The sequence below is a fragment of the Triplophysa dalaica genome, chromosome 6, assembly GCF_015846415.1.
Source record: "Triplophysa dalaica isolate WHDGS20190420 chromosome 6, ASM1584641v1, whole genome shotgun sequence".
Lineage (NCBI taxonomy): Eukaryota > Metazoa > Chordata > Actinopteri > Cypriniformes > Nemacheilidae > Triplophysa > Triplophysa dalaica.
In genome coordinates this window covers 16,095,834-16,167,922 of record NC_079547.1, presented here as the reverse complement: position 1 = coordinate 16,167,922, position 72,089 = coordinate 16,095,834, and the positions used below count along the sequence as shown (strand labels likewise).

The 72,089-nt window shown below is 36.1% G+C and overlaps 4 protein-coding genes and 2 long non-coding RNA genes across 7 annotated transcripts; 2 read left to right on the top strand and 4 right to left on the bottom strand.

Moving 5' to 3' along the window:
• Nucleotides 1-2,007: 2,007 nt before the first annotated feature.
• Nucleotides 2,008-4,621, top strand: rgs4 (regulator of G protein signaling 4). Its single transcript, XM_056750590.1, has 5 exons — nucleotides 2,008-2,110; nucleotides 2,423-2,524; nucleotides 2,745-2,806; nucleotides 3,342-3,505; nucleotides 3,585-4,621. The coding sequence occupies exons 1-5, from the start codon at nucleotides 2,067-2,069 to the stop codon at nucleotides 3,831-3,833; spliced, it is 621 nt and encodes a 206-aa protein (XP_056606568.1). The 5' UTR covers nucleotides 2,008-2,066; the 3' UTR covers nucleotides 3,834-4,621.
• A 5,180-nt stretch (nucleotides 4,622-9,801) lies between these two features.
• Nucleotides 9,802-18,313, bottom strand: rgs5a (regulator of G protein signaling 5a). The gene is made up of 5 exons (XM_056749856.1): nucleotides 18,168-18,313; nucleotides 16,649-16,762; nucleotides 14,836-14,897; nucleotides 12,898-13,064; nucleotides 9,802-11,553 (listed from the first exon to the last, which is right to left on the bottom strand). The coding sequence occupies exons 1-5, from the start codon at nucleotides 18,209-18,211 to the stop codon at nucleotides 11,392-11,394; spliced, it is 549 nt and encodes a 182-aa protein (XP_056605834.1). The 5' UTR covers nucleotides 18,212-18,313; the 3' UTR covers nucleotides 9,802-11,391.
• A 13,623-nt stretch (nucleotides 18,314-31,936) lies between these two features.
• LOC130424311 (uncharacterized) lies at nucleotides 31,937-33,240 on the bottom strand. Its single transcript, XR_008906930.1, has 3 exons — nucleotides 33,004-33,240; nucleotides 32,764-32,855; nucleotides 31,937-32,553 (listed from the first exon to the last, which is right to left on the bottom strand). It is a non-coding gene; the product is annotated as an uncharacterized LOC130424311 (long non-coding RNA).
• A 3,326-nt stretch (nucleotides 33,241-36,566) lies between these two features.
• Nucleotides 36,567-38,542, bottom strand: rgs16 (regulator of G protein signaling 16). The gene is made up of 5 exons (XM_056749854.1): nucleotides 38,443-38,542; nucleotides 38,156-38,245; nucleotides 37,992-38,053; nucleotides 37,501-37,667; nucleotides 36,567-37,422 (listed from the first exon to the last, which is right to left on the bottom strand). The coding sequence occupies exons 1-5, from the start codon at nucleotides 38,514-38,516 to the stop codon at nucleotides 37,210-37,212; spliced, it is 606 nt and encodes a 201-aa protein (XP_056605832.1). The 5' UTR covers nucleotides 38,517-38,542; the 3' UTR covers nucleotides 36,567-37,209.
• A 5,706-nt stretch (nucleotides 38,543-44,248) lies between these two features.
• On the bottom strand, nucleotides 44,249-63,112 carry rgs8 (regulator of G protein signaling 8). 2 transcript variants are annotated; one of them, XM_056749858.1, is made up of 6 exons: nucleotides 62,946-63,112; nucleotides 52,264-52,346; nucleotides 51,444-51,536; nucleotides 51,292-51,353; nucleotides 46,833-46,999; nucleotides 44,249-45,538 (listed from the first exon to the last, which is right to left on the bottom strand). In XM_056749858.1, exons 3-6 carry the CDS (start codon nucleotides 51,530-51,532, stop codon nucleotides 45,344-45,346), a joined length of 513 nt encoding a protein of 170 aa, XP_056605836.1. In that variant the 5' UTR covers nucleotides 51,533-51,536; nucleotides 52,264-52,346; nucleotides 62,946-63,112; the 3' UTR covers nucleotides 44,249-45,343. The 2 variants fall into 2 exon arrangements, with proteins under 2 accessions (XP_056605836.1, XP_056605835.1); XM_056749857.1 differs by having other exon boundaries at nucleotides 44,250-45,538; nucleotides 51,435-51,536.
• On the top strand, nucleotides 54,242-56,036 carry LOC130424310 (uncharacterized). The gene is made up of 3 exons (XR_008906929.1): nucleotides 54,242-54,995; nucleotides 55,227-55,357; nucleotides 55,543-56,036. It is a non-coding gene; the product is annotated as an uncharacterized LOC130424310 (long non-coding RNA).
• Nucleotides 63,113-72,089: the final 8,977 nt, after the last annotated feature.

Below are 72,089 nucleotides of genomic sequence, written 5' to 3'. Positions count from 1 at the left end.
TGCTAAAATGCACGTAAACTTCAAACAGCTGGTGACTTTACCAGATGAATCCAGTCTAGTTGTTTAGCAAATACAGATAAGAGAAAACAAAACTTCTACATTATGAACAGTAATCTAAAGGAGGAATCTGCATTGAGATTGTCTAATCAAAAACATCAAGAAGCTTCTTTATCTGAGAAAAAAAGATTTCAGGCAGCTAGTTAAAGCTTAATAGACCACCAAGACCTGCATGCTCTGAGTCACATCCCCTCATCCGGAACCTATAATGACCTAGAGCCTTATGATAAGAAAAACGTGAGGTACATGTGGGAGGTGACTTCTCCCATTAAAACAACCTCATGTAAACTTGGTTATCACATTCTCAATCTGTCCTTATCTAAGACATTTGTTTGTTTATGCACATCTTACTATGCCATGGACAAGGCTGACACAGTGAATGATCTGGAATTGATCGGCTGACTTCTGGCTTTCTATGTCTGTTATCACAGAGTTGATGGTGGTCTGATTTTAGATCTGTGCACGCTGCTAAATTAGCAGACCTTTCAATATGGATGGTTCAACACTTTGCAACCTGGATAACAAGAGAAGAGATGTGGTTTGGAAGCAAAGTCCTGTTATATATCCATAAGGTGATTTTCATCTTGTGCCATACATTAAAATAAAAAAATGTGATGTGATAATGTGGTAGTACACTACTTCAGACTTCTACACTCAAAACAATCTGTAAAAATAGGGCACTGTATTTTTATATAAAGGAATTTTCCATATTGAGTTTTACAGTTGTTCTAACTGTATTTTACATTTTTCCATGTTTTTAATTGCATTTTAGCATTAACAGAAATGTCCATAAAATAAAGGAAAATGTACTGGTAATTTTCTGCCAGTAGTTTTTTACAGCTTACCACTACTTCAATAAATAATTTAAATTCAATGTAATAATGAAATTAACAAAGTACATTTGACATTTTATAATAAAACATTTTATCTCAATGTTCTACTTCAGTGCTCATTTTATCATATAACTGATATGATATGATTTTGTCATATATGATTATTTTGGTTATCTTTTAAATGACAAAATACTCACTTTGGATAAAAGGGTCTGCAAAATGAATAAATGTTAATGTTATGCATCCTTGAATTTGAAAGGTCTTTCTGCAATAAATAATTTTACTTTTGACCTCATCCTTTGGTTAAATTCCTTTGTGAGTTGGTCAGTTCAAAATAATAATGAGCTTTTAAAAGAACTTTTAGGCTGGAGATTTATAATTTGATCTGAACAAACATTTACTTGCACAAATACAGATATCATTTGTAGCAGCTGTAATGCATAAAATGTATGTCTCGACACAGGTTCATTTCTTTAGGGCATGTGGGGGGACAAACAAATTAAACTGAGCACAGAAGTGACTAGAGATTGTTGTTTTATGACCTCAGAAGCAGCATGTGGTCTTGAAGGTTAATAACAGAGATGGATAATTTGTTGTATGATGTTCGTTCATGTGCACTCTGGGGAATAATCATGGAAATATTTTGACATTTGAAGAAATGGAAAACATGAGTCATGTTTGCAGACTGAAATATAGTATTTATATTTATTATATTTACAGTATTATTGTGTTCAATAATAATAACAAATGTCAAAATTGTTTAATCCAAAAATAAACTATAAAAGAATGCTTAAAAAGCGTAAATAATTAGAAAACAATTTGAGGTATTGTGTAACCGATAAATGTGCATTGTATTAGAACCAACCTGTATATTTATGCTGTACGTGTAAAAACAAGACCCACAAGTAAATGCTCAAAAAATCAATTAAACAAATACACACAGCAGCTTTGTAGGGAAAGTACAGAACAAATTTCATACCTAATAAAGGTTAAAAATGACCTTGTTTTGTGTTTCTTTGTGTTATCTGTTTTGTGATTGGCTGGCTCTTGTGTTGTGAGTGTTGCAGTATAAAAGGAGAGCTGGAGGTGGAGACTGCATTGACATTGTGAGGATCTGCTTCGTGGCACACAAACTCATTTTCTCTTGCTGTTGGATCTATATTACACATCAGCACAATGTGTAAAGGCCTCGCTGCCCTTCCTGCTACATGCTTGAAAAGGTATGAACTGCGCTTTATCAGAGAAATTCTTAAGGAATCTTTACTGGTTCAATGTTCGACTAAATATTTTATACTTTGGAGTGGACTGAGAGCAAAGTCTGCCTGTTCTCATGAGAAATCTAAAATCACTTTGAGTAATATAGACAGACAATGTGTTTATGCTTGTGAATAATAAGGATCATATGAGATTAATTTAAAATGAATGACTGTTTTATTTATTTAAAAAGGCTGCTGTGCTGAGGTTTATTTTTTGGGCTATAATTCAGTCACCACTGCAAAAGACAAAAGGAACTGTGTATTTTTTTCTAACAGCGCCAAAGACATCAAGCATAAGATTGGGTTCCTGCTTCAAAAAACTGAACCACAACAAGAACAGAAGCCTCTGAAGGAGAAACTAAAGGCAACAGAGAACAGGTAATGTGGACATAAAAGAGTTTAAAATAAATAAATAAAGCAGAAATTTTAATAAATAACAATTGATAAATAAATATCCAAATGTATACATTTAATTATAAATAAATATTTTTAATTTTAAAGATTGTTTTACTTTATTTTAAAGATTATTTGGACACTGTTCAAAATATGTATGTTATTAAATAAAAAATAACTCGATTTTTAATTCTCCTGATATTAGAGTCTCTCCTGTTGAAGCCCAGAAATGGAAAACATCATTTAACTACCTGATCCAAAATGAACGTAAGTCCAAAAAGGATCTCTTTCTTAAATAAAATGTGTTCGAAATGTCTATATTGTGTTAATAAGAGAGGAATAGATTGGAAAACGTGGGCCATTCTACTCATAAAAAAGAAATTTTGAGACATCTAAGCTGGACTCTGTTGATGTGGCCTTGAAGTCACTGTCAATGAGCCCCATGGCCCCCAAAAAAGGAGACTGTAGTGTTTATGTCATTTTAACAAACCGTGGTCATGCTTTCTCACGCCCCCGAGCGTGCGCTACGTGTCCGCAAACTGCACTGGGTGGCCCATGAAGAGCCCAAGTCTTCTGGTCTGGAGGGCTATAAGGGGTTATGAACCACAAGGACTGTCCTCAGAGAGATCTCTTTAAACTCAAAATCCTGACCTCTTCATTCTAATACCTCCTTTGCATTCACATCGCCCCATTGCATATCCCACATAATGTGTCTATCTGAATAATGTATGGTAGCAAGCGTTTGTTTGATTAATAAAGTTTTTTCCTTTTGTCTCACTAAAGTCACTCTTTTTTATTTCAGATGGTCGAAATGCTTTTTCTGCTTTCTTGCAGTCTGAGTACAGTCAGGAAAACATTGAGTTCTGGGAGGCTTGCGAGGAGTTAAAGCAAACATCGGTGGACAAATTCAACCTGAAAGCTGGAAAGATATTCGAGCTGTACGTTGAAGCTGATTCTCCGAATGAGGTGAAAAGCTTGATTCACACATTCATAAAGAAAAAGACCCATTTATGAAATCTCATGAGTCCCTAACATTTTTTTTTAGGTGAATTTGGATTCTGCCACCAGAGAGAGTACAAGAAAGAATCTGGAAAACTGCGATGCGTCCTGTTTTGATGAAGCACAGAGTAAGATCTTTACCCTCATGGAAAAGGACTCTTACATACGCTTCCTGAAATCCAAACTGTTCCTGGAAATGTGTCAACCTCCATCGAACAACAAACCCTGTAGCTTAGAGAAGAGAGGAAAGCATCACATTTCAGAGCACAGTCAGTGTGTGCCTAGTTATGCCTAATTCAACCCATCTTAAACTGGATGAACAAACTCGAATTTCGCCATTATCTGACCTCCGCTCATTTGGCTTCGGTTTGTAAAGCTTGTTCAAGTGTTAAAAGATGGCAGAGATTCATAGCAATGACACAAATCTGATGTCCATCAAATGTGATTGTATTCCATTGTCCTTACAATGAAGACCCTAAGGGGCAGTACATGTCACACAAAAGTTATTTTTCACTTTTGGCTTCGCAAAAGTGTTACTGAAGTGTGTAACTTATCATTGAAAGCATGACGATCATTTCCGAAGTGGTTGAGCGACAGCAATGTTTTCTTTCAAAACAAGGAAAACCCACAATTGTTCAAGCATGAAATTGCATTAAATTGGCGTCTGGAAAACAGAACACCAATGACGTACTTTACAACTAAATGACTGTTACAGATTAGGGAAAAGATAAAAATCTGAGCTATAGTGGGAATATGATGATTCACTAATAACATCGCTATTAATAGCCAAGTATATTCTCTGTACTCTTTTAAAATGGTGTAATATATGTATTCACATATTTTTGGTGTGTAAAAATACACCACTGGTGATGTTTTGTTAAGGATTCTTTAACTGTGAATTTTAGGAGGTTTGTTTTCTCTTGGCCGCCCATTGTACTTCAAGCTACGGCATTCAGAACACAAGTGAATGTGATAAATTTACCTCTGCAATGTATTACCTGTCACTGCCAATGATTTATTATCTGTTCTGTAGCTGTATGGCAAAATTCAATATTAAAGCATTCATCCTTCTATTAGAATAAATGGCCACATGTGAGTTGTTTACATATTTGTTTACTGTGCCATATTTATTTTGTCATATTTATGAATAAAATAACACGATACAATTCAAATGGCCTCTGAAAAGCTTACTGATCAAACTGACAATTGCTGATTAAAAATGTATTTTGATCGCTAAGCATTGTATAACTTATTATTATTAAAATAATATTGTATTTAAAATCACGTAATAGATATCTACGAACAAAACATCCAAGTTTAAATGAATGTGTTGACTATTTTGACTTTCATTGATCATTGGCACATTTGTTTTTGTTTCCGAAAAATTATGAAATGTATAAAAGTGAGGATTAAAAAGTAATACAGGCTACACTAATTGTATTATTAAAAACAAAAATCATTGACAGCAAAATCTAGAAAGCGTTCAATAAATTATTGTTTAAATGTTCTTAGGTCAACGACCACTATTTCTCAAAACACATGATAACAAGCACCAGTGTGACATGAGCATGACGCCATGAAGAATTGTTATACGTTATATGCAGATGTTTATTACATTGAGTGAAAAGAACAGGAAGTTCAGATATCTCAAAAATGTTAAGTTGACTCTTGGGTACATTTTAGCAGAATTTGTCCAAAAATAGGGACATTTTTTGTAAGCCAATGTACAAAAACGATTAGGTCTCTCAGGTTTCTCTTATTAATTTAACACTTAAAGTGATATTTCACCCACAAATGAAAATTCTGTCATCATTTACTCACCCTCTTGTCATTTCAAACGAAATTTTACATTTTTTTGGTGAACTAACAGATCAAGCGTGTAACAATTTAACACCAATAAGATTTTATTTGATAAAAGGGAACTACATCAGTTAGCATGATAACATTGAACAACGGTTTTTATTAATCTTAATGTTTCAACCTTTATTAATACATATTTAAATTCAAATGTTTTATCTGTTAACATTTACTAATGCACAATGATTAAACATAAACAAACCATGAACAAGTGCATTGTATTAACCAACATTAATATAGACCAAGCTGCAATATGTTGCTAATTTTCTCCTCACAATATAGTAATTAATGCTAATCAAGAGCTTTATTGTGAAGTGTTTTCCTTATAATATACCATTTAGCTAGTTTAACAACTGAACATGAAAGCAAAAATTCTCTTTTCAGGCTTGTTGCTGACGTCAGGTGCGCACAAGCAAACACATGCTCGTAATCACGTGTATTGTTTATGTTGCTGAAATGTTCAGTGCAGTACTGAGCCACTTTTTCATCCATTTATAATCTCCCTTTCTTTTCTCTTCCATTTTTATGAAACGTGATGAGAGATTAACAACCAATCAAAGTGCACAAAGAAGCTGTGCTACATGGAGTGGGTGCTTTGCGAGGATGGGAACATTTAGTTCTGAACACTTTGTGCTTCCGTTCAGAAGTGCGATGCGGAGAAAATGATGTGAAATGTAAAGATTAAACTAAGAAAAACAAACGAACATTGAATTAAAATAATTGGATTGGATTGATGTCTCTAATTGAGCTGTATGGTTTTATTAAGATTATAGTCACTGTAGGGGAAAACTAATATACTGTATCTAAACCTGTACAGTTAAATAAATAAACTTTCATTTAACAAATGATTAGTCATCAGCTTGGTATAAACAAATGTGTGACTTTTCAGAGGCCGCTATCTACATTGAGATGACATTGGCTGCCTTTGCCTGCAGATGCAGAGCTCAGGAAATGAGGATCTGGCATAACAAAGGCCAGGCTATTTTTCTTGAGCGGTTTATCTGTGTTCTGTTCTGTTTGGTGGCTGGATGTTGCTGCAGGACAGCAGGCTGCTCATTATGGTTCGGCACAGGGCTTGATGTAATTACACTCTGCTCTGGCGCTTCAGGTGCTGCAGTGTCTGTTTGATCATCCTTATTGGAGTGGGCAGCTTTTAAAATGCTGGACTACAACGCACACACTCGCAAAACCCGCACTGAACAGCAATGAACGTGCTTGAACCAAACGACAATTTGTGGTCAGTCTGATCAGAAAATCAGTTTCGAGGTGAATACCAAAACAGTCCACTTCTGCTTATTTTAGCACAATAGCTAGCATCTCTCAATTCAGTTTAACCAGACACTTTGCTGCTTCAAACACTTTAAAAAATGTACCCAACATGTTTTGATATTTCTGAGTTATGACAGCCTCTTATAAAATCTAATTCAACCATGTGTTCTAATGCAAATCTAATGCAACAAGCATCATTGATGTACAGTCCTGACACTAATAGCTCAAGTTAGTTGATGGAACATGATGAATACATTTATTTTCAGCTTTTGAGAGTTTGAACTCCTCTACACATGCTAAGTGGTGAAGGGAAACTTTAATGGTGGGAAAAAATAAGTTATCGAGCCAATAACATTGAGTTACTAAAATGAATTAGTAAACAAATTATTGCAGAAATTTGAAATTACACACAATGTTAAGTTGATGTCATTATCTTATATCTGTACATCTCATGGAGTTCCAGACTTAAATGCTTTAATAAATTCGATAAATTTGATTTTTTTACTTGCAACAACAAAATAACGTAGTTATATCAGATTATTATTATTTCTTAGAGTGTGAGGGGTCAGAAATATGGTTACATCAATCGATGTTGCATAAATAATACATAAAGTCCCAACACAGTCTCACAGGAATTTGTGAAATAGTCATGAAATTTTAACATGGAAAACATTTTTCCCTTTTGTTAATGTCACTCAGCGCCTTTGCGCCTGGTAAGTTAAGGTTTGGGCTGGGGTAAGAAGTGATATCAGGTTCTATTTATAAAGGCATTAAAGGGGATATTTGTACCCATGAACAAGAATCCATATAATCTAGATTTTGTCAGAAGCTGCCCTGAGACTGGGTTGAAAGTCCACAAGAAACATATGTTGTTTGGTTTAACACCAGACCACGCTTCTGTGTTATTTTTCGACTTGAGTGTGTTACATGTCATAACAATGAATGACCAGGGGTACAGTTGTACAGGTGCATAATGTAAAATTTGCTCATTTCAATCCAGTGTTCTATGGCCAACCCAAATGTTACGGTTGAGTGAGAGAGTTTAGGTTGACTAACAACATTTAAAAACGAATAATAAATAAATACAAAAATCCTGCTGAGGGTAGTTTTATAACATTTTGTGGGTGTTAGCACGTAATGCCGTTTAGTGTTTGTTTTGTCATCACCTGCGAATATTTTGTGTTGACCTGCGGGCCTCCATTTTGTCTCGATGCTAGAATGTTGCTATGGTTACAGTCTGCCGATCATCACAAATGCAGGAGAGACTCCTGTTCCATGGAATAATCATTTAATTATACATGCAATGGAAACTTCCCAGTGTGTGCAATGTCATAGTATCCTCCAACTCGGGAACATAAATTGTGTCACTTAACTTTAAAATGTAACTATTTGTCATAGCCGCAGGCATAAACCATTTGTTTTTTGGAAGAGGATAGGCTGAAATTTGCATTGTCATTCTTTGTGCATTACCAACAGTCGTGACAGCGGTGATTCAATGATGTTCAAATGATGGATAGGGAGATTACAGTGCAAATTGGATTCAGCTCTCACTTTGGGCTTGTTTTGATAAAACAATGCAGACAGCAGATAAACAATGCCATAAGGACCGCGGGTACATTCCAGGTGCATGAGCTCTGTGACTATTCAGCATAAATCCATACTCCTAGGAAACACAACATGATATAATATAAAATACACCCAATTTTGTAATGGCTACATCTGTTGAAAAACAGAATTTATATGAGAGGGCAAGAAACAGGTCTCCGAGCCACATCAGCTACAATTAAAACAACCAAAAGTGATCTTGCTGCATTTATTAGATCTGTAATATTTATTTCCTCCTATTTGCCTAAATCTTTGTTATCACAAACACAGCAAATTCATTGCATAACCCACTTTCCCTTTTAAGAGAGTAGTCTAAATGAGCGATGATACGAAAATAAGCTGAGCCCTCTTGCTTTCATCTGAGCCCATTATCTGGTTTCTGGTTTTGTTTTTGTGTGTTTGAGGTTCATTCTTTTACATTTGTGTGCACCAAGAACAGGCGTAGCATTATTAGACCATTGGCATCGTACACACACACATACTTCTCAAAAGATCTTGTGTGTCCCACAGAAGAAAGTCATGCAGGTTTGAATAACATGAGGGTGATTAACTGATGACAACATTTTTATTTTTAGGTGAACTAATTCTTTAACACCTGGATGTGGCTTTGAGTTCATTCCTGCAATGTATAATATATGCAAATCCTCAAAGCTCTTATATACCAATTGTGTGTACGGCCAATAAAGATGGATTTTCACCATGATTGTGAACACCACATCCGTGTGTTTGCTGAACATTTAATTTTAAAACCATTGATGAGGAGCTGATCGTCCATTTACTACAATTACAGCTTCAGTTCTTTCCACTAGATGTCTTGCATGTGGGAAAAGGTGCTGCATAGCGCGCCTCAGTAATATAGACGTAAGATTTTTTTTTTGTTTTGCTTACACAGCAAGGGTCTTAAACCCACCGACGAGTCATACGTCTATTTCTAGGAATGAGAGTGGTACTAAATGTGAATATCTTTGCCTCTGACATTGTTTATTTTGGCAGCCTCCTATTGCGCCTCTGCTTCATCTCATTTCATCTCTCTCTCGCTTTCTGTTTGAATTGCCATTTCTCTGTCCCTCTGTGTCTTTTTCTTTATGTCTTTTATTTGTTATTCTCAGCACAGAGCTCCTCTTATTGTGTGAATAAAATACTCTGGTCGAGTGGCTAAATGAAAGCACCGTGGATTAAAAGAGCCCGCGGCACATGAAGGCAGGAAGCAGATGTGTTATGATTCATTTAAATTTTCCATTTGCAAGATTCAGACAAATGTTCACAGAGTAATGCAAATGAAATACCAGAATGTTGTACCATCCTGCTGTGAACAATTTTCATATTAAGAAGGAAAAGACAGTCAATTCAAAGTTCTTTTCAGTGACCTGCTTCGGTAAAGAAATGGACAAATTCAGAACGCACAATGTTCTTTTTTATAAATAACAAAGGAAACGCTGTTATTACTTTTTAACGTGTAAACAATCAGACATTCTGGAATAAATTATTTTAGTTGTCAATAGTTGATATGTACAGTACATATGAAAAATAAATAAATCTTCAGAACTTTAATGTGATTATGGATTTTATATCATCAACAAACATACATGCATATAGTTTGATGTAAGAGTGAGGTACCCCGTCAGTCCTTATTGACAATTTTAACATTTTCCTAATCGATTCAAATTCCATCCATTTTAGTTTTATGGTGACAAGATTGGCCAAATTTAAAAAGAATAAAAGATCCATCAGAGCGATATGTGATTTTGGAAAAGCTTTAATTTTTATCCATTTTTTGTCAGATTTGTTTTATTGTGATGTACCTTTGCCATATCCATCTACTCCTGTCCTGCAGTGAACTACAAGAATTGTCTTTGTGGGCCATCAGTAAGGACTTCAGGAGGCACCTACAACAGCTTATGTTAATTCATACACAAAGTATACTATAAATGTAAAGAAATATGCAAGGCTACCTGTGTTAAATCTATGAAAAACATGCAAAATTATACTGAATCACACTTGTGAGTTACATTTGTTATACCTTTCAGGTGTCATAACTTGCATATTTCTCAAAACATATGACTGCAATCTTATAGCTGTATGCAAAAGGTAAAATAACAGATGTTAACCGCAATAACACTTTACTTAAAGTACAATCATTGGTGTCTAGACTATAATAGTTAATAGCACAAATGATATGTGTATCAAAACCAAAAAAATGTTTTGGGTTTCCATGACCTTATATTTTTATGTTCATGGGAATAAACATTTAGAAATGATACTAGATATTGTGCCCAGTGCTTTAACGACCCTCCTACTTGATCTTCCAATCTTAGCAACGTTCAATAGCATTAAGCAAACCACACGTTCCCAGAGACTGAATTATTCTTTCTAACATGTCACATGTTTGCTCTAACATTGACATAAAGTGGCACTTTCTAGTTGATTCTGAAGCCGTTTGTGCTTCTGTTTACCATTTGGGAATTTTAATATTAACATAGATATTTCCAAGAGAAAGCCCACTGTTCTTTTCCTGTCCCCTAGCCCACTCCCTGCATCTCAAAGAAAAAACACATTCAAAGGTTTTACAGAAAATCAGGATGGAAAATGCTCATTGAAAGTACTCAAGCCACTTTCCTGAAAAGCCATGAATTACAAGTGGAGATTAGTCTGAAAGTTTTATTGAGCGGTCAGCAAAGAGTAGAACTCCAAATGATGTACATGTATACAACATTTTGAGGAGGTCTTTAAATTATTACAATTATGCACTTCACATCTTTTTGACTAAAGTCAAATCACAAAAACATTATGAGGAGTGATATTTTTTGATTCTTTAATACCCGATCATTCATTTGTTTTATGAGTTTTACTTTGATATTCGGTCATTCGGAGCACTGGGCAATTTTGCTGACATCTTTTCATGAAGCAAAGATCTCTGTATCAGCTGCAGGGAGGCTATGTAAAACACTCTTTAATATTTTCCAATTTCAACAAATAATTAGTTACTGTTGTGATGCAAATTGAGGTTCAGAAAATTGCCTGTTATCAAAAAATGTATAATAGACTGACTTGAACAATTGAATGTCAAATATTTTGTGAGGATGATCTTTTCTCTTGTATCTCCCTGCAGCTGGTGAGTCAGTTTACTTGATAAGTTCCTGATATTGTTCAGATCTCAGGAACCGACCAAAGGAGTCTTTCTCCATCAGGGTGTAGATGCGGCTCTGAGCCAGCTCGAAGGTAGCAGGAGAAATATCAACCAAGTTCCTCAGGGTCACATCTTTGGTGAAGTGGTCGATGTTCACCTACAAATGATTTAAGGAAAAAATAACAAAAAATAACATCAATAAAAAAGGTACATTTTATTTAGCCCTTACAAGTAAATTGTACTTTCTTTTCAATTATTTTTCTTTCTATCTATCTATCTATCTATCTATCTATCTATCTATCTATCTATCTATCTATCTATCTATCTATCTATCTATCTATCTATCTATCTATCTATCTATCTATCTATCTATCTATCTATCTATCTATCTATCTATCTATCTATCTATCTATCTATCTTTCTTTCTTTCTTTCTTTCTTTCTTTCTTTCTTCTTTCTTCTTTCTTCTTTCTTCTTTCTTCTTTCTTCTTTCTTCTTTCTTACTTTCTTTCTTCCTTATAACTGACTTCCCACACACAAATTAAATGTGTGCTGGATGTAACAGATTGAACACCCATCTTAATAAGAAAGTGTCTGAAAACTATAGGGAGTCTGTGGAACAGTCAATCCTTCAGACTACCCGGAGCTCGAAGTGGAGCGATGACGCCAATTATACAGATGTCCTATACATGCAGACAGTAAGTTTTGTACAGTTATGCATATACTGTGTATTTACTGCAACTAGACTTAAAATACATTTTTTATGATGTTTTTTAGACATTTACTTATATCTTTTGTTTATCAGTAGGAAATATTATTATTTGTTATAATCAGATTAGATTTATAGAGTCCTACAACAGATTCAACTGTCCACAAAAAAAAAATCAGAGACTAGTCTTTGATTTTAGTCATCTACTTTTTTCTTCAATAACTTCTTTAAAGCAGTTACATAAAAAGGTAGATTGGAGTATTTTAAATATGAAAAGTACTATTGATTAGTACTATCCATCCATCCATCCATCCATAGCTGTTAAAACAAAGTCCTTATATAGCGGCTAAGATTATGCAACTGGGCCCTGATCTCATGCAAAGAGCCAAAAAACAAAAACAGCCTTAATCCTGGAAACTACAGTAGCATTAAGGATTTCTAATGCTTCTAATGCTATGAGGATGTTTTCACAAATAATGTCATAAATAGATTTAATTATGTATGTGGGGCCCTATAATAACCTTTCTATATGATCTGAAGGTCAATGTGTTTCGATCAAAGTTCATTTCCCTTAAAAAACTTGTAGATATTCCACTAACGTTAAGCCTTCTTATAGCCCTCAGGGACCATTAGAGGGGAGCACATGGGCCTCAGCGTTTATAAAGAAAATATGTTTAACCTATTCACATGAGTAAGAGGGTAAGAACTCTCTCAATCTACTTCTCTCAGCTGCTTCACTTGACTTCCAATACAGTGTTTTGGGGAATACGAGTACTCAAAAAAGCAAACAAACCTCTTTAGGTCCACCGGTCTGAATGAAGTCCTCATAAATCTTCTTTGCTTTGGTGGCCTTTTTCAGGGGGTTCTTGGTCTTTTTGAAATCCTCGCAAGCCTCCCAGAACTCAATATTTTCATCACTGAACTCAGATCTCAGGAAGCTCTTAAAGGTGGCCAGACCATCTATGGAATAAAAAAAGTGTGGAAAAGCCATTAGAGTGAATGTGCGCACAGCTTTATGTGTTCTAATGTGCTGGCAACACGCTTCCGCTGTAGATCCCGTCCCACCGGCTCTTAAAATCCTTATCCAAACATTAATGGAGCGCATGCCTGGGGCACATAGCCAAACATTAATGCAATATCTTATGAGTTCAGATTGTGTAACATCATGCAGCGTTTGAGTGACAACTGTGTATCGCCGGATCGGTTTTTGTAATAACTGACAACTCATAGATGACTTATTTCAAAGACTGGCTAGCAATTATTTGTCCGAAAATTATTTTAAACGACCCATACTCGTATAGAAATACACAATGCGTCAATGTATTCCTAACAAAGCACATAATGAGCTTTTAGCAGTTATATGAGGTATGTTTTAGCATCAATCAGAGAGCTGTTATATTTGAACTGAAGCACCTGCTACACAGAGGCTATATAATGCAACATGACTGGATGAATTCAGTCTGCAATATAAAAGGTATAATTAAAAGGGATAAGGTCAAATAAAAGGAATAATTAGGCAAATCAATACTAAACATAACAGTCTGACTCCAAAAACATATAATTGAATGAATATGTTTGGTTTTCTCTGCAGTATGGAAAAACATAATTAACTTGTGTAGATAAAACGTCTTTAAAGTCATTTTGCTTGTTTATATAGTTGCTTTCTTTAGATGTTTGGAAAGAACCAGCAAGCATTGAGTCTGGAAATGAGTGTGAAAGATCTTGCAATGATAAATAAAAAAGCATTAGTTAGTGTCAAAGGGATGTTTTGAAAGGTTTTATAAGGTACAGCAGACAGGGTCATTTAATTTATTTCACCACAGCTGCTGGAATTCACTAAAATACTTGCTTAAAAGGTGCTGTGTGTTATTTTTTGAAGGGTCTATTGACAGAAATTCAATATAATATACATAACTGCAGTATGTGTTCAGAGGTGTATAAAGACCTAACATAATGAAGTGGTATGTTATGTTTTGCACTTCCATCACAACAAAGGTTTTTTATTATTGTTTTGGTTAAATGTCCTACATAAAGTTTGTGGTAAACAAAACCTCTAAATATTTTCATGTTTTTGTCTATGACATAAAACACGCTAGTTATAACATGCTCGTGTTTTTTGAAGTTTTATCGTGTCTTAAAAACAGTGGTTGCTAACAAATCGCTAAAAGCGACTTTATCAATTTGACGGGACGTTGGACGTCATCGCATATATAAATCTCACGAATAATGCAACATAGATACAAATCTCCAAAAACGTGGATGGATATTAATTCAAATTGTAATTACCAGGAAACACTGTTTTAAAAGTTGAAAAAGTTGTCCGATGCTTGGATGGAGCGACCGTAGTGTAGTATGTTCTCATGTTAGCTTTTAACTTGTGTTTTTAGGCTTCAAAATTTGTTCTGCATTTGGTAAGTGCTAAACCAATAAAACAGATCCGTTTCTTTTTATGGATCTAGACTACTGTTAGGAAAATTCTGTCAAATATGCAACATCTAAAGGTTACTCTGACCTCGGAAGCACAAGCAGTTTACACATACCAAATCAAGTGCATCAGTGTAACTTCATAGATTTCTCTGAGGTTCCCAGCCAATGGATATAAACAAAGTATTAAATGTGTTTTCACAGACCAAGCCGATAAACGAAACCTTCCAATCAGCAGCCATGCCTGAAAGAACATTCAAGACACAAAATGCAACCAAATGGCCATTAAGATAAACACGGTACTCACAGCTGTTGGAGAGGACCTTATCGAGGGACTCGCGCCATTGTGCTGCTTCTTCATGTGTTGGTCTGATCAAAACAAGCAGATTTCTCTGTTTAGTTCTTCCTTCTTAATGTACCAAAGCAAAGGGTTTTCCAAGTACTACCTACACAGTTATTTTGGGTCTATTTCGAGAATGGTGATCTCATAGTCGAGGAGGTAAATTCTGGTGTTGTTTTCAAGTACAAAATGCTCAGTTAAGCGTTTGAGCATCATCCAGCAATGCAAGGTGGAAGTAATTACCTTAACCACCAGCTTGTACCTTGTTTTTTCGCACTTATAAGAAAACTACACATGATTACACAAAAAACACAGGATTTTTAGATGTTTTTCATTGTGCCTTATGAGCAGTTGTGTCATCCTTATGCCTATAAATTCTCATAAACATAAAGATATCACATTCATCATTCATTATAATTTGAAGAGAATAGTATCCGCAACGCCAAGGTTGTTGGTTTTACTCCCAGCAAACACACATACTAATACAATCTATAGCTTGAATGCACTATAAGTAGCTTTGGATAAAAGCTGATTCTTGAATTAAAGTCAGAAATTGTGTTTTCAATTCATGTCTCACTCTTTGAATGGACGCTTATCTTTAATGCACGTGTTCAGATGCTGCTGTTAAAAGACTCTTGCATAAGATATTACGCAAGCTAAAGGGAGCTGAAATGGTTAGCAAATGTTTTTCACAGTCAATTTGGACAGCGTTCATTATAAACAATCCTTTTACACTTTTCTATTGCAGAATGTTCTAACAATGTCTTTGTTAATCTCCATCAATCATCTCACTTGTTCTCCTTCATTCATAAACAGGTCCAAAATAAACAAAATTTCCTTATCTGCCAATGGCGGGTAAATAGAGAATTTAATGGCCATATTTCCTACAAGGACATCAACTATAAACGATAATTAATAACTATTATTTTTGTTTAATTTGACAAACTGGTAAAGGCACGATGGGATTAATGTAATGCATATTTTGTCTATTTGTTGCTGTCCTTCCGAAACCTTGGATGGCTATTTTTTGGGAAATGGAAAAAAACTGGACTTTTAAATTGATTACATACGGTGATAGCATTTTCTGAAACTTTTTATTAGTTAGATATTTGCAAAACTCAGAGATAAACATGGGGTGACTAATAATAATGATGATTCATGTTAAAAAATAAATATCACAATCACAAAATATGGAGATACAAGGTTTCATAAGGACACCACTGATATGTTCCACATGCATCAGGCGTACTAGATCATCTTATGATGATAATTTCTTTTAAATCCCGCATGTCAGTGCGTGTGTGAGGGTCCTACTTTTGTTCTTACAATTCAAATAAACCAGTGTTCCTAATATGGTAATCTGGCAAAAACAAATCACATGCCAAATCCAAATATTACATTCATGCATCATTTATGGATTATTTTGTTATACTATGTTCATGATTCTCACATTATCAATGTGAGTAAATACCAGAAATACACCTAAAAATACATCAAATTAATTGATTAATCTGCTCTGAATATACATTTTCATTTTTTATGAGAATGAATTTATTGTATAATGTCTGATGAATTGTAAACAACATATAATATGGCTTTAAAGGATTGCATCTTCCATTTTGAAACTTCAAGTGAAATATATTTTTCTTGGGTATGAATGACACATCCAGATCTGGAGTTGTCGTCGTGTGTGTTTGTGTGTCTGCGTGAGAGAGGTGGAGAAGAATAAAAAAAAACATGAGGGTCAGAGGAAAAGTGAAGGAAGCCAAGAGGCACTCACTTCTGAAGCTTCTCAGGTTTCTTTTCAGGCTTTTCTTGGTAGGGGATGATAAAGTCGATGGAATTGTCTGGCTTCTGAAGCAGAGTTCCCAATTTAGTCTTGATCTCTTTAGCCCTGAGGACGACACAAGCATCAAATGAACCCGGATATATATACATATATATTTATATATATATATATATATATATATAAAGAAATTATTATCATGCATAAACGAACAACCATGACACATTTCAAATCTTAAAAGTTTAGCCTGCAGTAGTCTCATCAATAAAGAGGATAGATATTGAATGACCATTTCATTTGTACACTCTTAAGAATTGTTTTATTGGGATTCTGTTAAACTTTATTTTATTGACTTTTGTTATTGACTTTTGCTTTTTGAACAAACCATGGACTGAAACAGCCCTTGTAACGCATGGATTGAAAATAACCATGATTTTTTTTAGACTGTATTACAGTTTGGCAAATGAGACAGTAAAACATATTTTATCTTACAGTCTCACTAATATACGATATTCATATACATTTTAACAAGATATAACTCTGATCAAAGAACAGTTTGTGTAGTGTGAGAAAAAAACACAAATCCGACCATGACTTGTGGGTTCAATGACGTCAAGCAAACAGTTTGATTTGTTAGGGATTGCTGTACAGTTCATCCTGCTGACACATAACAGATATATTGCTCAAACTGCTGCAAAAAAAGCTGATGTCAGTTTGCTGACAGAATTGACCTAATAAGATATCTGATGCAAACCAGCCCAATTTGCCATCCTAAAACTGTTGTTTTTTTATGATGGACAAATAGATTTCAGGATTACTGCAGAGTTTAGGTAAGTCAATCTACATCAAAATCATACAATTCTGAGATAGAAAATGTTTGTATAGTGAAGTAGCCAGCAGCATGTCCTCATTACTTAAAATTTATTTACTGCAATTCTGCTCCAATCTTGTTAAACATTGAACTAAACTAAACAAAACTGTAAGTGATTTGATTTTTGGAAAACTTAGAACCCTAATATTTGATTTATGTGTTCAGCGATAAAACTAAAAAACAAAACTTGGAAATGCTAAACAAAAACTGGTGTTCAGTCTACTCGGACAATGTGTAATCTAACTAGACTATGAAAAAGCAGAAAACGAATCTAAAATGTATAAAATATATAGCCCCCTTTGAATTTCCTTTGGGTGACAAATCCTTTTATATCCGAATAAACAAAGCGGTCTCTTACCATCCTCCATAAAATGAATGAAGTTCCTGTTTCACACAATGCACTGAACAATATCTGTCATTAGATATTATCTGTCATAATTCATAAACCTCAAACAAATAAGAGGTGAAATGGCATACCAAAAAATGTCCTCCTATGTATAATTAACTATAGTATTTATACCATTTCCCCTCCATTGTTCCAGATATCACATACATGTATTAAATAACTACATAACCAAAATGAATATAGTGTAAATCTGAAGTACAACTATAATCCATGATGTAAATTTTCACAGTGCTTACCTTTCCAGACATGTCTGGGGCAGGGCAGCTAATCCTTTACACATGTTCTGAGCAGTTCCGTTTGGGTTTGCAGAGTTAGTCCACCAGTATGAGTTGTTTCCTTCTCTCTTTAGAATTTGTCTTCTCGCACCCCTCTGTTATATGGAGGAAGACTGCTGGCCCAAAGCCAACCACTCGAGAGCCAATCAACTTCTTCCTTGCCATAACAATGGAAGCAGAAAGAGCTCTGGAGATGATAAACACCAGATATGACATTTGAAACCTCCCAAAACAACAGCGCACAGTGGTTTAGATCCATATCTATTCATATTAACTCACAGGAAAAGATGTTTTGTAAAATTATCTTCTGCAGATGTTAGTTTCTGGTAAACTTCGCCTAAGAGTGATACTCCTAGATAAAGCTGACATCTAAAGTATGAGATGCACCAATACTTTTAGTATACTTTAAATAGTGAACATTTAAAAACAGTTTTGTTACAGTTGAAACAGATGGTGGTAACTCCAATACATACAAATATCTTTAAAAAAGGGAGAAATATCAAGAATACGGAAAACATACAGGGAAAAAAAAGACTTAACTTATATATTAACAAATATATTTTCCTATTTTAAAAAGAAAATGCTTCCACAAATGCTTTTCTTTGTTTTCATTTACTCACTCCTTGCCATTGTTCTGCTGAATGCAAGATAGATTTAGAAGAATATTTGTCAAAAATCTACTATTGTAGTCTAACTGTTTAGTTTTCCCTATTCTTCAAAATATCCTCGTTTGTGTTCAACAGAAAAAAATATCGTACAAAGTTTGAAACAACTTGAGGGAGAGACAATGGTGAGAGAATTTTCATTTTTTTCAAGGGTGAACTATTCATATGATTGCAAATGATAGGAATTGCATTAATAAACGCAACCATATACAACACATACAAAACATACAAAGACAATTAAATGTTGACTATTATTTTGCTGTGTCAAAATGATTTCCCACGGGTTCTTTATTATTTAAAGTTCTTTATAAACAAGATAAAAGACCTTAGAAATATGTTTGTGATGAGTCCAGCAATTTCATCAAAGTATAAATTTGCATCCTGGTGTTTGGAATGTTTCTTGCTGAGTGCCAAAGAAAAATAATAACAGGCACGGGAAATGTTGTCCTTTTTGGAGACAACAAAACAAACTTTCAATTGCATGAAATTCCTAGAACATTCTTCACACAGTTAAAAAAAACCTTAGATACAGCGAAAAGAATGTGTAAAAATCAATTCCAATCAAAGATGGCCCTGAACACAATTCTGTTCATTTATATATACAGGCGATGAAAAAATTAAGACACCATTTCAAAATCACTTTCCGTTTTTTTTAATATTTAAAATGATCATTTATGTTTCCTTCTGTAAACTATTAAAAAAATTCACCAAAATTTCAAATAAAAATATTACTTTATATTGTCATTTATTTGCTGAAAATGAAAACTAGAGAAACAGATCAAAATAATAGAAAACATGCTCTGTATTTTTCAGACCTCAAATACAGCAAAGAAAACAAGTTCATATTCACTTTTAAACAATGCAATTTTGTTCATTTATTTAAAACAAGGTTCAAAAGTAATTTTTTTATGTGTCCTGTCATGCTGTCAGTCTTTCACATTATTGTTGGATGACTTTATGTCAGCCTTGATGCCCGATGACTCCTGAGATAGGCACAGGCTCCCCGTGACCCGAGGTAGTTCGGATAAGCGGTAGAAAATGGATGGATGGATGGATGGACTTTATGTCACTGCTGAGCTTTGATTTTGCTGAAATTCAATAGACACTGGACTGGAATTGTAACAAAACATGGACTAAATGGACATTTTGAACGGTCCCTTATTTCTTTCTGTGGCTATATAAATATATATCTTAGTAATGTCTATACAAATATATTTAGTTCAGATTTGCTCTAATTGATGCAAAATTAAGCACAGGGCATTCATTTCACAAATGTGTTGGTAATGAGATGGTAACAGCTGGTAACACTGTTCTGTGACATTAAGCAACTGAGTAGAGAAAGGGTCTGTATGCTTAAGGCACACATGTTACGGAAAGAACATGGTCTTATTATACCATTACAGGTGTTGACAACATTTTCCACTGGCTGACTGCTTTGGACTCAGAAAATGAGAGTGTTTTCTGTTCTGTCAGGTACTAAAGCCGGATACAGAGCAAAGGTAAACCAAACTTCGGCTTTGTAGCGATAAACATGTTGGGCAATGTGACTTTCAGAACAGAAGGAAATTTCATCCAAACAGATTTTGAACATTGTTCAATTAGAACCTAATGCTTGAAGATCTTAAATTTCAGAAAAGTCAGCATCATACTGTATCTTACAGTACAGTATATGTACAACGTAAAGTTCATAGAGTACAGTGTGATTAAAAACTCATTGATACTGATATTTTGCTTGTTCCAAGCTGAAACATCTGGGGTTTTTGAAAAAATTGCTCTTTTTGGGTAATCATTTAACTGATCAAATTGCCATATACGGGCTGTCCAAAGCCCAAATCAAAACCTTATCATGCCATGTATCACGTTTGGATATCGTTTATATGCATAAATTGGGCAATTACTTTTGCCTTCAGCAGAATACAACAGTTTTAATGTAATATAAACGCTTGCCAAACAGGAAGGCAAGCAAAGTTTGTCTGTTTACCCAGCCTGAATTTAGGCAAACCCTATATTAGCCAATCATAGGTTTTTGGCCAAGTGTAGCCATTTTGTTTAGACTTACAGCTAATGCTTTGACAAGCTATTTCCTTCAAAATCAATCAGCGGAAGGGACATTTGATTAATTCATCTCATTGTTTTAGGATCGTGAGGATTAGAGTTGATACTAAAGCCACAACATCCATTTCACAATCAGCATACAATCGCTTTGGGAGTACCTTTAAGAACCTACAAAAGAAATGCAGACCTTCATACACTAAATATGACTGAATGACTTATATCAGGATAAATCACATCTTCCCTTTCTTTGGAGCTAAACAACTCATTGCAACAATTAGAAACTTCTCCCCAGTGAAATTTTTTAAAAATTATTTAAATTAACCTCAAAAACATTTTGTACTTATAAAACTTCCTGATGACCCAACAGACTTCAATAAATGACCATGTTTACACATAAATTACTTATTCTGTGTGCAGAAACTAGGCCTGTCCAGTGCTGAGGTAATAAGGATACAAAAATGACAGTATAAGTATAAGAGTATGATCTATATATATTATTGCTGTAAACACCAGATAACTAATGATAAGAGCTAAGTGTGGGAAAGTCTGCCAGACTTTGTGCTGTTTCTGGCTGTGTCACATCTATCGCTCTGCATATCCTTCCAAAGAAGCTCAGTGTTAGGAAGTAGCAGCTTACGTTTTTTTAAAGATGTCTCTGATCATTTCAGACTTAAAGGAACAATCCACTTTTTTGAAAATATGCAAATTTTCCAGCTCCCCAAAAGTTGATAAATTGAGTTTTACCGTTTTAGAATGTATTCTGCCGATCTGAGGGTCTGACGATAGCACTGTTAGCATAGCTTAGCATAGATCATTGAATCCAATTAGAAGCATCACGTTCAAAAATGACCAAAGAGTTTTGATATGTTTCCTATTTAAAACTCGACTCTTCTGTAGTTATATCGTGTACTAAAACAGGCGGAAAATTTAAAGTTGAGATTTTCTAGGCCAGGTTCTAGGTTTTAAATATGAAAAATATTGAAACTCTTTGGTCATTTTTGAACGCGGTGTTTTGGGAAATGTGGTTTTATGTGTGTTCAATGAAAGTCAATGGAGGCCATTGTTGTTTAGTTACCAACTTTTTAAAAATATCTTACTTTGTCTTCTGAAGAAAAAAGTCGTACAGGTTTGGAATGACATGTGGATTTATATAAATGATTTAAAAATTTGGGTGAATTATTCCTTTTCACATTACTAAACATTTCACATTACTTTTCACATCAATATAAGTGGGCTCCAAGGAAACTACATTTACAGTAAATCTATGATTTTAAAATTGTTGCATTCTTTCCCTATTTATAGCCTTGAATTGTCTAAGGCAGAATTACTATGACAACATTAAATTAACAGTGCCTAAACTAGTTTAGTAGATGTTTCACAACTGCCCACATCCATGTCAGCTCATGCTTTGTGATGCAATTACAAATGAACAGGATGCTGTGAAACAAGGCCATGTAATGAAGCCACATTTGTCACGCTGTGAGTGCACTTCTCTGCTAGCTAAGATCAAAGGTGTTGAGTGTACCTTGAAAGCTTTATAGTGCTGAAAACAATACATAGGCAGGTGTCACATTTGAATAGGTTACATGAATGCAGGTTATTATGTACTAGAAAGATGTTGTGTAAGCCACATCACATTGATATACGTTTTTCCAAATAAGGTATATATTTAAGATACAGTATTGTTCAAAATAATAGCAGTACAATGTGACTAACCAGAATAATCAAGGTTTTTAGTATATTTTTTATTGCTACGTGGCAAACAAGTTACCAGTAGGTTCAGTAGATTCTCAGAAAACAAATGAGACCCAGCATTCATGATATGCACGCTCTTAAGGCTGTGCAATTGGGCAATTAGTTGAATTAGTTGAAAGGGGTGTGTTCAAAAAAATAGCAGTGTGGCATTCAATCACTGAGGTCATCAATTTTGTGAAGAAACAGGTGTGAATCAGGTGGCCCCTATTTAAGGATGAAGCCAACACTTGTTGAACATGCATTTGAAAGCTGAGGAAAATGGGTCATTCAAGACATTGTTCAGAAGAACAGCGTACTTTGATTAAAAAGTTGATTGGAGATGGGAAAACCTATAAAGAGGTGCAAAAAATGATAGGCTGTTCAGCTAAAATGATCTCCAATGCCTTAAAATGGAGAGCAAAACCAGAGAGACGTGGAAGAAAACGGAAGACAACCATCAAAATGGATAGAAGAATAACCAGAATGGCAAAGGCTCAGCCAATGATCACCTCCAGGATGATCAAAGACAGTCTGGAGTTACCTGTAAGTACTGTGACAGTTAGAAGACGTCTGTGTGAAGCTAATCTATTTTCAAGAATCCCCCGCAAAGTCCCTCTGTTAAAAAAAAGGCATGTGCAGAAGAGGTTACCATTTGCCAAAGAACACATCAACTGGCCTAAAGAGAAATGGAGGAACATTTTGTGGACTGATGAGAGTAAAATTGTTCTTTTTGGGTCCAAGGGCCACAGGCAGTTTGTGAGACGACCCCCAAACTCTGAATTCAAGCCACAGTACACAGTGAAGACAGTGAAGCATGGAGGTGCAAGCATCATGATATGGGCATGTTTCTCCTACTATGGTGTTGGGCCTATTTATCACATACCAGGGATCATGGATCAGTTTGCATATGTTAAAATACTTGAAGAGGTCATGTTGCCCTATGCTGAAGAGGACATGCCCTTGAAATGGTTGTTTCAACAAGACAATGACCCAAAACACACTAGTAAACGGGCAAAGTCTTGGTTCCAAACCAACAAAATTAATGTTATGGAGTGGCCAGCCCAATCTCCAGACCTTAATCCAATTGAGAACTTGTGGGGTGATATCAAAAATGCTGTTTCTGAAGCAAAACCAAGAAATGTGAATGAATTGTGGAATGTTGTTAAAGAATCATGGAGTGGAATAACAGCTGAGAGGTGCCACAAGTTGGTTGACTCCATGCCACACAGATGTCAAGCAGTTTTAAAAAACTGTGGTCATACAACTAAATATTAGTTAAGTGATTCACAGGATTGCTAAATCCCAGAAGAAAAAAAATGTTTGTACAAAATAGTTTTGAGTTTGTACAGTCAAAGGTAGACACTGCTATTTTTTTGAACACACCCCTTTCAACTAATTGCCCAATTGCACAGCCTTAAGAGCGTGCATATCATGAATGCTGGGTCTTGTTTGTTTTCTGAGAATCTACTGAACCTACTGGTAACTTGTTTGCCACGTAGCAATAAAAAATATACTAAAAACCTTGATTATTCTGGTTAGTCACATTGTACTGCTATTATTTTGAACAATACTGTATATGATGAACGGCTCACTGGGAATTAAACCCTTAACTTTGCCAAAATATCAGTATAAGCCATATTTGACAAATGGGCAATTCCATGCAAATTTCAAGCACTTAAGATTATTATTATACTTAAGAAAAATATTTGGTGGTTTACATACCAAGGCTCAAGGTTTTTGAAACACTTTTTGCATAGTTTTCCATGCAAAAAGTTTTCCATGGTCTATGAAGAGCAATCCCCATTGCCATTTGCTGGGTGTTACTGCTTGTGGTTTGTTCATGTGAATTCAAAGAAATCCTTCAAAAGTTTATAGTCTCTCAAAAACGTGCTTCCTTCTTTGTCACATTAATACTTGTAATAGATAGATTCTTTGAGAATTTATATTTCAAGTGTTGACTGGAAATGCCACGTCCATAACACTGAAAATACTCAACTATTAAACTGGATTTTGTGAGACCTGTACTGGTTAATAAACAATAAAAGATGCTAATGAGAAAGAAAGTTTCCATTAAATCAAATACAATTTTTAAAGAAACTGGTATCGTTTACAAGAAAGGTGGCATTGCCAAACATCACTGGCATATACAGGGGTGTATTCTGGATGGAAAACGGAACATGTAAAGAGTTTGCTATGACCTTTATGACAGGTTTACTCTTCATAAATTTGACAGGGTGCGGGACACAGGATGCCACTGGTTGCCTCTGTGAGTTTTTCTCCACACAGCGTGACTCAAAAGGATGATTCACTGGAGAGGAAATTAAACAATGTTCCCACAGCAACATAAATTGATGATATTAAATTGTTTATTTGCTAAGGCTTTTCTGGAGGATCGTAGCTTAATAGAAGAAGAATTCTGTGCATCAATTATTTGCTTTGAATGAACACGGGCCGTTACATAACGGCAGATTGAGTGGAAAAAGGTCAGAGGCCCTTGACTCCATCCTCCTCCTCAGAAATTAGTGAAAAGCATTATTGTAGAGAAGTTAACCTAAGATATTTCATGGAGGCAACGTGCTGCACATAGCCATTTTATTTTGAGTCGTGGATGCCATAAAACCACACACTAAAAATAAATGATTTATCTAAATCTAACAAGCAATTAATTGGAGAAGAGAAAACAATGTTATTTAACTTTATGCTTTCCTATCATAGCTAATATACATTTTAATGAACCTAACACTTCTTCAGCACTTTTGACATAATGTTAATCATGCCGTCTGATAACATGGGGACAAATAACAAATGTCCTGCAAATTTGCAGGATAAAGAAATGCCAAACTAAACTTGACGTTGAAGTTAATCCATCATGGAAAATCTGTGCTGTCTGGTTAAACAATCCTTAGATCATCAAGTGATAGCCAGAAAAACGGAAGGCTTCTGTTTGTACAAAAACCTCACTGTGGGAACCATAAATATCTGCCCCTCTACAAACCTTCTTAATCTATAATCTTTGGCTGAAATTGGAATGAAATGGGGAATAGACTGGGCACTTCAACTTTCTCTTTGTATAACAGCATCCATGGTCATTTTATACAATACAATGAAATGGGTCAAATGGCGCGAATACTTGTTTTTCTATGTCTTTGATATGCTACAAATTGCCCATGCATATTAGACACATAAAATTGTAATCGTGGTATGAGTTGACTAAAACCGTTGAAATGTATACGCAAGTAAGATGGGGATACCTGTCAGTACAATTGCTTTGGAACATGATGTTCCAAACATGGTAAGAGGTGCTACATTTCCGTCACAAGCTTGCAGTATTCGACCAATAACTACGCTCTGGTTAACTGGCCAATCATAGCACACCTCGATTTTGGAGGAGATACAAACATGCCCGTCTTTTTGTATCTTGGGACCGCAAGGTCTTACAGCCTTCGTGTGAAACAGGTGTCAGCTCGAGTCTTGCATGGTACCAACAGGTGAGACCGGCGGCCGGTAGGGCGTACGCCTGCGAAAGCACCTTCCCCTCTCCTAGGTGGGTCTGTTGGTTATTTCTGCATACCTTCCTCCCCCACGGCCAATGAATAGGCATTCCATCCATCACTAAGCACTTCCTGGTGGCGGGCTGGGCGGAAAAGCCCTGCCTTCTAAGGCCGGGTATCAGCTGAGTTATCTACCGCATAGCTCTAAACGGACCTAGTGCCCCACACGCAGTAACCCCCCCCCAACAGGGTGGTTCCATATGATGTATCCTCATGATCTGGTTCCCATCTTGGTAACCCATGACCTCCCCTAGGTGTGCCCCCACCTTGCGGTACTTCTCTCGGTTCGCACAATTCTCCCATGAGTTCTCCCATGAGTTCTCTCCTGCCGGCAAAGCCATGTTGGTGTCTCCACTAAACTCCTCCCTATGGTAGGAAGTGGTCTCCGTAGCGCGTTTGTTCATTACGGGATCGGGCAGCTTCTCGCATGAGAGAAACAAGGCCTCCGCCCGTGATTGAGATGTAAGGGCTAAGATTTGTACATAATCTGAAAGCTGAATACATATGATTTCTAATGATGTATGAGTTGTTAGAAAAGGACAATATCTGGCTGAGGTGCAACCCTGTAAAATCTAGCTTTCCTGTAGCTCAGTGGTAAGAGCTTTGCATTAACAACGCAAGGTTGTGGGTTCGATCCCAGGGGATTGCAAATACGTATAGGATAAAGCAGTGTAAGTCGCTTTGGATAAAAACGTCTGCCAAATATGCAAATGTAAAATGTAAAACTCAGGAATCTGAGAGTGCACATATTCTAAATATTGAGAAAATTGCATTTACAGTTGTTAATCAGGGGCACTGTGGCAGGCCATCCACTCACAAAGAGGAAGTTTTTATATATTTCAGGTAGGAAACCTACCTATACCTACCTATATTTCTTCATGGAACATGATCATTACTAAATATCCTGAATAGCCAATGAATATTGGCATAAAAGAAAGATCTATAATTTTGACCCATGCAATGTATTTTTTTATTATTTTTTTGATCCAGGAACGGTCATGTGTAGTGACTGGATCATTGAGAGGAAAGCCATAAAACCCCTCACTCCCTTTTGTCCTGGATTCTAGATACTATCATCAAAAGACCATAGAAAAACCGGGCTCCATGGGTCTGGTTTAGGTTTTGAACTCTCACCGAGAGTGTGATAACCCTTAGGTTTCTCTGTAGGATATTTACGACTCCTAAGCTTCAAAGCATTGGTGAGATGTCTCAGTCTCATCTCTAACTTAAAATTTGAGGGCTAACCAGAGAAACATCTCAGACATATAGAAACTTATGGGATCTAAACTATTCTTTTCTATAAATGTATCTAACTGTCTAGGTTGTGTGTTGTTGCTCATGCCATTTTGAATAGTCTGTAACTGTCAGATATACAAGTTTTGATTTAGGGTTCATTTGATGTATTCATACGTTGGGATGATTCACAGCTGAAAGCCTTGCATGTTTCATAAGTAACTATACCTCTCTGAGTTCCCTATATGATGAGCTATTTTATAAAAACATAGCATGCATCATACTATGGCCATAACCAAATTTAGGTATTAAATGCAAACCATACAGTCAGAGCTATGCAAATAAGGTGCCATGAGAAACAAAGGAACTTTCTCTGGCCCACTTATCACCTACATGGCATTGGCCCGCAGGCCACCTTGGGGCACGACAGGTATGCATGTAAAAACACCATCACCGATCCACTTCGGGGAATTAGGAATTGGAAGGAACAATAAAGAGTATGCGGAGGACAATCCAACGGACACCCCTCTGGGGAGTCCGATTAGGCCATGGAACTTCGGACTCAGAACCTTAACTCAGCGATCAGCAGGACTGCATTCTGAAACCAACCAAGAATTCCACCACGCGCATACGGATATTGGTCCATCACCGAGATAGCAAGTATCCAATTCTATATATAGCATTGCTGCGTTAAGAGCTTGCCAATTTGTTAAAGATGATTTTATTGGTTTTCAGACATGTTACCTGCCTCGCGGCCATGACCTCTCTCTCGCTCTCACTCTCACTCTCTGCGCTTCCTAGCACGTTTGTGTTTCATGTTTCATGTGTTCCATGTGTTTGTTTGTGTTTATGCAATTGTCATTATGTTTATCATGTAGAGTAGAGTTAAATAAAAAACCATAAAGGCATTTGTGATGGGTTTTCTGTGCTCATGTCACAAATTGGTAATTTAAACTGTGTTTCGTTTTATGCTACCTCTGCTCTTAATTCGGTTTGGTAAAGTCACGTTGCTTATGGTCATGAGATAAAGTTAGTGTATATAATCATTGATGCATTTTCCGGACGAATACATGTAGGATTTTTATCACTATACTGCTAATCAGAAATTGTAAAATATGTATGTGTAATGACGATTATTATACGTATTTTCCTTTGAGCTAAACTAATTCCTTGACTGAAATTGACGTTTTAATTAACTCATTTCATGGATGTGATCTTGATAGATCTGGTGGAGAATTATATTTGGCAAGTTAAACTCATCCTTATTTTAATATGTAGCTAAAATCGCTACACCTGCAGTGCACTAATATCGCTGTCTGTTAATTTTCTTTCTATGATTATGTAAACATGGGTATTCATGTAACAAAACACAGACTATGGCACCTGGAAATGAAGGTGAAATACACAACAACATCCAATACATTGAGTACTAATGGCAGCATGCGTGCTTCAGCCTCCACTGATATTCTCACTCCACTGGCTTCCGAATTAGTTAATCGAAATCGTCCACCTCTTTCATATAGCTGATCGCACTCCGCGTGTGCTTGTCACCAGATTTCAGTCTATTTATTAACTCTCATTGTTTTGACTTCAGGTTAAGGTTATGGCGGGGCGTAAGGTTTTGGCATTGCAGACTGCTCTTTGGCTCTGACTTTTGCTGGCCCCGACCTCGGTCTTGAACTGTACCATGATTTCGTTCGTCCGGTGATTTCCCACCTGTTTGATCTCTTGACTAGTTATTCATCCCTGCCTTAGCCGTGTTGGTGGCTCGAATGTTAAATTTAATTTTTATTTGATTTCTTCGCTTCTCTGGGTCCTCTATGTTATATTCCTTTGTTTGTATACCCTAAAAGTGTTAACAATTATTTATAATTAAATGCATCAAGATCTAAATAAGCTCTTACATTTGTTGTAAATAAAATATTTTTAAATACAAAATAAAATAAAAATACATTACATTCTCTAGGGTATATTATTGAAATTACGATTTGAGGTTTAATTACACAGTAGGCCTTGTGAAAGTAAAACAAAAAATAATAGCACAGACTTTACTAATGTATGGGATTTATAAGTAACTTTTTTTGTAGTCTTTTTTTATTCATTAGTGTAGCTTTGTACGTGTGTATCTTATTTTCAATATCTGTGTTTCTCTTTATTTAGATTTTTAAATGGGTTAGTGTGTACAGTTTTGTCTTAATCTGAACTGTTATTCTATATTCCGGCCCTACCACAATTTTACAGGCTATCATCTACTTTCTGCATCTGCCTTTGCTTTGAAAAACTAATTTTATTAAAGGTGGTACTTGATCTGAAAAGTTAAAGAACCACTGATTTAATAAATTGGCAGTTAAAGGGATAGTTCACCCAAAAATGAAAATTCTGTTATGAATAACTCTAAAGCTGTTCCAAACCTAGTCTCAGCCTCAGACGTTACAATCCCTTGGCTGAACTTCTGATGCATAATGCACACTTTTTTGGAAACACTTCAGCACTTTCAAAGTTGTCATCTGATTGGTTAAATTTCACCGGATTTCTGGTAGACGTGCATGTCACTTTATTAAACGGACCGCCTGGAAATAACACAAAGCGTATGATCTAAGAAGTAAGCTGTGGTGTTTACAACGGTTGTTATAAGAATTCATCACGATCAACAAAACGCTTAATTTTTAAAGTATGCGAGGTTCACGGCATAAACTTATAATAATTTTGTTGCTGTTAACTTTTGACACGTACGTGAATTTACACTGGTCTGTGGGGACACTTCCACGGCACTAAACATTAACCCGGCTCAAGACGAAACGTGATTGGTTGCTTTATCTGTCAGTCATATGGCCTATTGGTCTTGGCCAAAGAAAGCGGCGATAAGTTCCAGACCTTCAGTATGAAGACTATCCCCTATAGTCGAAGCTATTCCAAACCATACTGTATTTAGTTTTGTTTGGTTGAACATAAAGGTATTTGGAAGAATGTTAGCAACTGAGATATCCGGGGCCTCATTGACTACCTCAGTAGGTAAAATTTTATACTTTTTTTGTTCTGTTTGACACAAAACAGATATTTAGAAGAATTTAGGGGAAAAAATATTTTTTAAAATGTCTTCCTTTGTGTTTAACAGAACAATTCATGACAGAATTTTCATTTTTGGGTGGAGTATTCCTTTAATATATAGAAAATATATTTTCTTTGCATGAGGGGAAAGCCATTAGCAATTGTAAAGCCATTTGTGTCTTTCCTTCCTGAAGAATGTAAAATCTAGCTCTGTTGTATTCATACCATTGTTATGACAGTTTAAGCCGTCTGACGTATCAATTTTTTACTCAAACAAGGGCATAACTTTAGGGCGCCATTACCTGTTTCTCCAAACAATGGAGGACATTGACCAGAATGAACATGGGGTTAAGGGTATTTAGGAACCTAGATACTCAATTAAACAATGTTGTCTGGTTCCACTGGTATAGCTAAAATTACAAACTATACCTTTAAAAGACAAAAAACACATAATTCTTGTTAGATTTTTTGTTGCTTTGCGTCTTCAATTATAATCATGCACATCGATGCCTGGAGCACTACAGAAATTGCCTACTTGAGATTTCACCCTGAGCTTGCACAGCTCGACTTAAAAACACTCATGCTACTATTATAATGATGAAGCGTGTCTTTAAAGCTGTTGTTGTTGTTCAAAGGGCATGTGTTGAACATTCCGCGTCATCAAAAAGTTGGGATGAGCACATCATCACATCAGCTCTTTTAGCACAAATATGGTTTGATCAAGGCTGTGTGACCAAGTGGGCATTTTTTGGCCTAAACAGTGAAATGAACAGTTCGCCCTAAAATGAAAATTCTTTCATCATTTACTAACCCTCATGTCATTTCAAACCTGTATGACTTTCTTTCTTCTGCAAAACACAAAAGAAGATATTCTGAAGAATGATGGTAACCAAACAACATTGGCCCCCGTTCACTTCAACAGTACAGTATAACCAGTACAGACACGAAACCAGTGAGACATTTCTCAAAATATCCCCTTTTTGTTTGCACAGAAGAAAAAGTCATACACATGTTTTGAATGTCTTAAGGGTGACTATATGATGACAAATTTGACATTTTCGGGTGAACGATCCCTTTAAGGCTATACAAATACAGTGCCACAGTGGCAATAAGCAGCATAGAACATATTATATGCACATTAAATGCAACATATTAGGTTGCTAGCCAATTTAATTGCAACAGAGGCAGAACTGCGCCCCACAGGTCTGCTACAAACATCTTGAATGCATCAGTATTGTGTTCCACAAGTTTTTGTTTTACTGCTTTTGGGCAAAATTTTCAAAGACAGTATGAAATCAATCTTTACATAGAAGTATGGATGGGAATATAACTATTCATCAATTTACTCCTCCCTGCTGTGACTACGAAACTCACTGCCCAGGCGAAAAGACTCAACTTGCGCTAGCATGAATATCCATGCTGGGTCGGTCTGGCTTTGGTGCGTTCAATCTGTAATATATATAATATGGTACATAAAAGATTTCACATTTCAAATTTCATTACTTTTTATATATTTTTTGAATTGCCAAGGAAACAGTAAACACTGCCAATGATGACATATTAGGAATGAGAAATGGAAGCTGATCTGCAGGGCTGACTGTGAAAGCTCTAATTCACAGGAGATGGAAGCTCCAAAGCCCAGAGGAACAAGGTCAATGGACAGAACAGTGTTTCTTTTTCACAGGGGAACCGCAGTGAGCCTTTTCCCACGCTTGGAGAGGAAAGAACCGAAGTCAGTGCCTTAAATATCAGCTTCATTATTATAATATTTATTATAAATAAATTTGAATGCACCAAGGAAAGGGCTTAGTTTTCCTGCCATGCAGTCATTTAGCTCAAAACGCGAAAATAGCCTGGACATAACTTACGGTATGCTAGTCATGAGGGGAAACAGATGACTCTGAACCAGTGGCTGGATGTCACAGAAAATTTGACATAAACAAAACTGACACGTTGGGACAGACAGTGCCTGATTTTTAAAGTATTGCTGGAATACTTATTCTTAACAGCGTCAGGGGAATGTGTTTCTCAGTGCGATCAAGACGTCCCTCGACCAGTATCCTGCGGGTCAAATGAGTTTGTATCAAAAGACACATTCTTTTCACAGGCTCATTGGCAATTGTTAGAGCTGGCATCATTAAATCAATTGGTTAATTTATTCGGTTTATATAGGAAGTATAAAGAAAAGTATTAAGTAAAAGGCAACCTGAGTCATCATTACTAAACAATTTATTATTCTATGATGCATTTAGTCGCCGATTATGCACTTACAAAACAGTCCAGCTCATGTTTGATGGATGACTGCCCAGCAACAGTAGCTGAACAATGTGGTGAAGGCTTTGTTTGAATTATGCTGCCCTCTGCTGACGTAAACAATACAAATACAAAATTAAGTTTTAATACAGTCAATGACGTCTTCACATGGCTTATATGTAATACTGTAGATATACTTATATCTGTTGTTATTTATTTCATAGTTTTCGAGTGTCACATTCTCATAGGAATATTCACCTACAGGGGATACATGTTCTTCCATATGCCGGTCGGTGTTTAACGCCTAGCCAAACTGCTAACGTTAGATGTTGTTCAATCGGATGCTCAATTTTCAATCATTTAAATCACAGTAATGGTTTGTATGATATTTAAAAAAAATTTTTTTATGTCATAGGATATTGTGTTCAACCAAACCAAATATTGCTGCCCTTGCTACAGTGACCCAGCTAACGTTAGCTTAATAGCACTTTTAGTTGTGACAGGCCTTACTGCGGTGTGGGCCGCGCGTTAAAAATACACGGTCAAGGCAGCCGCACATTTTTTTAGTATGCGCGTCTAATCGTGCACTTACGTGCACGGGTGCTGGAAGAGGTCAAAATAGATTTTTAGACTATTTTCTGCTATTATCCATCTTATTAGGACACAAATAAAACAATTTCATGATTTCTTTTTAAAAAACATGACTTTTTTAAATCGTTTTTTTATGTTTGTAGGCCTATATATGATTTACATCCAAACGGCAGAAGTATACCCATTGGCTTTTCCGTGAAAAGTCAACATTACCACGAAAAAAAAAAAGTTTTACCAGCGATTTTACATGGTAACAGCACAGATCTTAACATTTGGTGGTTCAAATACTCATTTGAGATCTCTGTTTAAGTTTTTAAAAGTATTTGTTTTATTTTTAGTGCATGATATTTTAAAAAGTCAGGTAAATGAAATTTACGCCACATATTGCTCGTAAATGGACACATGGGAATAAATATAAAGTACCTATTTTATATTCATTTTTAAAAATATGTATAGAGTATAGAGGCATATTCTACATTCATTTGGGTATTATTGCTTCAGGATTGTGCATTTTATTTTTAAGAAATCCTACAAAGTTTTTCGTCTCCCAAAAAACGCGTCCTTTTTTGTGTCATCCATAACGCATTTTATACTAAAATACAAACAGATGGTTCGATATAATCGTAACAAATTCATTCTCTGACCATTTTTATGTCACGTCCGGATAAGGCTGGAATTGTCCCAATACAGATTTAAAATACACACAACTTATATCTATACTTTTACGCTTTCATTCTTCAGGCAGCATATCAGTCTATACATTTTCTGGAGATTGATATAAACATCCCAAAAGTGGACGATACTGAATGATTGAAATACCGTTATTGAACGAGAGGTAATCCATATTATCTTGTCTTTTTATATTTATTTATCTCTTTAAACTTAAAAGGACCTATATTTTTCTCTGTTTCCTATATGTAACACTTATTATCACTTTAAACTACAATTAAATAATAACTTAAGGTATAATAATGTTTTGCATTAAAAGCGTGAGCCTGGAAAAGTGTGAGTGTGTCCGGTAGCAAAAATAATTAACAAACCCAGCTGTTGATTGTTCGGCCATGTCTGCATTGCGCATGCGCTTGCGTACATAATACACGATTGATCTAAACTACGCCACCTACAGAAACATGCGTCTAGTAAAGTAGTCTAAACTTTTTGAAATTGTATGTACTGTCTGCCAAAAATTTGCATTTTAAAAATATCATACGCAACCAATCAGAGGCATTGTATATTAAAATTGATGAGAGTGAGATGCATTTACCATTCCTGTCCATATATGTGGGCCCAAATGCAAAGGACATTGCAAAAGAAAATCAAGATACAGAGGAACTTGATCACAAATCTTAATTCTTCCTTAGCTTTTTAAGATTCTTAATCATTTCTGTTATTTTCTGATAGACCCATTTTGCCAGGGAATTTGAGGGGGATTTCATGTCAATATTTGTATAATCCTGTACCATAATAATACCATATAGTTGTGTTGTTGCTAATCTCCCACCAGGAGGCAATATTGCATAAAAAGTCTGACAGTCAAGGATGCAACTTTTCATATATGCACTATCCGTCCCATGCTATTAATAGAGTATGGACACAGCTATTGTATTCTATAATGTCTACAATAGTGTGTTGACTATGTGCTTGTGAAGAAAGAAAGTCACGAACGCATGTGGGAATTCAACATCAAGGTAAAATTTACGGTCACATACGATTTCGTGTGCGTCAATTCTTTAAATAAAGGCCGATCAATGCGAATCGCCATCACTGCAGCGCACTGGGTGTAGGCGAGGCTCGACCTTGATGCCGTATGACTCATCGCGCACTGTTTCATTGAAGATATCTGAAGACGTGGGCCATAACATGACCCAAGTCTGTGAATAGGCTGTTTAGCAACGTGCTTGATGTATCAATTATTATAGACACGTGTATATTTGTTCGGTGGCTATGCTGGGCTCTTACGTTTGCAGATCTCACTATCAGCTATGTTTGCAAAAGACAAAAACGATGAAGTACTGCTATAAAAGCCGAGGGAGGAAATTGCCTCGTCTGAATGAATTGACTCGAGAATAAAGTAATCAGCTTCTGCCATAAAATGAATGTTGTTTTACTAGCTTGTGTAAGCGGTTGTGTGTTAAGAATATAACAATAGGCGATGCATAAATGAATTATATATGAATAATTTGCCATTAAAAAAAAAAAAACACAAAAACATGCTGTATTATATGCATAAAATATGTATTCAATTATATTGTATTATATGACATTGTATTACATTTATTATATTATACTACATATAATATATTATTTAATTTTCTGTTACCACGATAAAATATTATATATATTTATACTTAAGTTCATGCTTTTAATCTTTTAATAATTAAAGTAATTCTCTGAGATTGAATTACAGCATAAACTCAAGTAGATGTAGCCCCTTTTTAATAAGCAAGAGCATCAGAACTATAGGCATGAAATGGATAAATTAGTGAGTCCAAATACAGTATATCCTGACTGTATAGCCTACTGCATAGTGTATATCTAAAAGACCATCTTCTAGCCCCTATTTAGCTAATGAAATTAAAATATTCACCCATTGTGAATGTACTAATCTTGAATTTCATCTACAAATTGATGTTGCTTTTGTGGATTAATAATGATATTCATGCGATTACTGTCTGGACATTGTTCAGTTGTATGTGGCCATGACATGATTTACAAACTCAAACCGTGACGTCTTATCAAATATCATATCAGTGGCCCTCAGACAATTTAAGCTAAATTGTGTAAGCAAACACGCATTCAAAGACGATAACCCCTTATCGAATGTAGTTCCTCTTTTCTGAAGTATTTCATTTTCTGATTGGGCGATGCACTTTCTCAGTATTGTTGGCTGTAAAGATAGCTTGAGATGAGGGAATCATGTGAACCGCTTTGGAAACTTGGCCCAAACGGTTGCCTTGGCAACTGTGTAAACCTACACTTCAGGCTGCTTGTTGCTTGTGGGCATTGATGGTTAAATATGAAACACAAGCTCGCTTGAGTCTTGCCTGTCATGTGCATAACAAGCATGTTTACCTCATGGCAGAGTGTCTGTGATTCAACCTTTGGGGAAAACAAAAAAAGCATTTAACAAGAACAAATAGGCAATTTAGAGTTGTGTTGAATATGACACATGGTGTATCAGCCTGATTTTATGCTGTTTTAGCTGAACTAGACAATACAAGATGTCAAAGCATATTCCTTTAATGAAAAAGTTGTATTCACATTCATTTAATAATAAATATTTACACACTTTGAACATTCTAAAATAATGGCTTGTAGCATTACAGATTGTCACTTAGAAAAAATACATTTACTTTTACATGATGACAATATCATGGTTTTATTTGAAATACTTTGGAGTACCAAGTAAAAACCATGGCAATTGAATACCATCGTAATGGCACAGTACTGTTTGGTATTTTTTTTTTTACAAAAAATACAAATAAGTTAAATACATTTACACATTAAATAGTCAAACGCATAATTCGTTTAAGATTACAACATACAGTACGCTTCTTTTTCAGATTGAAGGATGCTATGTGCTCATTGGCCAATTCATACTTCAGTAGAGTTCAGATGTACTGCTGACACAGTTCCTTTCATTCCCTCTATCCGACTAAGGGGTTCTTTTTGACTAAAGGGGTCTTGGAATGCAGTCCTTTATGCGATTCATAAATGACACCCATCTAGCTTCATCTCAGGGCTCTCAGCCTGCCACAAACAGCCTTTTTAGGATCCAGACTGCTCCTTTCTCGTCTGAGCTTCCATCTTTTGTAGAACAACTTCCCTTGAATCTGCCTTATTTCATTTTGGTTTATCTTCCTCACATGGCATTCAAGTTGTCGGGGCTGTTTTGCTTCTCGCCTTGGCGCTCTTTGCCATGAGTTGGTTGACCAGGTTGCGGTATGAGGCAGATCGGAGGAATCGAGGGTAACAATCCTTTTCCATGAGAATGTAGATGCGGTACTGAGCCATATCGAAGCATGATGTGGTGGGGCTATTCAGATTGGCTTGAGTCATGTCTCGAGTCTCATAGTCGATGTTAACCTGAAAGTAAGCTGGATGTGAATTCAGACATCCACAATAACAGTGAAATCTGCATAGTGATATGCATCAAATATTTACCTCTCTGGGAGCATCATTTCCAATAAACTCCTCGTATATCCTCGTGGCTTTGCATGGCAACTTGGCGGTTGACTTTGTGTTTTTGTAGTCTTCACAGGCCAGGTAGAATGCAAGGTTCTCTTCGCTAAATTCAGATTTTAGGAAAGCTCTAAAAGCATACAGTCCATCTACAACAGAGAGAGAAAAATGGGGTTAGAGAGAAAGGATTAGTTGTGCAACGTGTGTCATCAGATTTAAGTACCCCACGCAGATCAGACGGCCATGACAAATCTGTGCACTAAAGTCCCTGTTTCATCATCTAAATTACGGATGCCCTTTTTTTGGCACCTTTAGCTCGTATGTCATTACCAAAGCTGTTGTATATCTCATTAGATCCTTGAAATTAAGTTTTTTTACTTTGGTCCATTTAAACTTTGGTCAATTTAATTTCATAGAAGTTGCTTTACATATCCCGTGACATCAAATAATTCAACTGCTGTGTTCTCCCTTACTCTTGTTTGATAGGAGCTTCCCAAGAGATTCTTTCCACTCCAAACATTCATCCAAGGTCAACCTGCAAAGATGACAACCAGTCAGAGGAGAAACACATTAGCGGTGATCAACACGTAACAAAATAAAAACATTGTGTTACGAAACAATGCAGGTAAATACTGACCTTTGTTTTCTATATTTGTAGCAATAGAATAGAATGTTCCAGTCCTGCATCTGCAGAACGCCTCCCACGCATGCCTTTATCCTTTTTGCCCTGATGTTAACAAAACATTTCTTTAATACGCTGTAGATTCTAATAAATACATTGTATAAAACTGCTGCAATAGGATTTAAAACACTTCACTGATATGATTCAGTACTCTCATGCGTTATGTTTAGCTATTTAAATAACACTGCATTTAATTATAAAGAAAAGACAATGAAGTCTGAATGAGGGGATGAGCGTCATACCTTTCCAGGCAGGTGTTTGACAGCTCTGCTAGTCCTCGGCACATTTTAAAACCAGTAGGGAGGTAAATATCCATTGTGCAGTGTGGTCTCTAGGAAAAATATATCAGCAGTCTGTCTGCAACGAGGGAAGGAGAGTTTATATAGAGCAGGAGGCACAGCGTCATCGCTTGCCTCAGCCAATCATCATGCAGTTCACTCTCCACTCATATAAACTGAGCTGTAGATCTATGTGATTGCGAAAGGAGGGATAGGAGAGTTCATTGGTCAAACTAAATTAAAATGTTTTTATTTTGGTGTTCCGGTTCTTCCGATATTTCTCACACTCTGTACTACAAACATAGTTCTTACTAGAATGAAACACATCAATAAATATATCAGAGATGTTGATCATAAAATACGATTAGGTAGCACAGTGCAATGTACAGTTCAATTGAAAGAAAGCTGGCTTAGAAAAGAAGCATTGAGTCATGTCTTAACACAATTTGTTCTGTTTCAGTATTAGTTTTGTTAGTTTGTATTTGTTTGATTGTCACAGAAAGGACTAGACATATTAACTGGAGATGTCTGAGTTGAGTGTTCAAAACTTAAACACTGTAAAATGGGGTCCAATATTTAAAATTTGAGATTTCATTATTAGATGAACTTTTTAAATTAGACAATTTTTTAGGATGAAATAAAATAAAGATACAATATTTTGGATTAAGGTCAGTATTCAAACGTATACTCTTTTGTGACACTGCCATTAACTTTCCATAGAAGCACACAATATGATCTTTTATGTTTTAAATCATGCTTTCATAACATTAATAATATGGTTTTGCCATTTTATCATCTAAACAATTGAAATTGAAAAACTGTTTTGCTGATACAATTTTAATGAAACGTTTGTAATAAAGTAAGCCTCCAGACCACACTGTATATTAAGCTTCAATTGTTTGATGTTTCATAACTCGGCTTACAACGTCACCCGCAAAGCAGAATCATAGACAGGACAGGTGTTCCTAACTTGATAAAGGTTTAATATACCAGAATGATAGTACCTGAGGGAAATCCCACCTTGAACCCTTGACAAATGATGTTAAAAAAAGGCCCTTCTCGCCCATCATGATTAGCAGTGTATTGACTTAGAGTATAAAACCTGCTTGAGTAAAGACGAGGGAACTTTCGCAGCATTTGTCCTTGAGATCTTTGCGTCTGTGCTCTCATGTAAGCCATTCACTGACTCCATGGAAGCCATTTTTTAGAGATTAGCAAGACAGGTGGAGGGGAAAATAAGCTTGTTGTTCTCCTTATCCACTGCTTTTGTCTTCTTACAGAAAATATCCCTCACTAAGGGCAATTACACCTCCTTGGCTGGAGAAAGCTGGAATCTTTTTCAGACTTCTTTATAGAGATGGCAGGGGGGCGGCATTGATGCCTTTTGAGAGCAGGAAATGGGGATGGTGAAATTGAATGGAACAGGGTATTAAAGCATCTTCTACGACACTGTCACTCAATATTACCTTAGGGTACCTTTACTCATTGCCATATCTTTGTTTTGAAAAGTGGTGGAGACAGAGATGAATATACATCAATAAATTGTTTCTGTAATTACTTGTTAGGAATAGTAATGAGTAATGAGTTTGTTTCCAAAATGAGATAAAAAATCTATTTTTTATTATGTTATCATGTTTTTATTGTGTTTCATTGTGTTAGTTAGCTGTATTTTTTTTTGTTATTTTGGCTTAAATAAATATGAACCAACTGCAGTTTGATTGATATTAATTGGAATGCACATTCAAAAAAATGAGTTTTGAAAAAAAACAGTGTTATCTCAATTTGGAACCAAACTTCATCTATTGGGAGGTCCAGCTATTGGCTACTCCTCTTTTCTATTACAGCCCTTATAGTATGTAGCTATGGTGAATTACACATAAAAACAGTTTATAAATGACTTAAAATGTCACTTGTTCATTGGTTAACACGTTTTTGGGCTTGGACGCTGGATGCACAAGCAAGTCCTGAGAGTGCGGATGAAGCACGCATTTTTATACTGGCTGTGTTTCTGAAATCGCTGCTCTCTGTCTTGCGCAAATACCGAATAACTTACGAGTGTGAGCAACGGAAGATTGTGAGAAAGTGGTGCATCCATCCTGCGTTTTCCACGAGTTTTAGATATTAATGGCCCCTAAACAATGCACACATGCATTTCTTAATATTTTCCCAGAAGTGGTGGGGAAATGTCCCACCTGCATATTACGCCTATGCCTCTACTGAGTTTAATGTTCAAATGAATGGAAGAGTTTTCATACTTTATAATGATCAACCTAAATAAATCACTTTTATAAGTGCTTTATTGTTTTTCAGGATATTTTCCGTGGGAAACCATCCACATTTTATAATAAAAAGAAAACACAATGAAAGGAGACAAACATCACAGCATTACCATCAGGATAAAGGTACAAAAGATTTCGATGGGAAGTTCCTAATATGTATACATTTGGTACCAACATCTACCTTTGAGGTAGTAATATGCACTCTATTGGTCCAAATATGTACTTTTAAAAAGGGTACCGTCCAAGTCAAAGTTTTTAAATATATTTCTGACAGTGTACAATCACCCTTATGGTACTATTGCTGTAAAATTGTTATTTTGCAAGCCTTCTAGACCATGAGTTCTGTGCCCTTCAAATGACAGAATTCTTGATAAGAATGATTAATTTTTTTCACACTAACCTTGAATAAAGTATAATTGTTTTAGGGAATGTTGCTCATTTTACTGTAGTTTATCCATAATGCATGACCATATTGTGTGTATATGGTGATTCTTTACATTTTAGAGGAGTTTACTCGTATAGCAATATAGCAGGATAAATACAAAATTAAAATAAAGCTGAAAAAGGCTTAATTTAAATGTTCATTGTGTTGAAAGGGAGATAAGTTTCACCCTTCACCATTTACTCACCCCCATTTCATCCCAAACCTGTACTATATGACCTTCATCTGCAGAACACAAAATGTAGAAAAGATATTTCGAAGAATGTTGTCAATCAAACAACATTGGACACCATTGACTTCCAATTGTGTGAACAAACTAAGACATTCTCAAAATGTCTTCTTTTGTGGATCCAGATGTAATAGTCATATGCAGTTTTGAGTGACATGGGGTGAACAAATGTGATCCTGCCTGTGAAAACCCAGCTGAAGTCATTGTTTCGTTATTTTTTATTTGCTTTCTATACAAAAATCAATCAACATAACTTAAAGTAGAATTTGTGAAAAATACACTTAACATTGACTGAGTAAGACCATCTTTAGGAGCCCACATTCATTTTCTTAGCAGTAAAAAGGTCAATAAAATAATACATTTCAGTGTTATAAATGGGAATTCCTCATATAATCTATCATTTACAGCAAAAAACACACAATGCATATTGTTGTGATTTTATGGCTATGACTTTGATGTTTCTCATCTAATAATTCGGTTTTGAGACTTTGGCCTGGATTTTACAGACAGGATCACAAATTATGATTTGAAATACGCAGTCCATAGTGCCATTCGTTTAATAAGTAAAAATATTATACAACATAAAACTATTAAATGTTAAACCAAATACAAATTGGGGAAATTTTGTAAATCCATTAAAATCCCAAAATGCCGGAAAACCCCTAACACACTAACATTTCCAGCTTGTTTCCTGGCAATATGTGAGAGAGAAAAAGACTACGCACATTGACAGCAGAGTGCAAATCTCCTGCTCGAGGTTGATGTCAGCTCTAATGGTCATGAAGTGCTGTGAATTAACCCTGAAACTCAATGACTGTGGGCTTCTACGGGAATAAAACGTCAGTTTATTATTGGTAAAGGGCAGGACTTTGATGATTTCTGGCACTACTATTTAGAAAACTATTCAATTAGAAAATGATTGTAAAACACCTATTAGCACATCTTTTAAAACTGTGTATGTGTTTAGATTTGTCTTTGAAGAAAAGTACATCATGGATTCTTGATGGGTGTCGATAAACCATAAGAGACAAACATTTAATGGTTCTGTACCATTCTGGTGAAATGGTACTGAACCATTTATGATGTTGAGGAAAACTGCCAGGTGTCATAGCAGCTCAGGTATATAGCAGTGGCAAAAAGTGATGTCGAGAGGGCTCACTTGTATGATGTTTGTGTAAGGATCCAGGCTGAATGGTAAGGTTATGTTCAATTGGTGGTTGGGCCAGTATAATCAGGAGTAATGTCGTGGAGAGGTTAAGTTGTAGGTGATGCTCTTTCATCCAAGAAAGAGATGTCTAGAAGTCAGGCAGAGAAATAAAGCTGTGTATCATCTGCATATATAACTGTTTCATAACAACTTTTCTTAGTTCCTTATTGGACAATTCTCCCGGAAAAGCACGGCCACATGGCAGCAAGGAGAGCAGGAGAAGGAGCATGCACAGACATCACTTTCACTTGTAAGCAGGAGAGAGAGAAAGCATTGGTTCACGATGTTTAGGTGTTTTTTTGTTCACTGCATTTGGGTGATGAAAGTTATATAAACAGTGGATATAACACTGGATTTGGAGATCTTTTGAAACTGAAATATGGAGCCGTCCCAGCGCTAAATGATGCCAGACATGAACCGTATGCGGTAAGTGAAACTGATGTCTGTGTTTTGTTGACAACGGGTGTGCACGTGCTTTGGTTCAGCCTACTCTGCTAAACACAAAGAAATATATGGTAAAATACTAAGACTCCCATAGTATTTATTTTCCCCTACTATGGCAATTAAGGGGGGATGAGATATGTTTGGTTACTGACATTCTTCCAAAGAACTTCCTTCGTGTTCAGCAGTACAATTACATTTATACAGGTTTGCAACAACCTGAGGGTGAGTAAATGATGACAGAATGTTCATTTTTGGGTGAAATTTCCCATTAAGGCTTCCTGAGTCTATTGGCCCAGGAAATAAATCAACAAAATATTAATTCCTGATTAAATTGTAGTAATTTGGAGGTGGATTTTAGTTTTTTGGTGAACTATCCCTTTAAAGTCATCTCAAAGCCAAGCTTCAGGTTTTAATCCAAGCACAACTACACAACACGCATACTTAATTTTGAATACATCTAAATAAATATTTGAATAAAGAAAGAAGTCGGATTTTTCAAAATTGGCCACTTTATTCATTCTATGAATTAATTAACTGGCCATAAAATTCGCTTTGCACTTTGTCCAGTATTAGAGGGTAAATTCATATTAATACAGTATAGTAATTCCCTCTTGAAACGAGATTAACATAAAAATTATTTAAGAAAGCACAGAGGCTGTAATGAGCCTGAACTTCTACCTGAATGGTTTCTTTCATGGTAACAGTGTCTCCACATAGCTTTGATAGGGGGGCATGTGTCTCTGATTTTATTTGCTGTACCTCCAGGGAGGACTTTGCCCCTGGAACACAGATGTTCTCTCTAACTTAAACTGTGCTCGGGGAGCACTGATCTACAGGGCTGGAAGATCTAATTATTCCGTCTGGGCTATCACCCTTGGAGGAAATAAAATGAACCACAGGCTCCACATCTGTGTGTGTTGATAAGATTCTATAACGTTTGTAATCTGTCTTTGGTCATTGTGTAACTTTGCCACATAAATGTTATAATATAAAGTATTGGTTGGTTTCTTCATCTGTCATCCATTTATCTTTCGTTCTCGTTTTTTTTCGCAGACCATACTCATGAACCAGCTATTGCAAACTCCATAGTCCAGAAGCTGAGGTACTGAATACATGTTATTTTAAATGTAACATTGTACCCTTTTTAAGAGCTTTAAAAATATTGTCAGTATATTATATGCATTTTTTAAATAATTTAAGTAATCAATAAAAAAAAAAAAATTGCAATGAATATTATTATACAGTATAATATCCACAGTTACTGCAGAACAGGTGGAAAGCTATTTTGAAATGAAAGAAGTAGAGATGGTTTAACATTGTCTGCTAGAAAGATTAGTGACCCATATTGTGCTGGTACTTCTCATAAAAAAAAAATCCATGTAGCCGGAAAAGTAAGATCTGGACCACAAACGAGACAAAGCAACATTGTGTGACAAAACTGACATGCTTTACTTGATCTAGTACTTACCACTGCCAAACATGTAATTGTAAACCATAAGAACATCAACATGAAAAACAATAAAGTTAAATAAACAATAAAATAAACAAAAAATAAAAAATATTACATAATGCCACGTTCTGAAAAATACCTGCGAAATATGCCCCCCTGAATTTTTGCGTTTGTGTGAATGTACTTTGTTTGTGTGTTTTCTGGTGAACCTTGTTGTGACACTTTTGTCCCAATGAGATAAACAGCTTATATATCAAACTAAATCATGTTAATTTAAAAATGCACAAATGATTGCGTTGTAACCCAACGTGTCTGTGTGTGTTTATTTATTTTTTAGACTGTTTTTCGATCTACACTGTGTTGTAACCAGCCTTGAAACGACATCCTGTGATGCGACACAATCACAAATCTTAGCCAATCAGAGCCATGGACTGTGTGTGTAAGGCAGCATGCAGTAATACAGGTTGAAAGTCACAATTCAGTATAAATATGTTACATTGAAGATATGAAAAATAAATTATTCTCTACCACAACATCCATGTAATATGCATTTACATGCTTGTCAGCATTCAGAAAAACATTGACCATTCTATCACAATTGAAAGGGAGAGAAGTCACATGTTTCAAATAAAACTAGGCACAGTACAGGGTCATGTTTAGATGCACCAACTAGCACTAGTCTGTTTTCCAAATACTCATACAGTATCTAATTTTATTGTAAATACCCAGACTATGCTATATTACAATTAAATTCTGTTGTTTTGTGTCAATATCATTTAACCCTGCCAGCAAAACGGTCTTCTTTTACAGACTTTTAAACCGATTTCCTCTGACAGTGCATCTGAGTTCTGTTCAGCAAGTCCTGATAGATCTTTGATCGTATAAACCGAGGAAAGGAGTCTTTTTCCATTAGGCTGTATACTTTTGCTTGGACTTCATTCAGACTGTTGGATGTTGGCTCCAGAAGCTTCTGTTTGGTCTCCTCCCTGGTCCTGTGGTCTATGTTCACCTGCAGATTTATACGAGTTAAAAGAGAATCAACCTGAATTTGTAACTATTTTACGAGGTCGCTAATTTGAATGAATTCGTACAATGTCAATTGTACAAAAACGTATAATTATTATAACAAAAACAATACAGAAGCCCCCCTCTGCCCCAACTCCACCCCTTAACCTAACGTCAATGTATTAAATTGTGGTAAAATGTACACTAAGATTATACATTCATGCAATGAGCCACCTCGTAAAATAGTTATTATCAAACGTTTCGAACATTGATGCATTTGCTAGAAGCTTGTATCCAAAGTGAAAATGTTTTCCAGCTGTACTTTTCATAAATATATGCACTTCATAGGAATAGAACCCACAATTTTGACATTATCTATGGAAACTATAGTTAAAATCAGTACTGAGTAGTCAACAGTTTGGTATATCTACTGTGTACTGGGGCAGTCACGAACAACTATCGTGACCAAAATAATTTTACGGTAACAATATTATCACTATATCTATTCAAATGATAAAAATCCTGATCATTTAAATTAAATTTTAATTTTGTGTTTGTTTTTTTGTCAATGACTCGCATTCAAAATACAAATATAGGGGAGCAAAGAGAGAGAGAGAGTTTGTAGCTAAAGGCAAAGCAGATGCTTAAGTATAAGATATTTTGGTAGAAAGAACATTATATTGATAATTGTTTTTGTTATATCACAGTTATGGTCAATGCCGGTATATGTAAGACCCCCAATCTATACCCTCATAAAACCAAATGGCTGTCTGTCACACATTAAATAATTGAGAAAGACAAACGTGGTCAAGGCGGCCTTCTTAAATGTTTTGAGCAAGCTCAACAAACTTAAGCCAAACCTTCTGTGGGCCACATGAGGATACTTAGGGACAGTGCTATTTCCCAGACAACAAGCGGTGAATCATAAAGGATCTGAAGGTCATGCTTAACAAGAGGCTAGGTTTGAAGCTGACAAAGAACCTTGTGCGTAGGCAGCTCTTGGAAGCCAACCCACAACCTTGACATTACTATAAAGTCATTCACTACAAATTAGTTGCATTTATACAAAATTACAGTATACAAGTTTATTCAGGTTCGGATTGTTTGTTGGTTTTGAGTCTATAAATCATTGCTCTGTGATGCATTTATTTCGAATAATAAGGCTAGACAGGACAATAGCTTGGTCACTTGTTCACTGTAGTTAGCATATTTACAGTATTCTGTAATATACTTGGCTTAGATGAATGAGAGAAGTACTGTGTGTTCTGGTGTTGTTGCTATAGTTTTATAAGACATACCTCTCTTGGTGCATGGACATCAATAAATTCCTTGTAGATCTTGTTGGCCTTAGACATCATCTTACCAGGGGATTTGATCTTTTTATATTCTTCGCAAGCCAACCAGAACTCAATGTTTTCATCACTGAACTCTGTTTTGAGGAAGGTTCTGAAGGCCGTCATACCATCTGTGAAATAAAGATGAATCCGGTTATGAACAAACACCTTAAAGGGGTCATATGGTTCGAATAATTTTTTTCTGTGTCTTATAGACCTGCCTGAAACGCCTCATGTAACCACACCCACACAAATCTACGCCAGTTCGTGGTATGATTTGACTAAGAACAGCCAAATGTATACGCAAGTTAGTTGTGCATACCTTTCAGTACAACTGCTTTGGAACCTGATGTTCCAAGGCTTTCATTTCTGTCACATGCTTGCAGTATTTGACCCATGTCTACGCACTGGTAAGCTGGCCAATCATAGCACATCTCACTTTTCAGAGCGATGAGCTTAGTGAAAGATCCCCGCGTTTCAGAGAGGCGGATCAAAGAGGAGATACAAACGTGCACGGTATGTGGAAAAAACAGCGTCTTTGAACCTTAAATCGTGTTTACAAATTTCATTACATTTAATACAAACGATAATATTCGTTTTTGCCCTTTCATATGACCCCTTTAAAATGGTAAAACTGTTCAGCTTTTTTGTGTTATTTGGCATGTAAACCACACTGTTCGCAGGAAGTTCTTCCTAGTATTTATAATAATAAATGTTTTGAAAATGGAATTGTCAGAGGGTTTGTTATTTCACTCTCGCTATACTTTTGTTAGGTGGATGTTTGTTCAAAGTGAGAAAGAACACATTTGTTTTTCTTTTCATCATCTTTGCATCATCCGTCTTTCCATCTCATTGTCTCATCCCTTATTTGAAAGCACACGTTAATGTTTTTTCGATAATCCAGTGGTCTTTTGTGGCAGTGAGGATAAAGGCACATATTATTTATTCTCTATGCTTATTGTGCAAGGGTAGCCCTCGCATGAATACAATTAAAGTCCATACAAATGGCAGGGCGGGTAGATGAGACAATAGTGCTGCTTTGGAAATTCAATGAAAGGACAATCAAGGGGTACAGAAGCAAGATGTTCCCCTGCCTTCAAAGGATAACTTAATGTACTTCTTTAGAGTGGCCGTTTTATTTCCCCCAAGAGGAAATTTTCTCTGTATGTATCCTGTGCCTTATAGGACACCATTAGAGATTCAGGCGCTCTAAATTAGAGGGGTTATACAGCCTTTGCTTACTTAAAAACCGTTTGGCTAATGAACTTGTTTCCTATTTTTAAAGCTGTAAGGCAATGTATTTCACCAGGTATACATCGGTTGATATTGACACCAGGTACAACGATGTATGTGTATTAGAGAAACTTAAACCCCTAATATCACTGGGAAAAGCAGATCGTACTAAAACATGCACATGAGAATTATCCCTCTTGTAAAAGAATGATGAATTACTTGTGGTTGAAACACTAATGCATGCCCTCTCATTCTGTACGCTATTGCTTTTACTACATTTTGCATTTTCCAAAGAAAAAGCCCATGCAATAGTCAGCACCATAACATACGGTTGTTGTGGGTGGTGGGTGGCTATAGGTGTTTCTAGGGTACTCAACCCTCAGGTCTCTGAATGTCTGGTACATAGTTGCATAAAATCAAATCATTTAATCACTTTATTGTGAATAGAATCTTTGCCCGTTTTGCTGTGAATGAGTTCTCTGTTCACAGTAGGAAAAATAACAATGGTAGTCAAAAGTGCCCTCAGAAAATATCTTCTTTTTTGTTCAACAGAACAAATAGATTTATAAAGCTATTTTTCCTACTATAGTAATCAATGGTGGCAAAGAACTGTTTGTTTACAAGCACTCAAAATATATATCTCTGTTTATCAGAAGAAAGAAATGTATGTAGATTTGCAACAACTTAAGGGTGAGTAAATGAAGACAGAATTAAAACATTTAGGTGAACTGTTATTTAAGGTATTTAAGAATCCTGCATGGGTCCTGTTTGATAAACTCGCAGTAATGAAAAGAACACCCGACAGCAGCACTAATTTAATTCTGTACCCGACCCTACCCGTTTGACAAAAATACTCCGACCCTAACTGCATCCACATTATATCTTAATGATGTAGACAAAAGCATTCATTTTCTCACGCAACAAGGAATTCCTGGTTCATACATTTTTAAACATGTAGTAACTCAATTTGGCAGTGCCTCACTTTGTCATATATTTCATGGTCTCTGGGCAGAACCAGGACATGATCCCTTGTTTCCTGTTGAGAGAGAGGTTTTTGGGCCTTTTTTGGTCACCTGCTCTCTCTCCGAGTCTCGTCTGTGTTTCCGGCCTTTCGTCTCGTTACTGATTGTTTATTAGTTCATACCCTGCCCCTGTCTATGTTTGTTGTTTGTTTATGCATACCTTGCACCTTCTCGTGCATTGGTCTTTCTGTGCATGGTATTTACATGCACCTTTGTGCTTGTTAGCCCTGTCAGGCTCTTATGCCAGTTAGCATATTAGCTACCTTGTTGTGTTACCCGTTCGTGTTCCTGTTACCCTTATGTTTGGATTACCTTTCCCAGTCTGGATTATTTTGGTTTCCTGTTCCTGTCGTCTATGATGTTGTCCAGTTTAGTGAGTGTTCAGTTTATCTTATTTTAAGTGTTAGTCAGTCTAGTCTCGTTTTATCCTGTTCTTATTATTTCAATTGTGTCTTGTTTTTACCCCTCGTGGGTTTTTGTTTGGTGTTGTTTTTGTGTCTAATAAAGAAATGGTTAAAACCCTTCACCACTGTTGCCTGCATCTGGGTTCTACTGAGAGTTTCGGGAGAGGCAACCAAGAGTTAATCCACTAAAATGTTGTTAGCTTATAGTAGCTATTCCATATTTGTTTAGTGATTTATGAAATGTGTTTTGATTTATGCAAAATTAGTAAAAAAATAGTCTATACTGTTCATGTGTTATTAACAATAATTTTCCCTTACCTTTTTTCTGTAGAATTATACCAAAACCGCTAAACTATACCAAAACCGCAAAAAAAAGGCTAAACTGCCATCAAGGCTAAATAAAGTATAATGCAGAGAAGGGATCAGGATTATGATGAGCTAAAACATTTATTTAAATTGTTTTAATAGTAGGCATATCGAGTCCTCGTCAATATAGCTGTCCACCAGTTGCACGCGCTGGCTACTATGGAGAGGCTCAGAGATGACGTATTTTTGTGTGCAAAATAGGAAGCGAGTTAGCATTTTAGGACTTTTGGTTCCATCGCTCCAAAGTCTATGGGTTTTTTGAATGGGTTTTTGGTTAATCACCCAAATTAAGGTCTGTTATAAACAAAACCTCTAAATATTTTCCCGCATTATTATATGACATAAAAGACACTATTTATAAACCCCTTGTGATTTCTTAAAGGCCATTGTGTCTTAAAAACGGCGGTAGCTAACAAGTTGCTAAATGCGACTACTTCCCTTTGCAGGGACGTTAGATGTCATCGTGCATATAGAGCTCACAAATCTCTTAAGACGTAGATGCGGATTCATTCACGAAGTAATTACTTACCAGGGAACACGTTTTTAATATAGCGTCATCTCTGAGCCTCTCCATGCTCAACGCTCCAAAGCGCATTGCAATGAGAAACCAGCTCTTCAGACAGAGCATGAACACAAATAAACACAGGGCTATGTGAAAGCAGCTTGGTATCAGGTGAGGCAGTCCAAATAATCTTGGCTATACAGCATCCGCATCTGCCCGCGCGTATTATTTCCCGACCCGAACCAAAAATGACACATGAATAATTATTCACCTGTACTCAACAAGCCACACAATTTTTTCTCATCTGGTGTGTAACAAGTTACATGCCAAATTTTAAATCCCCAACCTTAAACGTGTATTAGTAATGCTTGAGTTAGCACCACTAATAAAGCATATCTCAATGAGTTCAAATTTGATTATTCAACTGTGAACAGATTTCAAACGGTCTTTAGCGTGAACTTCATCTTCTGCTCGCAGCACAGAGAGCGGCTATTTGCGGTGCATCTGGGGTGTCAAAGCTATACGATTCAGGAAAAGACACACAGCCTGTTCTAATTGATGCTGGATTTGAGCCCGGGAAAATAATGCCTGTCATTTTGTGAGCAACTGACAAAAGAAGTCGCAGCCAAACGCGTGACTCAGAGGGAAATGGCGTCCTTCATATTTATATGGAGAGCATCTTACATAAATTGCGGGTGAACCATATTATGGCAAAACTAGATGGCTAGTTAAATAGAAATCAAGTAAATTAACTGGCCAGAAACTAAAGTTTTGAATGCGAATATGTGCCACTATATTGTACTTATCGTTTCTAATATTGTGCAATTTTCTTTTTAAATAAACACAAGAACCACAGTTTTAAAACTACAAATATGATCATCATTAACATGACTTACATTTATTGGACAGCAGAGCATCAAATGACTCCGCCCATCTTGTCACTTCATCATTGGACAGCCTAAGACAGATACATTAAAAGGCGCATTAGCAGCAAGTCTTTTTATTTGTGTTCAATAAAAGAATCATATTAACTGCTTACTTTAAGTACCTTGTAGACCTCTCTTGAGGGGGTAGGAATTCTGAAAAATCGCTGCATGAGTCAGACTTGTTAGACAGGCACCCTAGTCTAGTTTTCATGGCCCTGAATACATGGGAAAAAGACAAAAACAAGTTTTAAATCTACATATGGGGAATAAAATACACTTGAATGTATTTAAAGTGACCTATTTTCAGACACAAATTTGTACTTAATGTACAAAATAATTGTCTTTAGTACTTCTCACAGTAAACTTTAGAATATCTACTCAACTTTGCTATTTTGAGACATTGTGAATAGAAGTACTAAAAACAATTTTTAGTTCATCAAGTATGAACTTAATGTGTGAAAATAGAGCACTTTAAGTACAATTATGGAAGTGTATTTCCATACATTTTTGGTACTTTAGTGCACTATTTTTACCTGGGTTTTAGTGACATTCAATTATGCTTATTTCCAGAACATACTTGTATAATTACAGCTCAAGTGTGCATAATAGACTGTCTGATTACATTGGGGATAATTCTTAAAGACATTACCATGTACTTGCGTTATAAAGCACACCATTGCAATGCTCAGTAATTATCTGGATTCACCATATTGAGAAAATGAATATTCCGGCTAAATGTGAATCATTGAAATGCAACAGTGCACCTGGTCCTCACACAAGACAATATCATGAATTCTGCATGTAGATTTACATCATAGAAGAATTAATCAGGAACAAGTAGCTGTGCCCAAAGTAGAGAGAGAGAGAGAGAGAGAGAGAGGGAGCGAAAGAGAGAGAGACAGAGAGAAGGAGGCATAAACAATAAGTAAAGTAAATACTTACTGAATTTTCCTGCTGTGAAATTTCGTCCAGTTGACTGTACAGTAAGTATTTACTGTACTAAGTGAGCTCTAGGGTTGGTTTGCCTGTGAAAATGATAAAGAGTTATATATATACCACTCCTCTGTAGGCATATATTTAATTAATCACTATTCCCATGGTTCTCAATTACTAAGATGCCAGATGCCACCTTTTCACATGATGGGATAGAAACATTTGGACCAACATTAAACCCACATTATTTTGCTTTTGTTATTGCACCTGCAGTTCAAAGCAAATTTAGTCCAAAGTCCCTCGAAAGGAACATTACCAATTTTTCCATCGTTACAAATCCCCACCTTTCTATTTTACTTAAGTATACACGAAGTCAACCAGCAAAGTAGATTTTGACTTTAATAAGGAATATTGAATGAAATGTGCTGAGGGATCAAAAATTGCTCTATGGAAACCAACAAATAAGACCTTGCTTTATTTCAAGCTTTGATGGGAAACATTAAAAAGCTCAAGACATGGCAACCAAGTATACCAGAGGGGACGTATATTCCGGTATATTCCGATTTAATCCTTGAGGTGGATCACTGCGCTGGCTCATTAAAGTCAGCTTTGCATTTGCTTGTGTCATCATAGGAAGTTTTCTAGCTCAAGTATCACATTCTTTTTTATTGTTGTCATTGCTTTTGTTTTCCAGTTGGAAATAAAAAAACAGTGGATTCGCTAATTATGTCCTCTGTGTTTGACTGATGAACAAAGATTCACAAATCTTGCTTTTTCGTGATTTTCATCTGTTCTTAAATCATAACTATTGGTCACCCTTTATGTTTGTCCAGCCTGATGTCATCGTTTATACGTAGGTATTTGTACCTTAAGTTTACAAGCACAAACATGCTTTTTTATACAGTTTTATTGATGCTTTGACGTATTACAACGTACAAAACTTAAAAATCGCTACAGCTTTTAAAGCTTGCATCTCATAAAGATATTTGTATCAGTGCATTTCAATAATTGTATAGAGAAGCGATTTATATTTTTAGACCCCTTAACCTACCCCAAACCTAAACCCTGAGCTTAATAGTGAATATAAAAAGATATCAAATGTAATAGACCGAAATATGCAGGAAAATTATCGTTTTAGTAACAACATACCATTAAAATAGTTTTTTTAGTCGCAAATTTTACTCACACCTCATAACGTAACCATAACTATTTCTTAAAGATATATACAGTATAAAGAAAAACATGATGGACAGATAAGTGCAAGCACAATAATTTACTAATTTAAAAATCTCATATTAATCTTGAGAGCCTATACAGTATTATACGTCTATACGTCGTATCTTCGAAGAGTATTTAGTTTGATAAAAATTATAAAAGAGAGATACAGCTGTGTGATTATTTACAGCAAAAACTTTGCTAGAGGTAGGTCTAGTGGGAAGAGTGGGACGGAACTGCAGCACGAGCAAGCAACACACTGTAACGAATTGCTGTAAAAACTACAGCGTTATTTTACAGAAGCTGACTGTATTTTAAATAATACAGAATATTGCTGTAAAGTGCAATGCATTCTGGGGTCACGTGACGGATTAACTCAATGTACAGAATATTGCTGTAAATTTCAAATCTACAATGGCGGGATGATCTTCAACAGTCGAGATTGGGGTAGTGCGCAAAATGAATGATTCACACCTGTGGTAAGTAACTTATTACGTATTTTTTTTCCATATTTGGTAACTATCATACTGGTAACTTTATATAGAGGTATCTAAATTCGCGGTTCATATTGCTAACCCCGGATTCAACCTCCATCCGCGGGGACCGAAGGAGTCTTGCGGGGTTTCAGCAGCGCCGTCGCGGTAAGATTTCAAACATTCTCCGTCGCTATAGCACCTGAGGACAGAAGTTGTTCATGTTATTTAGAGTTTTTGTTCACACAAGGAGTGAAGGCGGTATGTGACGAGCTACAGTTCATTGTATTAGTAAGTTGACGGTTGTTTTTTAAATGTTGAACAACGCGCCCGCCGTAGACTCGGTAAAAGTTACATGCTTCGACAGTTGGGATACCACACTCGCTCGTGATTATTTTGTGGTGTAATTCAAATTTGCAAATGCAGTCATCCGTTAAATCGAGCGCCCAAATTAAAATGAGTCACCATAGCTTGAGGTAAGTCGATGTTCACGGAGGATAGCCCGGTAAAGTGATTAATGTACGTAACCATCTAGATATACAGTTTATGTATCGGAGGCCAGATGAGAGCTTGAGCAAAAGACGTTAGCGACACCCTCATTGTATAGCAGGCCTGTCTCCCAAATAGGACCGTTGGAGGGTGGGAGTGAGACCCGTTACAAAATACTAGTGTGACAATTTCTTGACCGTGACATCCCTAACGTTAGTTGGATTACATTTCTGTATAAGTACGGTTTTAAGTGTAAGTTACTCTGTTTAATTTGCTTAGAGTTTGTTTGTAGAGTCACTTATACTAAAATGTAGTTAAAATGTAAAATGCTTAAAGATAATTGTATAGTCACTATTAACTATTACTATTGTCACATGTATAATTGTTTGTTTTAGGACACACTTTGCCATGCAGGCCACTGGATGCTGACTACTGAAGGTTAGGTTGTGTGTGACGGTGCTCAGCACAGCTTCATGTCTGGCCTTCCCACTCTGTTCATAGCATGTTACATATCCAGTCTTGAGTACCAGGATGGGGCAGCGTGTACTTGGAGTCCAATGAAAGGTATTAATTGAACAACTTCCTTACCTGCTTTTTATAGATATGTTAATGTTATATACCTGTTAAGACCTTTAAAACAATATTTCTCAACGAGAGATGCAATTTTTTTGGGCAAATTATTTAGAAGTCTCCCCTATTTAACACTAGCAAGCTGATGATTTAATTCATGTGTTTTAATATAATATATTTTGTACATTTAATATATAACATTTAGTTTTTCCTGACTCTTTGTAGATATTAATCCAGAGAGTGGAACAAGCAGCGTCATCTAAAATGCCAGGATACAGAAGAAACAGGTTGCAGTGAACCCACATGTCGCCGCTCTTCTAAACACAATGATGAATATTCAGTGTAATCGATGAAAAGTAAGAAGCACACACACACACACACAGACACACGCACACACACATACACACACACACACACACACACACAGATCTCATCATTGAATTACATCATTTTATTATTCTCTGACTGTAGATGTTGTCCTCTGTTTTTCTCTGACTATAAATTGAATATCTAACATTATTCTCTTGTTTCGTTTCCATAGTTCCAGCTACTTGTTGTGCTCTGATGGATCAAGATGTGGACCGTTTTACAGACTCACTTGGGCCTTGTTTTGCAATGTTGTTTCATGATGGTAATGTTGGTTAACGTGTTGTTTAAACATTAATGTTTAAAGAGCCATGTTGGATACTATGAAGTTCTTACTGAATAAAATTATTTCATGTACAACAACGTACACAATTTGTCTGTAATGTATTTTTGTATCAATTAAAAAAAAATAAACACTGTATATCCAGTATGCAAAACATACTGGATATACAGTGATTTATGTATTTCTTCTAAATAAAGTAAATTAAAATCAAGCAATTTGCTGTAAAAAATACAGCATTATACTGTTGCTATTCAAAATTACAGTTTTTCCTGTATTCTGCAATTACAGTAAATGGCTGTAAATTAAATTACAGTACTGTGGCTGTACAATTTACAGTAACTGGCTGGCAACCCTGCTGCCAGTAGTTTACTGTAAATTTTACAGGATTTTTTTTACAGTGCACATCATCACATTAATCCCTTCGTGTTTTGTACATTATGCATGTAGATGCTGATTGCCAACAAAAGATTTACATTTAGTCATTTAGCAGACGCTTTTATCCAAAGCAACTTAAGATGAGGGAAACAATGGAAGCAATTGGAACAACATAAGGACTTAAGTGGAATAAAAAACTAGTCTCATATAGCCTACCACAGTATACAGAGCTAAGTAGTTTTTCTTTGAAAGAGTAAGAAAGAGATAGAAGTCAGATCTGATCAGGTGTTGAAGGAAGAGATGTGTTTTCAGATGATTCTTTAAGATGGCTATAGAACCTGCTGATGTTGTAGCAGCGGGCAGATCATTCCATAAATGTGGAACCCATCCCGAGTAGGTATATGAGAGAGATTTTTCACCTTTTTGGGATGGCACCACAAGACGTTGTTCATTTGCAGAGCATAGGGATCTGGCGGGTACATAAATCTGCATTAGCGAGTGAAGATAAGGGGGTGCCAAATCAGTGGTGGTCTTATAGGCCAGTAGCAGAGTCTTGAATTTGATTCGACCGATATATAGCAGGGGTGTCCAATGTCGGTCCTGGAGGGCCACAGTCCTGCAGAGTTTAGCTCCAACTTGGCTTAACACACCTGTTTGGAAGTTTCTAGTCTGCTTTGTGAGACCTTGATTAGCTGTTCAGGTGTGTTTGATTAGGGTTGAAGCTAAACTTTGCATGACACCGGCCCTCCAGTACTGACTTTGGACACCACTACACTATAGGGAGCCAATGTAACTTTATGAAGAGAGGAGTGACGTTCGTGACGTGCGCTCTCTTCGGTTCATTGAAGACCACCCTTGCCGCTGCTTTCTGGATCATCTGTAGAGGTTTGTTTGTGCAAGCTGGTAGTCCAGCCAGTAGCGCATTTCAGTAGTCCAGTCTTGACAGAACAAGAGCCTCGACAAGTACTTGCGTAGGATACTCGAATAGAAAAGGTCTAATTTCCTAATATTGATGATGATGAATCTACAGGACCAGGTGGTGCTGGCCACCTGATTTTTGAAGTTAAGCTGATCGTCAATTTCCACTCCCAGGTTTCTGGCTGTTTTGGAAGATGTGATGGTTGATGACCCCTTTTGAATGGAGAAGTTGTCGTGAATATTTGTGTTGGCCGGGATTACAAGCGGTTCTGTTATTGCATAGCAGTGATAGGAAAAGCCATGTTTTCAAACGACAGAGCCTAGGGTTGTCATGTATACAGAAATAGAAACGAACCAAGCACTGAGCCCATAGGCACCCCTGTGTCGAGATGTTGAGACCTCACCTCTCCAGGACACTCTAAATGACCTACCTGTGAGGTAAGACCTGAACCATTGTAACACCAGTCCAGAGACATCCATAGCCTTGAGGTGTAATAGACGTATGACTTAGTTTGACTGACTGCAATTCATGTCAACACTGGGACCACCCCATTTATCAGTTTCAAACGATCTCCAAATCCAGCGTTATATCCACCGTTTATGTAATATCCATCACTGAAATGCAGTCAAACAGACACACCTAGATTTCACTATTGAAGAAGAATACCACCGTTTTGTGTGAGGAACAAAGTAGAATTTAAAGGGATACTTGACCCAAAAATGAAAATTCTGTCATCATTTACTCAAAACCCATCCCCTTCCCCAACTCCTCCTTACCCGACTGCATCACAAGGTACCTTTAATTTGATCCTCTAGGAATTTTCTATGTATCTTCCCTTCTGACAGGTATGAATTACCTTCTGTCATATAATTTTAGGATATATTCAACTTGCATTCTATCGTTTAAGGCATGTATATCTCTGTTATTAAAATATTTTGCTTAAATCACTATTCTGGTTTCCCAGGTGGGGGATATTATAATTGCTGCACTCCTACTTTGTTCATGCAAGACTGCTTGGACAGGCGGAGAATTTGCCTAGAACAGTTTCATTCCTCCAACCTTAAATATTGCCATTATTTAAATCTTTGACGGTAGTGGTTCTAATAGAATTTATGGTTCTACTGTCGGTCACAGCATATTGGAGAAAACATGTGTTCCATGGCAAACAAAGCAAAGATTTCATGACAAGTAATGGTAAACAATTGCAGAAACGTTGTAATTTTAAGAGTTTAAAGTCTTGTTTCTTCTAATCGAGTTGGAAGCAGGAATCACACAGAATCAAATTAATTTCATAATGAGTGAACAAGTAAACTTTAAATGCAATGGAAAACATAATACCATTGTTAGGCTTATGACAAATAAATACAATATCATAAAATAAATATTAATGCAGCGATAAGGATATGCATAAGGATTTATTTGTAAGTTGTTCATATGTAAATAACCTAAGAAGTATGTGATTAAATGCTGTAAAACGTCAGTATTTTGTGTTTTTTTGTTTGTACAAACGTTAGTAAATAAACATTTTGTAGAACCACACTTAACGCAAAATACCTTTGAATTCTCATGAGATCATGTTGTTTGTTTGTGCAGTTTTGGAATTATTTAACTAATAAAAAGTATTGAATACAAGATCTTGTCAACTGTATTTTATTAATGATAAAAATGCATTTTGCAATGACTAGCTGTCTGTTTTTTATATCATTTTAATGGCTGCATTGTTTTGCCAAATTAATAAATAGTAAACCTAATTCACATGGAATGCATTCTATGTTACTAGTGAGAAATTAAAATAAACTTGAAGAAAGAAAAAAAGAGCTTACATGTCTTTTTCAGGCTGGATGAAAAAGAGAAATATGAATAAAGCACATGACCTGCATTTATATTGTTTAAATTTACATCTAATTAAGTGAAATGAAGATTATGAAATTTAATCTAACAGCATGTATTCAAAACAATCCAAGTCCTCTGAAGATGGTAATTTTTTTGGTGCACTGAATGCCTGAGGCTGATATTTCATTCTCCTGCACCAGATCAGACCACGTGCTATGCTATTTATAAAACGCCCTGACAAATCCATCTAGTCAGAGAGAAGCCAGTTCATGTTCTATGCGGCCATGCAGCACAAATGGAGCTACAGGGAGTCTGCTAAATAAAAGATCCTCTTATAGCTCATCCTTATAAAACCATCCATGAGATACCCCTTGAATATAAAACCACAACCTCTGTCCTATTTTCTTAGAATTTGGTGATATAATATTCTTGCCATATACTCAATATTAATGTCTATAATGATTGTAAATGATTGTGATTGATGGTGGACAAATAGTCAATAAAACGTACATGAAAGGTATGCCACACCCTCATCATCATTGAATCATGTGAAGGTCCCCGGAGAGTCACTGTCTGATGGAGCTCAGTGAGATGTCAGATTTCCAGCTGAGACTTCTCTTCCCACTATCAATGCGTTATGCCATCTGATCTTCTACCTTTGCTATGGCTATTTTTAATTTCAATGCTGTTTTTTACTTCAGCGATACCTGTTAAAAAAGTACTGCATTTGCTTTAACTGGTCTTAAAATAGGATCTTTCTGTGTCGACGTGGTACTGTATATATTTAACTTTAGACAAGCTTTTAAACATTTAACCACCAATATTCCAATCTCTCACAGGAAAATGTAGCTATATTGAGGTGTCAATTGTGTACAATCAAAATTACAGTTTCAGGGCAGTATCAAGACATTTTGCGTTATGGACGTGACATAAATATACTCAGAGAATGAATTTGTTACGGTTTAATTGAACTAATCAAAAAATGTAAGTCTTTAAAAAAATATATATATATTTAAAAAAAGGTAAATAAATATGCGTTATGGATGTGACAAAAAACAGTATGCGTTTTTTTGGGAGACGATAAACTTAATAAAATGCACAATCCTGAAGCAATGATACCCAACAAATGGAGAAACGATGCCTATTTATAGAACATAAAATAGTTACTTTATATTAATTTTCATGTGGCCATTTATGAGGAATATGTAGCGTTATGGATTGACAAACTGAAAATGGCACTTAGCTGACTATGAAAAATCATGCACTAAAAATAAAACAAATGCTCTACAGATTTGAAGAGAGATCTCACATGGGTATTTGAGCCACCAAATGTTAAAATCTGTCCTGTTGCCATTTAAACCGCTGGTAAACACTTAGTTGTTTCGTGGTAAGGTTGAGTTTTCATGGAATTGCCCATCATACTGTATTTACAGAATTAACCTAATATCGACATTCACTTATTATCAATAACATGTGATACATTTATATGAATAAGATACCTTTAAATATTATTGCCCGGAGCTTGTGCTTCAATATTCTTAATCAGTACTTAAAACATTCTAAGAAACAAGAAAACAAAGAAAGTTTGGTGGTTTTGCTATTAAAAGCTGGTCTGAAAGCCAATGAAATTTCACTTGGTTTCACATCTTTTTCCGCCTGACCAGATAAAAATAGCTCAATAGCTCTCTAAATATCAAAGCAGATTATAACTAAGTGACCATACCATCTAAAGCTCATTTAATACTGTTGCAGGACATTGTCTGACAACAGAAAATATCTTCAAGGGGTTTGTGAGAATGTGGCTTTAGCTGCTGTTCCAGGTGCGGCACGTGCCCCTGAGGCCCATTCATTTACACCCTGTTTCACACTTTGGCACGACAGGCGCAGGGCAACATCAAGGGGAACAGCACACCAACAGTGCTTTCGCTTCTATTTTGGTCAATGTCCTATTCTCACAAAAGTGTTTTACCTATCTAAGTTGAAGTCTCGTGTCTCCTCAAATCACTCTCAGCCCAACAAAACACCAAAGTTAAGGTCACTGTTTCTATTTAGATATCATCGCACAGCATGATCTGTTTCAAATTTGTTTGCTACTACATATGACTCAATGCAGTTCGTGTTATTGCCAACATATCCTACTTTATGGTTTGTGATGTCTCATTATTAAACCTAGGACTGAGACACCTGTATAAAAAAAGTTTGGCCAAATGGGCACGATACTGACAAATTGGATGAATCTTTTATATGTAGACTGTTAAAGGGCAAGTAAGCTCTAACAGTGATTTCAGAGCAGAGTTCAGTGGCCTTGGCATTCCTATTGTCAAATGCCACGATCACATTTTAAAATTAATAAGCTCAAATGTTCCTCGCTAACACCATTTGCTAAAAGTATAACCAGGTGAAAAAAGTGAACTAAAATACACTTATCTGTATTTAAAGAGCTCTTTTTTCACACACATTAGTCTTTAGTAATTTAAAGATTAAATTAAGAAGATATGTGAACTCAACTGTGCTATTTTGAGATATCGTATGGAAATGCTAAAGACTATATTTTTGTAGATTAAAGGGATAGTTCACCCAAAAATGAAAATTGATTGGATCAGGTTGTTCCAAACCTGTATAGTAGTAAAACAGATCTCATCCCCTGTTTACTGCCATAGTAGGGACAATACTATGGGAGTCAATAGGGGATGAGATCTGTTTGGTTACTGACATTCTTTCAAATATCTTCTTTTGTGTTCAGCAGGACAAAGACATATTGACAGAATTTTCATTTTTGGGTGAACCATCCCTTTGAGTACAAACTTAATGTGTGAAAATAGAGAACTTTAACTCCACTTATGGAAGTGTAACTAAATAAAGTTTATTTTAGTGCACTATTTTTCAATCGGATAAAAAAGTTAAATTTTGGTAAACATAGGAAACAATTTAAACTAACTGTAGTCATGTTGTAGTTATTAATAAACATAACATAATGCCTAACAGCATTATGTAATCAGCACATTCAAGTACATTCCCATATGGATATGTATGGAAAATGGATGGTCTATCTTGGTCTATCAGAATGTATATTAGGCTAATGACCTTGGATAGTTTGATAACGTGTGTTATGTTAGTGATGCATAGTTTATGATGGTTATCAAGTGTTACACGTGCCCAACATAATTTAATTCATTAGAAAATAAAGTATGAATAAAGTCCGGCACACTCTCCTATGGTTTGCATTTGTCATGTGCATTGTATTTAAACTGTACACAAGGCTATACATTGCATTGGTTATGATAAGAGATGCACCAATATATCGGCCAGTAATCGGTATCGGCTGATAAAAGCAATTTTACAAACTATCCGGTATCACATCCTGTCACTCAAAAGAAGAAACTGCAATGAATTTGTGCTCTGTATATAGAAAATGTAAAGAAACATCATCAGTTCGATATCGGCAGATATCACTCTGAATAATCGACTATCAGTGGAGAAATTTAGCATCGGTGCATCTCTAGTTATGATTGTATCACATCCAGGATTGCAGTAAAGATGATGTGTGCTGTATGTACAGCAAAATTAACACATATCTGCAGTATGTCTCAAAAGAGCTGTGGGTGGTGAGTGTGGGTGTTTCAAAGTCTCTCCTCATCTCTGTTACTTCCCCTCGCTGACATTTAAGAACCTACAAAGCCCTCACAGTTACCGCTGGAGAGATGGATTAGCTGCCCAATCCCTTCAACAAACAAAAACAGTTTTCATTGTACATGTCAGGCTCTATTGTCGTTGTAGTTTACAAAATAAGTGTGTATACCGTTTTAGATAGAAACCACATCTATATACTGTAACTAATAAACAATAACAAAATGTGCATTTCAATGGTCTTTTTTTGAATTCTTTCTGAATAGTTCAAAAACCTTTTTCTATCATTTATATACATATAAAAACATGTGATGAATAAAAATATTCACAAGCAACAAAGTGTCACATCACACATCTTTTATGATTGTTAACAAGTATTAAAACAAATCGTGATCTGTTTGTCTTTTTTATACCTCTTCTCCACACATGAAAGGCAGATGGTAAGAGGTACACACCATGACAAATATCCTAGACACACAAAGCCACCGTGAGCGACAACTTATGCAACAATCGATCAGGTATATGAATATGGAGTCTTTACCTTTCAAGTGCACTGCTGTTACAGGCGGCAGCTCTATAGTTGTGCCAGGAGAAGCCTCTTTTCTACAACAGGGTTTGCGCGTCTCCGTTCTTGTGTGGAGATATCTACTGTTGCCCCCATGTAGCAATCATCACACAGTGTGTTCATCGATGTGAAAGCGTGAGGAAGCGAGGAACAGGGAGAGGAGGGAGAGATGAGGCGAGAGGGGAGAGGCTTTGTCAACACACTGGTTTCTCTGGAGATTCAGAGTGCATTATGCCAGTCGTTTTGTTCTGTTGGGGGTTTTCAATGTCATGTTTTGTTGCGAGGTTTCACGCTGTCGAAGCCTTGTTCTGTGTGTGCTAAGCTGAGGTGAAATACGAGGACTATGTTGTGGCTTTTGGCTGAGGTAATGGGTTCTTCTGAGGAGAGGGACAGGGACACTGATTTGAGCCGGAGTAGACATCAAAGTCTTCTTTTCATCCGGCTGTCTCTCTGTTCTCCCTCGCTGTGGTAAATCCTTGCTGGGTTTAGAATGGGGAAACATGCCGCCCTCATTTGATGGCTCTTATCTGAGAATGAGCTGTAGTCTGGCTGCTTGAGTATTCATCCTTCTCCGCTCTCCACTGGAAGTAAATTATGTCCTCAAAATAGCGCATGCTGGATGAATACGTACAGGCACATGTGAATCATCTAGGCACCTCAGTCATGCAACATTGCACTCTGAAGTAAAAATAAATAGACTACTTGTGTAATTGTAAGAATGAAATATTTTTTCTGTCTTCTTATCTATATAAATAATATTCGTTCAAATGTTGTTTTTTGTTCACCGTAGCCCAACTAAGGGGGCTATCCTGAAGAGACACCACTGTTGGTACTGAAGGACGTTGGGCCTTTTGTGGGTTGGTTTATTCAATACACGACATCTATGTTTGAATCTAGGTCCTGCTATATTTTGTACTCATTGAATGACTAATCGGCAAGGAAACGTCTTTGACAATAAAGTTTTGTAATTTGTTTTCGCTCTTTTAGTCAGAACACTGTTAGCATTTCCTCTCTTGTTACTGGCATCACGTTTTTTACACTATGAGTAGTAATAGACCCCAATATATCATCATGGCTGGAATAAGGATATTTGTAAAAATGTATCAGCCAATCCCAAAAATGTAATTAATCAGATTTATGAATTTATTAATTATCTTCAGCCGCTAGCATTTGTGCTTCAAAAACGCAACATTTGATGTATATTTTAATCATTTTTAGCAACAGATATTGAAGGTCCAGTGTGAAATTTAGCAGCATCTAAGGGTGAGATTTCGAATTGCCTTTTTTTTATATTTTTTGACAATGTCTCTCCCTTTCAAACCAGTACGCTGGCTCACAGAAAAATGAAGTAGTCACGTTATCGCTTCTTAGCCGAATGAGGTAACGTATTAACGAAATGTGCTCTGTAGAGCAGTTTGTCCGTTTAGGGCTACTGTAGAAACAACATGCTGAATTTCATATAACAGGACATAACAGGATATAACCCATTCTTAGGTAATAAAAAACATAACGCTTCATTATGTAAGATCTTTATACACTTCTGAAGACATTATTAAGTATATTATATTGGATTTCTGTCAATAGATCCTCCAAAAACCATTACACACAGCTCCTTCCATGCAATGTCATTCAAGTCTGTTTTTAATGCTAAGCTACGTGCTATAATACACAATAGTTTTTCACTCAGTTTCAGCAATTTCTGTATGTCTCTCATTTACTGAAATTGCATTTGTGTAATATATCGGGCTCTTATCGAGTAATGAACCACAGTGATTTTTATATATCGGTATCGGCATTTGCACTTAAAAACCCAATATCAGTCAAGCTCTAATAATGGAAATGAGTTGCAATGCTGTTGATTACTTGAAAATATTTTTTTGCAAGGCTGTTTGAGACCAAGGCCAAATTATGGTCATGCGAGGCTTCTGGCCACATGTCTTTGGAGCCCTGCCATCCCTTCGTTCCCCTCGTGCCCCTAGTGGACCCCTACTAACTTGTTGTAAACAACAGGAGAAATTTGGCGGATTTATGCGCAGAGGGGCCCTCCTGGTCAGGTCCCACAATGTGCCAAGAGTCCTGGTGTTAAGCATTATGGAGTCCCCTGCCAAACAGAAGCCTGGTGAATAGGCCCCACTTGCCCAGTATGTAATCCCTGTTTTCGAATATCAATAAATTGGCACATAGTAAATAAAGCTTAAAGGTCAATGTGCTTAGAAAGGTTCTGCGCGATGGTGACCAGTAGATGGGGTGGGACGCTTCTAGAAAGCATTTGATCGATCAGAAAAGGCTGAAGTGCAAGATGATGTCATAATGGGAGATGGTGGTCTAGTGGGTTAAACCACTGACTGGTAAATCAAAGGTTGCTGGTTCGACCCCAGCAGCCACCACCAGTGTGTTCTTGAGCAAGACACTTTACTCCACGTTGCTCCAGGGGGATTGTCCCTGTAATAAGTGCACTGTAAGTCGCTTTGGATAAAAGCGTCTGCCAAATGACTAAATGTAAATGTAAATAAAAAAATCTTTGATCTTTAAAGGTGGAGAGACTGTATGTTTTAAATGTTTATATCTTAAGAGTGCACATTTTTTTCATGTTTTGGAGCATACTAGTTTATAGATATCCTTATCCTTATAGATATCCTTTAGGCTAAATTTCAATTAGGCTTCAATTTTTATTTCATGGGGAATTGCTGAACCACAACATCAGGATAAGGCGTACACATGCAGCTCAGTCATCACTCATACTGTATGTACTGCATTCTGTTTAGGTGTCAGATTGTCATTGACAAACACTTACATCCCCAGTATTAAAATTTAATTTTCTACATTATAGGTATATAGTAAATCCTGTTGAGTTAATCTGGAGTGAATCTCATTACTGAATGTTCCCTTAACCCAGCCAGATATCTAGCCACGAAATGTATTTAAATCTCTTAAATAAGTAGCCCTAGGAGACCTGAAACAGTACAGTAGCCTACGTGTAGGTTACAGACAATGAATGCAGCATTTTAGTCAAAGTCTGTAAGTAGAGTAGCACTCAGCCAAATAAATTCTGTTTCTGATCAGAGGGAACGTCATCCCAGTTTAAGCAGCTTCAAAGGTGGATTTACCAAGCTTTCAAATCTCAGTAAAAGCCTTTATGTGATGAAGGTTGTTAAATGCTCTTTTGGGTGAATAATAAATTAAAATTTGAAGATAGGAAATCATGAACCACTCAAATATTTACATACATAATTACAAACGAATATATAGTATAATGCAAGTTGCTTTGGAAAAAAGCGTCTGCCAAATGCATAAATTTAAAATTGCATGGTGAATGCATTTTTTGCCACTAAAGCTATGGAGAATTTGCACATCTTCTATCCTACTCGGACTTTATGCAGCACTTGGCGGCGCTGTGATTTAACCATTTAGATGACCAATTACATAATATAATTACAATGCATTATATAAATCGTTAGTCCATGCAAATTTAATTCTTTACCCCAATTCTTCATTGTTATATATATGCTGCCCCTAACAGTACCACAGACCCATGATAGACAAAAAAAAAATGTATCTGAAGTTTTTCATGCAAATGATTATTCAGTTGAACTCTGAGTGCTTAACTTGCCAATAACTATTCAGACGTGCACATCCAAAACAGATGTTCATGTTGAAACTCATTATTATTTTATAGAGAGCATGTACAATAATAGCACTCATGGTGTTGAAGGTGAGATACAAAAGGTACATTCTGCACAAAGAGCTGCTTAACCCATCTGTCCTTGCGCAATAAAAGATTAGCCATGGCTCTGCTTTACAGGTTGTTCCTGTCACGATTTTCACCCATTCGGCTGGATATCAACTGTTTAAATGCCTCCCACTTTTTTCTTTTCACTCTGGGTTGTCCCCTGTGACAAGTATGCACCCCCTGTAATTAACCCACTCTTCCAGCCATTAGATTCCCCTCTTTTGTCACTTTGCATGCAGTCACTGATTACATGTTGGCATACATCCCAAAAGATCACCAGCGAATCACGGAAGCAGTGTTTAGTGTAATGTAATGACAGGAGGAAGTCCCCAGTTTTACACCCGATGCCTTGCAGATGTTAAGCCCTTATATGGCTCTTGGTTGTACTGCTTGACTGAATTTTTATCATTCTAGCATTTACCTTAAAATGTGCTGATTTCCATAACAAACAACATAATATACCAATAACAGTGTACCAATGACTTTCAAATTAATATTTATTAATAACTACAATCAAAATAATGGCAACAGATGGCAACATAATACACTGCAATTTTTTTTAAGTTTAAGCTATTTCTCTGTATTTGATATTAACTGCTTTGAATATGCTCAATAGACTTTACATAACTATAAAGACATGCTATAATGTCCACAAATGCTATTTGAGAGATACTTCATATATGGTTTAGTGTTCAGTTTAATAATAATTTTAGTTTGTGTCCAATAACTGTATCGTAAAGGACCAAAAAAGCACAAATAATGCAATTGTATAATATTTATAATATATTTATAAAAAATTCTCATTTTAATAATACTTTTTCCTCCGGTTTCACAGACGAGACTTAGTTTAAGCCAGGATATACTTTAGTTAAATAAGGATATTTCTGTCACCCAGATTAAAATGCCTTAGATAAAAACATCACTGGTTTGCATCTTGAGACAAAACAATGGCACTGACTTATTTTAAAATGTAAGAATTGCTTTTAATTAAGACAGCTCAAACTTTCACTTTTATTCTGGGACTAGTTTTAAGTCTTGCCTGTGAAACCGTACATATAACTTTCATTTAAAAGTAAAAGGCTGTTGCATGCCACACTGGCAGTGCATGATGTACTCAATATTTAAAAGGGCAGAGCTACAGTAAACATGTTAAAGCCAGAGACAACACATTGCATGCATTCGAACACAAAGGAACTTTGTATGGATTATTGTGTATTCTTTAGTTATTATTCATTAATCAAAACAACCCAACTGCAGTTGATTTATATTATGCACTAAAAAAACATGATCTTAGATTTTTATTAAACCGAGTTACCTGTTTTAGCAAATCAACTCTTCATTTCTTTTAACCTGAAACAGAACCAATGCAAAGTAGCGTATTTTCTGAGACACTTACAGGTGGAGGTATAATCAGTGTTAAAAATTAAACTGAATTCTCGACTTGACAAAAAATATTAAGTTATATACTGTTATAGAAGAAAACTGAGACGACAGCATGACAAACCATGAAGTGAGGCAGTGTGCCAACTCCATCGCCAACTCCATAGCTGTTAGACTAAACTGACAACAGTGCCTGTTCCAATGCTATTGTACTTGTCAAAAAATGCATTCCCAACTTCTGGTGTATGTAATTTCTTTGTTATACATTTATAATAGTTTATTATAAATGATTTCATTGCTCAGTACTCTATATTGCACACTTGTATACACTGACTGAACTATTCATGAGCTAAAGGTTGATGTAGACACACATACATTAGAGGGATGGGCGTATAGATAAATAGATTGATAGAAATTAAACATATCAGAACTGTTCCGTATACGCATTTATATTACATCTTATTATAACATCTGCAACTTGATGATTTACAGGGAGTGTTTTGATGCTAATGGACAGCATGAGAGCAGTGAATGAAGACCTACCTTTTCACATGATCCAGATGTCTCTGAGGGACTTCCGCTGTAATGAACTGAACTACTTGCACACCCACAGACAACTTAACAAGCATAGATGTTAATGGAGAATTATATTCAAGACATGACTCTTCATAAATCTCCTTCTAGTTAACATTTCAAATCCAGCATTCATTCAGCAACAGATTTCCTGTGAATGAAACTGTGGCAGCATTGTCTTGGCAACAATTAAGCTTTAATATGAGACATGATGACAACAACATTATTAGTCAACATGAATAATTTAATTTTCTTTAATTTGGAAACTTTATGGTAATTATTTTGTCAAATCTTTTTTTGGCCCTAACGAGAAACAACAAAAGCACTCTTGTTGGTCTCAAGTGAAGGAAAATCATCACTTTTAGAACTCGTAGCAGTGGCTATTTTTGTTGCTTAAATGTGCCCTTTGTTGTAGACATTTGAGCTGTTGAAACCATAGCATGTTTTGGCAAATGGCTGGATACATAAATTGTATAGCTGCTCTATTTCAAGACTTAGTCACAGTAGTACATATTGGATTATTTCGTTTTTTTGCTTTTGACTTTCTCACAAATGTTGTCCCCAGGCTGACATAAAAAAGCTTGTTTGGTTCATATGCAAGGCAGATTCCTCAGCACAAATCGGTTGTTTTAAATAGTGCGGTTAGTCTGCCCTCTTGTGGACACACAAAGCAACATAATTTACATTACTTGATACAACAGATTGAAAAAAGGTCTCCAATGATTACTATTAATAATCTCTAATAATAATGTTACCATTGTTAAACAGACAGTTGCTTGTGCAGTCCTGTAAATACCTGTTACGCACGTCCTATTGAGGTTGTTATCAAAAGGCTAAAAAACTTTCCATCTAGCTTGAATAGTGTTTTATTCATTTTTTTAAACAAGCATCAACCAGTGATCGAGGCTCTTCACAGCACAAAATGATTGCCTTACTTAAGTGTTTTGTAGTACAAATGTCTCAACATTCCTGAATCGAGATGACATAAATGGTATATATTTTCACTTCTTCTCTAAATCAAAAAAAAATCTAAATTAAGTCTTAATGCTCAAAACAGGTAAAAATATCAAATCGATTCAAGTTTAGTTTGCTAACCACATTGGCAGATATTTCAGCTTGTTTTAAGCATAAACTCACTTAAAGGGATAGACCACCCACAGATGAAAATTCTGTTGTCAATAACTCACCCTCAAGTTGTTCCAAGCCTATAAAAATGTCATTGTTTGGTTGTACACAAAAAAGATGATTGGAAAAATATTAGCAACTCAGATTTCTGGGGAACCACTGACCACCAGAGGAAAATGTACTGCATATATTTTTTTGCTCTGTAAACACAGCATAATATATTTTAAAGAATTTGGGATAACAAACCGTTCTGGGACACCATTGAATACCATTTTTTTAATACCCCTGATATCTCATTTGCTGACATTCTACTAAATATCATTGTGTTCAAAATGACAAAGAAATGTATGGTTTTGAACTACTTGAGAGCAGTGGTGGAAAGAGTACTGGAAATTTGTCCGTAAGTACAAGTACTGTTACATTTCTGCAATTGTACTCAATTACAAGTAAAAGAACTGGTGTTATAAAGTAATCGGGTAAAAGTAAAAAAAGAGGGGTATCAAAAAAGCTGCGAAACTACTTCGCATATGTTCCCTACTCACTTACAGTTGTGTTCAAAATTATTCAACCCCCACTGAAATTGATTGTTTTGGTCGGTTTGACATCGATTATGATCATTCAGTCATCCTGCTTACAATTAAATCAAAGAGGCACGTGTAGGTCAGACAAATATAACATAACATTTATACTAAAATAACCACAAATGTCTTTTCTGAGCTCACATCATTATCAGTTTTATTCAACCCCCAAGTGACATTCAATCTTAGTACTTAGTACAACATCCTTTTACAGTTATAACAGCTTTTAAATGTGAAGCATAGCTTGACACAAGTGTCTTGCAGCGATCTACGGGTATCTTCGCCCATTCATCATGGGCAAAAGCCTCCAGTTCAGTCACATTCTTAGGCTTGCGCACTGCAACTGCTTTCTTTAAATCCCACCAGAGGTTCTCAATCGGATTTAAGTCTGGTGACTGCGATGGCCACTTCAAAATGTTTCAGCCTTTAATCTGCAACGATGCTCTAGTGGACTTGGAGGTATGCTTGGGATCATTGTCCTGTTGAAAGGTCCAACGTCTTCCAAGCCTCAGGTTTGTGACGGACTGCATCACATTGTCATCCAATATCTCCTGGTACTGAAGAGAATTCATGGTACCTTGCACACGCTGAAGCTTCCCAGTACCTGCAGAAGCAAAACAGCCCCAAAGCATGATTGACCTCCCGCCATGCTTCACAGTAGGCAAGGTGTTCTTTTCTTCATAGGCCTTGTTCTTCCTCCTCCAAACATAGCGTTGATCCATGTGCCCAAACAGTTCTAATTTTGTTTCATCAATCCACAGAACACTATCCCAAAACTTCTTTGGTTTGTCCACATGACTTTTGGCATACTGCAGTCGACTCTTCTTATTCTTTGGGGACAGCAAGGGGGTGCGCCTGGGAGTTCTGGCATGGAGGCCTTCATTACGCAGGGTGCGCCGTATTGTCTGAGCAGAAACTTCAGTACCCACATCTGACAAATCTTTTCTCAGTTCCTCAGCAGTCACACGGGGACTTTTCTCCACTCTACGCTTCAGGTAGCGCACAGCAGTCGAAGTCAGCATCTTCTTTCTGCCACGACCAGGTAGCGTTTCAACAGTGCCCTTTGCCTTGAATTTGCGAATGATGCTTCCTATGGTGTCTCTTGGTATGTTTAACATCTTTGCAATCTTCTTATAGCCATTGCCCTTCCTGTGAAGAGTAATCACCTGTGCTCTTGTCTTCCTGGACCATTCTCTTTACCTCACCATATTTGTAACCACACCAGTAAATGTCTAGAAGGAGCTGAGTATCACAGTCATTTTAAAGCTGCCTAATTGGTGCTTATTAGGCTTTATTGCTGCTCCCTGATATCCACAGGTGTTTTCAATACCTGATTGAAAACACTTCATTGAACCTCTGTTCTTCAGAGTGGTAGTCTTTAAGGGGTTGAATAATTATGTCAATGAAGAATTCACAAAAGAAACATTTACTACTGTAATACAAAACTAATTGATGTCATTTTAGTTGCATATGGTTCTTTAAGAAGTCCTTGTAGGATTTCATTCTGAATACAATTACAAATGTACACTAAATTCCCTAAAACCATTTACAGCATTGGGGGTTGAATCATTTTGAACACAACTGTATAATATCAGGCCACTTAATGTAGAGACTTTGGAGAGCGATGGACAATTTTATCTCATGATATAGCTGTTTGGATGAAACTTGGCGAACGGAGTGATAGAGGAACTCAATATTTCGTGTTGTGTATTGTGTCCCCTCCCGCAGTGAATT

Coding starts and splice junctions, on each gene's coding strand:
- rgs4 (XM_056750590.1), top strand. CDS start 2,067: ATGTGTAAAGGCCTCGCTGCCCTTCCTGCTACATGCTTGAAAAG. Junction 2,525..2,744: donor CTAAAGGCAACAGAGAACAG/GTAATGTGGACA, acceptor TCCTGATATTAG/AGTCTCTCCTGTTGAAGCCC. Junction 3,506..3,584: donor AAGCTGATTCTCCGAATGAG/GTGAAAAGCTTG, acceptor ATTTTTTTTTAG/GTGAATTTGGATTCTGCCAC.
- rgs5a (XM_056749856.1), bottom strand. CDS start 18,211: ATGTGTAAAGGATTAGCTGCCCTGCCCCAGACATGTCTGGAAAG. Junction 16,763..18,167: donor CCCCAGACATGTCTGGAAAG/GTAAGCACTGTG, acceptor TGTCGTCCTCAG/GGCTAAAGAGATCAAGACTA. Junction 14,898..16,648: donor AAACCTGAGAAGCTTCAGAA/GTGAGTGCCTCT, acceptor TGTTTTGATCAG/ACCAACACATGAAGAAGCAG.
- rgs16 (XM_056749854.1), bottom strand. CDS start 38,516: ATGGATATTTACCTCCCTACTGGTTTTAAAATGTGCCGAGGACTAGCA. Junction 38,246..38,442: donor TCAAACACCTGCCTGGAAAG/GTATGACGCTCA, acceptor TGTTAACATCAG/GGCAAAAAGGATAAAGGCAT. Junction 38,054..38,155: donor TACAAATATAGAAAACAAAG/GTCAGTATTTAC, acceptor TCATCTTTGCAG/GTTGACCTTGGATGAATGTT.
- rgs8 (XM_056749857.1), bottom strand. CDS start 51,532: ATGAAAACTAGACTAGGGTGCCTGTCTAACAAGTCTGACTCATGCAGC. Junction 47,000..51,291: donor TGCTCTGCTGTCCAATAAAT/GTAAGTCATGTT, acceptor TTTATTTCACAG/ATGGTATGACGGCCTTCAGA. Junction 45,539..46,832: donor ATGTCCATGCACCAAGAGAG/GTATGTCTTATA, acceptor ATAAATCTGCAG/GTGAACATAGACCACAGGAC.